This window comes from Ictidomys tridecemlineatus, chromosome 2, assembly GCF_052094955.1.
Source record: "Ictidomys tridecemlineatus isolate mIctTri1 chromosome 2, mIctTri1.hap1, whole genome shotgun sequence".
NCBI classification, from domain to species: domain Eukaryota; kingdom Metazoa; phylum Chordata; class Mammalia; order Rodentia; family Sciuridae; genus Ictidomys; species Ictidomys tridecemlineatus.
Window position 1 is genome coordinate 75,325,815 of NC_135478.1, and position 72,089 is coordinate 75,397,903.

Consider the following 72,089-nt stretch of genomic DNA (forward strand, 5'->3'; position numbering starts at 1 on the left):
ACATGACATGAGAAGAACCATTGGGGATAAAATGGAGCAGGAAGCTGAAGACACCTGGGCCTAGGAAAGATGCATGTCCTATAGCCACAGACAGAGTCTCTGAGGCCTGTGAGTAGAAATCAGGCAGCAGGAGGCTGGAGCAAGTCCTTCTGACAGGGGAGAAACTAGAAGGGCATACCTATCCCTTTTCCTCAGGAGAGACAAGCCAGGTTCCACTGAGAAAAGGGCCAGCTAGAACAAGACTCCTCTGTCACTGCCAGAATTCAGCTCTCAGTGTATGTCAGTCTGGAGCAGGGGAAGGCATGGGCATCTAGAGCTGCACCTGCAACAGCTGGGGAGATCCCCTGCCCAGTCCCCTGAGAATTTCCCAGGATCCAGCCAGTCCTGGATTTCCAAATTTGAGTGTGGCCACCATGTGAGGATGTGCTCTATGGTGAGACATCTGCTGCAGGTGCAGGAGCTAGAGGTGGATAGGGGACTTGTGGCTGGGTGATGGTATAGCTGGGGATGCTATGTTTAGGGACAGTCCCTTTTTTTCTCCCTAAGACCTAGGACAGTCCCTGGGGAAAACCACAGCCTCTGGGTCCTGAGCAGTGAGACAGTCGTGCCCATATGGGGGTGCTGTGGAAGGTCTGTGCAGCCCAGACTCCTAGGATGGAACCTGCAACTAGTCCCCAGGATGTGAGGAGTCCAAGGACAGAGGCAGGAGTGAGACATACACCCTAACAGGAGAGAAGCTGAGCTGGCTCAGGGAACTCCCAGGGGTTGTCCCCTGAGCCCTACATGACATCTATTATGCCACCTTGTTTATCTACAAGATCAGTGACATGTGGGGTTTATTAGCATCACTCCTGGCCCTCAGAAAAGGAGAAAACAACACTGTGCAATGGAAAGATCCAGCCTGGAGATTTCTGAAATCTGATCTGATGAGTTAAGCAAAATCATTCAGTCATGATTACCATCCTTCACTTTATCTCTTTCTTCCTTCTCTTCATGATCATCATTGATAATTGTGAGGGTTCTGAGACTTTACCATATTTTCAAACTAAAATGCTAGCCAGCCACAGTTTCACAGACGCTGCAGAACACAAAAGACTCCTAGATCAGAAACAAAGAACATATTGCCACTCACAGCAATAGCAGGTGCCAAAACAGCAGCATTTTCTTGCACTATTTCCACAAAGCCATGCAAAGAATTTCAGGTGACATTTGTGCACATGAGTTGAGCACCCCAAACCATTTATTTAGTACATCAAGAATAGCTGTTCTCTGCTCCAAAGGGAAACACACTCTCTACCTTCCAAGGTTGCTCACTCTCAAACATCCTTGGTAATACAGTCCAGAATGAAGATGTTCAACGTTATGGCTCAAGAGAAATGAAGAAATGCAGAGCCCCATTAACATTTTTCCTGACAACCATGATCTATACCAACAATTGGAAATACCATTTCCACTACCACACCCCATGGATATGGCTAGACTGATTTTGACCAAACATAGCAGGTATTTTGTTTAGTTTATAACTCAAAGCACGAACCAAGAAACTCCTCAAAGAAGTCTTTCAGAAAATTTACCTTGGTTGGTCCTAGGAGGCCCCTTTAATAATTGCTAAAACAAAACAAGACAAATTCCCACAGGGCTGCAGCTCTGAACTTCAAGGGATGCATTTAATATCTTATGGTATAACAAGGTAATTATGGTTGACAACAATTCATTGAATACTTCAAAGTAGCTAATAGAGAGGATTTTAAAAGTTCCTCACACAAGAAATGATAAATGTTTGAGACAATGCATTTGCCAATGACCCTGATCCAGTCATTTTAAATATATGTATAAATATGAATACACATACATAAAGATCACACTGTAACCCATAAATGTGTACAGATATTATGTATAAATTAACATTAAATGTTTTTCAATAAATTTTCTGGCAGAAAAAGCATCAGGAAAACAAAATAACAGATCCACACTGCAGTCCTAAGAGCAGCACAGCAGGGAGCTTTCTCATCAGGATCTAAAGTCCAAAGTCCTAAGGAACTCAGACATCTGTATACTAGTCTTCAGGGCATCAGAATGCAGAGAGGTGAAGGAGCCCAAATGGCACAAGTCACAAGCAAGGCAGAAGAAAACTCTATTCAATCATGTTCAGGTTGGGCCCATGTTTAACTGAGCAGCTATCATAGGCCTGACTCTGAAATTTGAGTTTTCCATGCACTGAGCAGCCTGACACCATCTGGAGAACAGTGTCATCATCAACAAAGAATGTCCTGGTGCCATTCAAACACCAGGCTTCAAAATACAACCTTTTATTTAGTACATCAAGACTAGCTGTTCTCTGCTCCAAAGGGAAACACTCTCTCTACCTTCCAAGGTTGCTCACTCTACAAACATCCTTGGTCTTGGCCTTATGGCATCACAAAAGTAGGGAAACTGCCTGAACATCAACTTCTTCATCTTCAAATAGGGGAGGGTTAAAGTGTGTAAAGCACTCAGCCAGTGCTAAAGCATCACTATTAACCATTAAATTATGAATAATATACCTTTCCCTCAATGCACCCCAACTCTAAGCCTGTGCCCATCCCCCTCCTCCTCCTCCATCACTGCCTAACAGAACTCAAACTTTGGCTCCACAGGGAACCAGGCACAAGTCTTCCACGTGGACCAACTACTAGAAATGCAAGGAACAAGTTCATTCCTAGTTTCTACCTCATCCTGCACCCCACTGAACAAACTTGGACCCTATATTCATCTTCTCTGGGTCTTAGTTTTCTCATCTGTAAAACAGGGACACTTGCCCCAAGGGTACCCCAAGAGTTGTTCTGAAACCCAAAGTGAGACAGCAAACAAGGAAACCAGCGTTCATCAGACACCTGCTGGTCTCACTAACCCTCATAACCTCCCTGATGCAGAATAACATTCTCCCCATTTTACAGGCAAGAAAACTGAAGCCTAGAAGTGATCTATGCCTGAAGGGACTCAACATCTTGATTTCACCACCTGCTTGTCTGGGGGGTACAGAATCATGCCCTGCAGGAGGATCCTTTCATGATTCAAGAGAGAGCCAGACAGGAGCAGGCCAGGCTTGGCCAACCCAGCCAAGGTAGGGTTGGTCTTAACTGGCCAGAGTGCAAAGTGTAGGAGTCTAGCCTGGGGCCTGATCAGAAAAGCCACAACCTTGTCCCCTCCTCCTGACATCAAGTCTTCTGGGGCTCCTGTTCCAATGAGCACTCAGCCAATTTCCACATCCTCTCTATGCCCCTGGGTGACAGTCCACAAACCCATGACACCCTTGGAGGAACTAAGGAGAGATGCAAAATGTGGTTCAGGATGGCCCCACCCAGGGCTCCAGGGATGGGGCCAGACAGGTGGCTGCTCTGAGGAGCAGTTGGGCCCTGGATCCTTATCATAGCAGGGCAGTTGGCAGTTGTCTCTCTGCAGGAGACCCCAGGGGTAACAGCTATGGGCCCTGGATCAGGCCAACTGAGGACAGGGACCAGAACCAGTCCAGGGTGAGAAAAGGGCCAAGGGCCTCATGGAACTGTATATACTGTAGCAGCCACTGCCATCAGGAGGACCAGGACTATCCCCTCTACAGACCCCATACCACAAGGGCCTCTGACCCTGAGAGCAGACAAGGCCCAGGGTAGGCCACCGGGTACTGGACCCTCCTGCTGCTGCTGGACCTGGCAGTAGATGCCCATGATAGAGGCCCCAATGGCAGCAACTGGGAGCGGGCCTTGAGCCCAGTAGCCTGACCACAAAGCAATCTGTCCAACCTGCAGAGCCCTTGGAGCAGGTAAGGAGTCTTGGGGGAACATGAGAGTCTCAGTTGAAGCTGGGAATGGGTGGTAGAGGAGGAGGGCAGCAGATGTAGCAAAAGTGGTAAGAAAGGATCAGCCTGAGACACTGGCCTAAAGTGCTGATTTTTGTCCATTGTGGGTTTGTTTGAATTAATTTTCAACATTCTATTGAAGTATTATTTATCTTGGTTCCTCAGTCTTTTTGCACTAAGGATAGTGCCTCACTCACTCCCCCTAGTCCATTGTTAGTATCTCCCATTTGCACAGGGTTCAGCCTTTCCACTCCTCCTTCTCCCTGCTTCCTCTTGGCTGTACTCTACACCCTTATGGTTTGGCTGAACCACTGAAGGTGGGAATCAGGGATCCAGTCATCAGACCCTTAGCCTAGGATTCTCAACCAGGGCTGAATTTGGGGGTTGCTTCCTCCCCAGAGCTGTAGATGCATGATCATGTCTTGTATTTTGTGAAAAAAAAGGGAGGTGCTGGGGAGTACGCCCAGTGATTGGCCCATGATAAGCACATCTGCCACAGAGCTACATCCCCAGCTCTGTCCTATGATGGTGTAAGGGGTATTCTGCAGAGCCCTCTCCTGAGAATAAAGTATGGATTTCACTTGATCTCCCCCAAGCATGTGCCCTCACTGCCTTGTTCATTAACATTTCCTGCATACCAGGCCTGGAGACAACAGAGAGGACTGGCCTGCACCAAGGGACCTGTCTAGTCATGAGGGACAGACTCGTGTTCCTTTCTAGAAGCCATAGAGGTAGAGAAGAGGTGCTCCCTCTGTGGGTTGATGCCCAATCTGGTCTCACAGATGAATGGGTGCTGGCTAGTGATGCTACAGCCCAGCAGAGACACTAGAGTTCCATGGAGAGGGAAGCGGGTGGGCACCAAGGGAAGCAGGGAGCTTCTGGGATGAAGCAGGTGGAACACCTAGGTCTGGTGCCCCAGACTAGGTTCTTCTGTCTGGATGCAGGCTCTGGGGGATTTAAGTCCGAGTCAAACTTCTGTTTTGGAAAAACCAGCTCAGGTCTGGAGTCTTTGTGAGGCCAGAATTGAGTCCAGGGACAGAGACAGAAGACAGAGATGTGGCAGCAGCAGGGGATCTGGAAGGTGGTGAACTGGGACCACAGACTGCTCCTGGGCATGGGGAGAATGCACCAGTCCACAAGCCAAAATTGCTATGAAATTTATGAGTGAATTCAGAGCAATGATACCTGGGAAGAATGGGCACTTTCATGGACTATTTATAAGGGTTTCAATGTACAACAAATTCAGGAATAGGCAGCAAGTCATGAAAGAAACTGGGTTTATCTAAAGTGTGTAATTACATTTCTCAAAATTTTTCTGAAGGGGGAAAATAAAGCCATAACCAAAGATTTATAAACAAGGCCGTCTATCTAGCTCAATGTTATTGATAATGGGAAAAATTGGAGATAACCCAAATAATCATGAGAAAAGGTGTGACATATCAGTGTGGCACATCATAATAAAGCACCTTTCACAAACTTCAAAACTATATTTGAAAGATTGAAACTGGCAACAAGTTACTGCTTAATAATGTTATTTTAATAATATCATGAGAAAGGAATCAATTTCATAAAAACTGTTTCTGAAGCATCTTTAGTAATAAGAAAACTCATTTTTAAATGATAATTTGGTAATTTTTAGAATGTTACCAATGATGTTCTTAATATATGTGTGCATTTTGAAAAGCCAGTCTTTTAAATTTGAAGAAGTTTTTTTTTAATTTTTTTAAAAAATTTTCATAGTTTGTCTCCAGCTGGTGTAGTTTCACTTCATTTAAATTTTAGTTTTTAGTTTTCTGATGTTATGAAAATGTTCTCAAGGAGAAATATTTCATTTTTCTAAGATAATTCTAATAAAATAGTAACAGTTTTTGTAAATATATTAGTACTTTCCTTTAAAAAAAAGAAGGGGCTGGATTGTGGCTCAGTGGTAGAGCACTTGCCTCCCACATGTGAGTCACTGGGTGCAATCCTCAGAACCACATAAAAATAAATAAATAAATAAAATGAAGGTATATGTGCATGTAAAACTCAAAAATATATAAAAATAAAAGAAAGAAGTATATTATATACAGAAGTATAAAAATAAACAGCAGACATTTTCTGTTACCCTCTCTCTTCTAACATTTTTCCCTGAAAACCTATTCCACTTTCCATGGACACTGTCTTGTTGTTCTGTATAGTTCAACTCTTTCACTGTATGTGCATTCTTGAAAACACACACACACACACACACACACACACACACACACACACACACATGCTCAGTGGAAGAGAGTTGGTGTTGATATTTTATTTTTTGAATATAAAGTCATACTCTTTATATTACCTTGCAGTTAGCTTTCTAAGCTATCTATGATTGATTTTTCTAGGTTAGTTCCTATATATCTATGGTATTCGTATAAATAGCTATCTAGGGAAAGTTTAAGTGTACCAGAATTTTGTAATAATTCCCCTTTTAAAGATCACGTAGATTGTTTCCACTAGAAAATACGCAAGTGATGATGCATTGAAAATTTGGGTTTTGAAGGTGAGCTTAGTGTACTCCTGTATCTCTAAAGATTAAATGCCTAAAAGTGGAAATTCTGGATCTCAGAAGAACTCTTTTGAAATTTTTCAGGTAGTTCCAAACTACTTCCAAAAGGCTGTTCCAATTTATACTCACTACAGTGAATTAGAGTGCCCTTTCTCCTACCTCCTTGCCAATAATGTGATATTGTTGATCTTTCTTTACTTTACCCTTGTGTAGAGAATAAAGGGAATGTGTTTGATTTATTATTTATTTGCATTATTGGTTAAATGTTTATCTTTTCTTATTTTTTACTTAGTGTATTCCTCCTGTGAATTAAGAAGTCATAAAGTTGCCTGCTTTTTTATTCCATTGCCTGTATCTGCTTATATTATCTGTAGAAACTTAACCTTTGTTTAGAAAATGTGTTCTAAATATTTTTCCCTTGGTCTATTTTAGAACTTTGGTTTATGAGGTCTTCCACCATAAAGTGGTTGTTAATCTTATTGTGTCACATTGGTTTAGCGTTATGTTGATGGTTTCTGTGATCCATGTCAAATTTAGGAAGGTGATTTTTATTTGGATATGATAAAATCACTCTTCTATTTTGATCTATTACTTTTGTTGTTTGGGTGCATGTGTGTTTAACTTTATCTGGAGTTCATGCTATAGGCATATGACTTTGTTTATTTGCTAAATGGAAAGACATCTGTGAATATAAATGAGACTTTTATCAAATGATAAATAATGACTTATCACATCTTTTATGTGCTTCTCTTGAAGTATTGGTTTATTCCTGTATCCTTCTATTTTGTTTTGATTATTTGAGTTTTATAATATGTTTTTGTATCTTCTAGGGGAAACAACCCATCATAATTACTGTTTTGCAAAATATCCACACATACTCTCCATCTTTATTCCTGTTGAACGTTGGAGTCAATTCACTAATTCTCAAAAATCATTCTTTTGGTGTTATGTTTGTAATTTCTAGGAATATATGGTTGACTTGAGGTGAACTGATACCTTTATAAAGCTCAGCACTTTCATCCAGAAACATGACACACTTTCCATTCACTCACTTTTATGTTCACTGGTCAAGTAGTCTTGTATTTAATTCATTGAAAATCTAGAGTTATTAATTTATAAATCTTAGTTATTTATTTGAAAGATAGGTTCAGGAGTCAAATATATTTTTAATTGAAAATTTCCCAAAATTTTATATTCTAAAGTGTTACTTCTTATGAAGCAAAGAAACCTGATCATTTTTACATGTCACCCTTATGCTCAGCCACTTTAAATCTTGTATGGATTCTAACAGTTCAAATAATTATCTTAAGTAGGTTGGTTTGCTTTTTAGCAGACAAGCACATCATTTTCAGAAAACATTTTCACTCTCTTTTCTTAATACTTATAACTTTTCCCCCTTCATTTCATTACATTGTGTAGAATCTGTTGAATATTGAAAATTGTGGGTGAGGGGCTGGGTTTGTGGATCCGTGGTAGAGTGCTTGTCTAGAATGCACAAGGCACTGGGTTTGATTCTCAGCACCACATAAATGTAAAATAAAGATATCATGTCCACCTAAACCTTTAGAATAAACATTGAAAATCTTTTTTTAAAAAAAAGAAAAGTTTGAGTGAGCAACTTTCCTAGTTTCTGACACAAATGTCTTTTTTTCCCCCATTACGTATGAATGTTGTTGTAAGTTTTGGAAGACATCATTTAATAAGTTGAGGAAATTTCCTTGAATAAGTTTTTGCAAGGATAAATGTTTCCTTTCTTATTTAGAAACAAGAGTTGGATTCATATTAATATTACACTAAATTCTGAGTTGCCAAAGATAGGAGGGTATTGGGACAGTTTGAACAAAGTCACTTACCTAGAATGGCGAGCTGGGTCCCAGCACCAAAGATATACCACAGTGATTGAGGTATGACTTGTACACAAATTCTACACTAATTTCAAAAAACCTAGGTGCATGTCTTTAATACATCCATTGTCAAATAGTCCTGATGCTAAGGTTAAAATCATGGTGATCCCAATGCAATGCATAATCTTCCAATGTACTTTATTTTTAAAGATAAAATCACATTTGGCAAAGACACCATCAATTCTTACAGTATAACTTCTGTAATTTTCTTTTGACTATCTTAATGGTCTATTGTGTTGTGGTATAAGGTCTAGGAGACACAAGGTGATTCAATCAGGGAAAGCATTCTAAGATGACTCCAGGCCACTGACTTGGAGACAAATTGCTGAAATGAAGACACTGCAGTGGATCAGATTTTCAAGGAAATGTATTTAGTTGAAAGCCGTTGAGTTCCAGGTGCCTGCCAGACATTCAAGCAAAGATAGGTTCAGGAATCAAAATAAATGTAGATCTGGATTTGAGAAGAAATTTCAGAGCAAGAAATAGAGATCTGAGATCCCTGGGCAATTGTGGAGTGCATCATAAGAGTCAAATCAAAGACAGTGGGAAGAGTACAGAGGAAAACCACGTGGTCATGGTTTAGGGTCATCAGCTATGCATGGGTCAGAAAGAAAAGAAAGCTATAGGGACAAGAGAGTGGACCATCTCCATAACCAAGGAGAAAGGAATTTCCAGAAAAAGGGAACTCCTGCAGAGACCCCAGGTTACTGGGAAAGACCTACAGATTGAGACAATGGCCTTTTAGACCAAGACTTGAGAAGTTTCAGGAAAATATGAGGGTGAGAGCCAAGGGAATCCTACCATGTTCTAGAATGCAAAACAGTTCCTGGTGTATCTGGGTGTTTCATAGACATTTTGGATGGATTAATGGATGGATGGATGGATGGATGAATAGATGGATGCATGGATTAATAAATGGAAGTATGAATGAATACAAAGAGTGGTCTGAGAGATCAGGGAAGGTTTCATGAATGTGGCGGGACTGCACTATGTCTTCATGGTAGAAGAAGTAGAAGAGTCTTCATATGGAAGTTCCTTAAGTCAGGCATGACCCAGTGTCTGTGGGTCCAGCGAAGAAACTTTCAGGATTGGAGGACTGGGTATTTGTCTAAAGGAGATTAAGAAGTTCTAAAATGAGGCCAGGAAAGGTTGAACAGGTCCAAGCCAGCTCAGGACTCTCTCCCACATCACATAGCCACTTCAGAATACGCTCCACTATGGGATTCTTGGCAGTAACTATGCTTAGCTTTTCTGTCAGCACTGAGAACCTCAGAGATAGGGGACAAACAAAGGATATCTTCAAAGCCATGTGCAATGCATGCCTGGGACAGGGCGATGAGTGTCTGGAGAACAGTCAACAACCTGCAGTACGCCAAGGACACAACCCCACCCATCACACCCAATAGTTTCCACTCTTGCCCAGCACCTAGGGGGCAGATCCCAGGTGCTGACGCTGTGGGTTTTAGTTCAAGCCTCAATCACTGTGGTATGTCTTCGGTAGTGGGACCCGGCTCACTGTTCTAGGTAAGTGGCTCTTCTGACTTTTCTCACTCTGTCATATACCACTCCTGTCTTGGGAAATTCTATTTTCTCTCCTTAAGGGCTTCCTACCTTCTTCCCTACCCTGTCTTAAGGAAAGACCACTTACCTTTCTCCATGGAATATAGGGGAGGTTGGTGGTCATGTGGTAGCCAGCAGGAAGGATTGATCAACAGAAGAAGCCACCTTCAGATTCCAACAGTTGGATATGGCCTTGTCCTGGAAGCTTGGGCTGAAGACAGGGAGAGTGAGAAAAGTCAGAAGAGCCACTTACCTAGAAGGGAGAGTGGTCCCTTTCCCTCCTCTGAGGCTGAAGACCATGTGGTGACCAGAGTCCAGGTCTAATTAGAAAGCACTAGGCCATAGTGAGAGTTCACAGGAGCTCAGAATCTAGGCTGAGGGCTGAATGTTCATCCAGTTTTGGAAGGCTTCACATAATACTCAGTGACAAGACTGGAGTAGAAACCCTAGCCCCTGGGCACTCAAGAGGTTATCCCAAATAGACACCAACACAAGACAGATAGAGAGAGATCTGGCTCACTCTAGGGTGCACCTATCTGGTCCTCTAATGGGCCAAGTGGGCAGAGGGATTCAGAGCCAGATTAGACTAAGCAAGATGACCAGAGTCCAGCCCTGGGAGGGTGGTCCTCAGAAAGAAGCAAAGACTCCTCTGTCCTTGGAGCCCCTTTACCACAGGGAATGACACCTTGATTATTCTTGCATCAGACTCCTGCCTTCCTTAAAGCACAAGTTAAATTCAGGAGATGATAAATGAGAAAGCAATTGGAAGTCTCAGAGATCTATTTGGCCGCTAGGTGAATTCAAGGGTCCTCTTGGGGCTGGAGAAGGTGGGGACTGGGATGATACATGCAGTTGTTTGGCTGGCAGTATCTGCGCCACAGGTACAGGGCCATGCCCGTGCCTCCTCAGGGGCACTCTTCTCCGGAAAGAAAGGCAGTGGCTGGCCCCCATACAAATGCCCCACATACCACCAAGTTTGGAGCAGGGTGGTAGCCTCCCTGGGCCTCTGAAGGGGAAAGCAAGGGCATTAGATAGGGGGTGCACCAGCAGGTGAGCAAGTGCGGATGGCATCTCTAGGATCTCGCTTGCTAGGGCTGGGTAAGAACACCCTGTCCTCTCTTAAAGACCAGTGTTTGCATCTAGTTTTGCATCCTCCTGAGCCTGGTTGGAGGTGCTACCTGGTAGGCTGCAGCGAGCACCAGGACCCTGGAAGGAGCAGGATCACCAGATGGGCCAATGCAGCCACAGACCAGTGCTCCTCTCCCAGTGGGTGATCAAGTTGGGGTTGGGTTGCCAAGTACATGGTCCTGGGGCCCAGTGTCTAGGTCCTCCCCCATGCCACACGGCTGAATTGGCACTTATCTTGAACCTTCCTCTGGAGTGGCCAGGACAAGAAGCTCCTCCACTTCCTCAGTTTAGTGAAATCATAGTGCTTTTGGGAAAATGGCAGGGAAATGGGTTTATGTCCCCCACCATAGGCCTTCACACAGGTTCTCAGGCTGGGAAATTCTCAGCGTCCTCTTTCAGTTCCCATTTCCTGCTACATGGGAAAGAAAAATGGACACCCTGCTAGATCATGCCTGCCTCTAGCGTCAGGGTACTGACTGCCTGGTCCTGGAGCCTGGGATTGGCCAAGCTCTTTATTTTCTAATAACAAAGGTAAACAGTCTTTATTGCTTATTTTATCTCTTATTAAATAAGCAATTCACAAAAAAATAAGCAATTCATGCTTATGATAGATAAGTTAGAAAGTACAGATCTGCAAACAAAATTAAAAACAGCCCATAACAAAGGATTCCAGCAACCAAGGGACCCTCACCATTGTCATTGTGGTGCACCATCTTTATGTTTTACTTCTAGTTGGGCTCTGCCTCCCACCTTCCTATACAAGAGACAGCTTAGGAATGCTTAGGGGGTGAGGGATTCTCAAGAACTTAATTTTGACATGCTATGGACAATTAGGGTGGGAACATATTAGCTTTAAAAGATTTCAGATTTCTTAAGATTTGGAGGTCTTAAGAGATGACATGGTGAACTCAGGAAATAAATATTAAAAAATGTGAACTCAGATTTGACCAGAATTCCTTGGAAGGTAACCTTATATTTGAATGTATGGATGGTGTTGTGCACAAGTGTTGTGCAGTCATTTAAAAGAAATCTATGTTGTGGTGGTCACAAATATACACCTATAGGATGAACTTGCAAATACACTAAGCCACATGAAAGCCTCATTTGGTTTGTCAAGATCATGCTAATTCACAAAGACCCATCTTTCCCTCTCCTTAGAAGGAACAGAACCTGAGTTCTGGAAACTGCCTTTGAAGACTCAAAATTCGCCTTGCACGTTAAAAAAAAAAAAAAAAAAGTTCTTGAATTTGACTGAAGAATTTTAGTTAAAAATTGACTTGTAAATGTGGAAGCACAATATAGTAATATGTATTTCTCATATTATGCATAATATAAATATGTAATTGCTTCTAATTATCAAGTTAAATTTCATAAGTATGTATTTGAACTCATTAAAAAGTTTACATCATCAGGACAAACTCCCATTTTTATTTTCTAGCTGGGAAATATTTTTTATGCCCACACTAAAAATTTCTCTTAGAATTGGGTTCAGCTTTTATTTGGATAGTAATGGTTTTATATACATTTTTTTAAAAAAATCTAGAGTTACTTGCACATATCATCTAATCAACCTGTTTTTAAATTGAAAGTGATGATACACACACACACACACATACACACACACACACACACACACACACACTCACACACATACATGGATCAGGTGTTATTTTTGCCCATTTTCAGCATGGGGAAACAGAAGCACAGAGAAGATATAAAACATGCCCAGGACCCATGGTGGCATTTCCTACTGAATGTTTGGGTCTCCTCCAAATTTATATATTGAAGCCCTAATGCCAGTGTGATGGCATGAAAAGTGGGACCATTGGGAGGTAATCAGGTTTAGATAGGCCAGGGGGGCATGGCTCCCAAGATGAGATTAGTCTTCTCAGAAGATGAAAAACAGATCAGAACTTACTTGCTCGCTGCCAAGTGAGGACACAGTGAAAAGGCAGCCAGCAAGAAGAGGGTCTTTTCAAGAACTCAGTCTATCAGTACCTTGACCGTGAACTTCCCACCCTCCTAGGTGGGGAGAAATAAATAATTGTTTCTTAACCTTCCCAGTTAAGAGTATTTTGTTGTAGCAGCTAGAACTGACTAGTGCAGCCAGTGAAGGGAATTTGTGAATATTAAAATGAAATACTATATGTAAAGTGGTCCATGAATATTAGCTATTGCATTACCTTCATCATCATTACCATTTTCATAACCAAATGTCACAGGAGCTATTTTCACACCTAATTCAATTCCAAAGGAAGCCACTGAACTTTGATCCAGCAGATAGAGGCGACTGACTACTCCAGATGAGATTTGCAGGTAGCTTGTGGCTATTTTAAGATGAAGATGACTTCTAAATTTTAGTTAAAAATTGACTTCTACCTAGAGCTTTGGCTGCTCTATAAGTGAGTTTTCTGGGCCATCATGAGATTTATACCCCTTGTCCAGTCGATACCACCCCCCCTTTAGAGTGGCCAAGTCAATCTTGACCAGTCATTTACATCTTGAGCCATTCTGAAATCCATGTGGATTTTCTCTTCCTCAGAGGCCTGTAAAAACATGAATGACAGGTGATGTCACTGAACAGGAGTGGAGAGCTCAAAGAGCCTGGGAAGGAGACAATCAATCAGAGGAAAGATGATGCCAAAGGTGGAGGAGGCCGACCTGTGTCCAGGATGCTGTGAGCAGAACCAGCCAGAGTTCCTTCTGGAACTTGCTCAGGATGGAGTCTTGTAAGAGAGTAGATGTGGTCAGCCATGAGCTGTGTGGAAGGAGGATGGATTTTGGATTCTGGTAGAACTAGATTTATATTTCAGCTTTACAAATTTATAGTTAAGAAAACTGAAGAATTAGGTTCAATTCCCCGAGATTCAGTCTTCTCAATGAACCCTCTCCACAAAGATAAGGTGAAGATGTCATGAGGTTACATTTACAAAGTACCTTTTTTTTTTTTTTTTTGGCAATAGGAGGCTGGAAAGCACAAGAAGAAAGGGTTGTGGAGCCAGGAGGAGCCAGTTGAAATTCTGTCTTTTGGGCCTCCTACCTGATTGACTTGAGCTCAGTTTCTTCGTATTGGAATAAAAACAGAACATCCAGCCCCGATTGGTTTTAGTCGCTACATGAGGTTACACACGCAGAGAGTTGAGCACAGGGCACAGAGCAGAGTATGAGCTCGGCAAAGAGAAGGTGTTGCTTTGTAAATCTGGTTCTTATCCACCCCAAACTGCGCCCAGAGGAGAAGTGTTCAATCCTGTTGACTCAGTTCCATGATGGAATGTTGGATTCTTCAGGGTCCTAGCAAGAAACCGTTGTCATCGTCACAGTGGGTAAGATGAGGAATGTGGAATAAGTGATAACACAAATATATTAAAGTAATGCAATCTCAAATAAAAATAACGCATGCATGAATTATTTACAGGTGCAGGCAGTACCTGACTGAAGACAGTTTGACTTAGGAATTTTTTTTTCCTTAAGCAGTTTTCATTATACTCAAGATATTAAGACAAGTACAAAAAAGCTTGTAATCTGGATACTGTATCAGTCAATAAAAAAGGAGAAACCACTACAGTGTGACGAGATATATACAAAGGACCAAAATATAGAGCTCTGACAGCTAACAGACAATTTGAAATGAGGAGGTTGTTTTCTTTTAGAAACGCTAAATTTTCTTGAAACAGGACAAATAAAATATAGGGCTCTAAATTTACATAATCATGAAAATAAAGAAGAGCCTCTTAACACTTACATTATTAGCATAACAAACTCCATTGCTTCTATTTAACAACTTTAGCCAACACAGGCCACTCCCTTTCCTAGTTTAAAGGACAATCTCCTCTCAGGAATACTGGTGCAGCAAAACCTTGAAGTCACAACCTACAGAGAAATTAACACCTTGTCAATCTAGATATAACAATGGCACCCATTCTTCACAGGAACTTCTGCCGAAATGAAACTCCTTGGCTGGCAGGATAAGGTTATGCCATAGAACCTTCTCCCCAAAGCCACAAATCCCCTTCTATGACCTGTCCCTGCTACCCCTATCTCCCCTTCCCCACACTTACATTCACCCTCCCCTCAAAACAGCGCAGTGCATGGTAGCCTTCCTAGAAAATTGTTTTGGCGAATGTCCCAGCACAATATGCTTTTTAAAAACCCACCTCTGAATACCACAAGTAATGGAAATGAATTGTGTTCTTGCACTTCATTTTAAGCCTTCACTAAGTCAAAATGGTGTGCTCCAAGTATTAAGTTTTTGTTGTGTGTATGTGTTTTTAAAATATATATATATATATATATATATATATATATATATATATATATATAGATGCTCTGAGATATAATGAGAGAGAACAACTCAGTTTCCCCTAACAGAGGGTCAAAGGGGAAAGAGATACAAACTGGGCCCCTCAGTTTGGCTAAACTTCCAGCCCTCTTCTTGGCTTGTTTCTTTCACAGGAACTAATAATTGCTCCTCAGCACTGATACAGGGACTGCCCTGCAAAGCCTGTGACCCTGGTCAGAGTCCATCTGCAACAACCCTGCTCTGTAAAACCAGCCCAAGAGTTTTTACCACATGGAAATTCTTCAGCCCTCAAGTTCACTCAAACTTCCTTAGTGTATTTTAGTGTAGATGCTTAAAATTTGGCATCTATTAAGTGATAATTAGCACAGTTTCATGCACAAATATTGATTTGCATGTGGACCACAGCCCTGGATGTGTCAGCCAACCTGCACCATTTTTAGGCCAGCATTACTCCCACAAAGAAGCTATAGAAGCAGCATCTGGCTGAGGCTGGCTCCCCACCAGGTCCTCCACAGATGTGCTGCTGCCCTCTGTCCCCCATGCGGCAGACCCAGGCCCCAAGGTGCTGGAGCGTGGCCACTCATGGATCCAGTTCAAGATCCTTTCCAGGTTCTTCAGGGCTGCCTGTACTCGCCCTTTGCCAGGGCCTGTTTGGCCTGCAGATCATCCACAGTCTTCTCCAGTAGTTCAGGCTGCACAGAGTAAGGTTTGGACTTATCAAGGGCCCTCTTGAGCTTCTCCTCCAGCTGTCGCATTCAGTCTATGGCAGCGTCCTACCTGGCTGCAGTCTCCTGATGAGCCAGCTCTCTCCTCCTCTTGGCCTGTTCCACCTCCAAGATTCACCGTCTCCTGCCAGGAGGAGTGGAACTGCCCCTGGTCATCCTCCAGCAGCACTGCTTGGCCAGGGAGAGGGTCTCTTTGGCAACAGGGAGCACTTCTATGGCCCTCTGGAAGCCCCATGTGGCTGCTGAGCTTCCAGCTGAGCCAGCCTCCCAGTCTGGCTGTGAGTTCTCCCTGGCTTGGCCAATTTTCTTCAGCAGTTTCATCCAGTTTCAATGTTGCCTCAACCAGAACAGAGCAGAACTTGTGACAGCATCCTCAAGTTCAGCCTCCCATCTGTTGACGGCATCCGTGGATTCATGTAAGTGCTCAAGTTCTCCCTGGATCCGGGGGTCCACCTCTTCCTCCTCTTCCAGTCCCTGCTCCATTCCCTTCTCCTCCCCCTCTTCCACGCTCTCTCCTTCTTGCCCATCAGGTGGCAGGAGCTCCTCCAGCTCCTCCAAGCAGCTCTGCTTCAGTGCCCTGTCCACAGCTAGTGTTCTAGTGTTTCTTTCTGAACCATGTGACATTGAGGTAGGTGTCTCCCAGAAGAACAGACAGGGTACATCTTCACCTTACTGGTTTAGGACAAGGCCAAAGGACTTGCTCAGATCAATAGAACTCAGTGAAGGGTGTGATATAAGCAGGCGCCAGACCTGGCCTGGCATGCCACACTCTTCCTTTTATGCTTCTGTCATTTGCCATGAGAAGAACATGCTCTGATGGATCCAGAAAGAGGAGACCCACGAGGGAAATCTAAACCCAGCTGGCCGCCTGGACCAAGTTTAGCCAAGACCAAGAGAAAGGCAAAGCCCACCTGCAAAGTCACAAAATGTCTGTTCTAGAAGCCACTGAGATGTTGAGGTTGTTGGCTACTCCATGAAATTGACAATACAGCCCTCGGGATCACAGGGGATAATCAGAGGTGTGTTCCTGAACTGGACTGTCTTGACAGGAGCTGTGACATCAGCACAGGGGGCTCAGCACCATTACCCAACTCTCCTCGTCTCCCTTGCAGGTGACTCTCTGACTGACCCAGTTAGAAGTCAAGAGCAAAGGAGGTACTGACGGGGTTAGGAAAGCTCAGCACTCACCCTCAAGGACCCAGAGTAGGATGCAGAGGTGTGGTCAGAGGGTACAGATGGGCAAATGGAATTTGCCCAGCACAATTAAGAAGGTAGAGAGAAACTTGGGGCTCTTGGGCCAGTAACACCCCTTTGGCTGTGTTCTTCCCAAGCGTTTATTTCCTCAGTGTTCCTGGTGTTACCACGTTCAGGCCTATGCTTGGGAACATTGGGGGAATGGAGTTCAGTGGAGTTAGCCAGAATGGTCTCTTGAACAATCCTACAATTATTTTGTAACCAAGTTACAGATTTTTTTTTAATTGCAGTGGAAAATATCATGCTTGTTATGGACTGGGTATCTGTGTCCTCCCATAAAACTAGTATGCGGAAGCCCCAATGCCCTGCTGGTGATGAGGTCATGAGGATCAGGGCCTCATGAGGAGGATTAGGAACCCCGGAGAGCTCTCCAGCCCTCTTTGTGCTGTTGGAGGATGCAAGGAGAAATGGGGATTCTGAAACTTAAAAGACAGCCCTCACCAGAATCCACATCCTGGCATCTTGATGGCAGACTTCCAGGTTCCCAAACTGTGAGAAATAAAGTCCTATTGTTGACAGGCTTCCCATTCTATTGTACTTTGTTGGAGTCTGTACCCAAGTTAGACAGTGCTGATCCATACTGTTCCCCTCTATGTAAATCCACACAATTCTCCAGGCACACAAACTGAAAAGTAATCGATCTGCTTCTTCACATAAAAAGCAAACACTTCCCATGTCAATAAACAGAGAAAGATCATTGATCCCCTATCTACAAAAGGATTTCATGAGTATGAATGCTCTGTAACTTATATGATCTTCTATTATTGAATATTTGGGTTGATCGCAATTTTGCTATTAAGGATCATTTTGCTTCTTAACATCCTTCATTTCCTTAAGATGCAATCCCAAAGGTTAGTGCCTGATTTACAATGATAGTAGAATAAATTGTGGTGATTAAAACAAATGCATTAACTTGGATTGGAGTCACACCTCATCTCAAAACCACACATTGCAATCCATCCCCCCTGGGCAGGCCTGGAGGAGAATGGAGAGGTGCAGGTGGTGAGGGTGTGAAAAGACAGTTGGGCAAAGAGGAGGAGCTGATTGGGTGCTATGCCCTGGCAGACCCTTTGGAATGGGATGGAGTCCTGAAGGACATGAAGAGAGGGTCAGAAGATGATGGTCACTTAATGACCACTTATCAGTATGGCAGTCTCAAGCAGAGCTGCTCCTGGACCCTGATAGCAAAATGTGGTACAGAACTGGAGAGAGAGGGAAAGCCCTTCTCACATGCAGCAGGTAGGAATGCTTTGGCTACAAGTAATGGAAAACAGTCTAAGCAAATAAAGGTTTGTTATGCCATCTACATCTGGAGGCTGACATTAGGGGACGGCATTATGACTTTCATGGACCTTAGGCACTTTTTTCTTTGTAGGGATCTTCCTCCACAAAATATTAAAATCATATTTTATAAGTATGTTGGTGTATGGAAGAGCATATTCAGATAGTGAATTATTTTCTGTGACCAAAGAATCTAGAGGTGGAATTACTGGATCATATTCTTCTATTTTTAATTTTTTTGAGGAACCTCCATACTATTTTCTGTAGTGGCTGCATCAACTCACTTCCCACCCACCATGGGAGGCTAGGCAGTGCGTGGCAAGGTCAGAGTCCCTTCAGGAGAGCCCCAGCCAGGGTGAGTGTGGAGCTGTGAGAGTGAAGGGACCTTGTTAGAGCAGGGGAGAGCTGGCAGACAAAGCATTTTACCCAAACAAAAAGAACTGCCAGATGTCCCGTTATCCTCTCCCCGTTAGTGAGCCTCAAGGAACCCAATTCTAGACAGTAAGGAATTCTTTTTCATTCTTCTGGTCATGGGAACCTAATCTACCCCCTTTCAATCCCATTGCCTACTGATCTTAAGTTTAGGAAAGAAAGGGGATCTCTTGAGTAGGCACAGATGACAGAACCACAGCTGAGGGGTGGGGCCTTTGCACCACTTGTTCCTCAGGTACACTGATAAGGTCACATTTTCATATTCAGGAATTTGGGACCAAAGGATAGCTTTGAGCTCTTGTGTGGCTGCAGTATTGGGTGAGCCTTGCTTGTTTCAACAAAGCAATAACAAAATGAACACCTCAGTGAAAACTGATGTCCAGTGTGCTGATCATTGTTGTCCACTTAAATTACTCTGCCCAGATTCTTACCCAATCTCCATTAATGCCCCTAAGTACGTAGACCATGTATCAGCACATCTGTTGAAGAAGCTCTTATTTAGTACCTCTGTGTATGCAAACCAGGGCTGCCATCATATGCTTCAGAGAAGGCACCTCTTCTGATTAAATGAAGGTGAAGAGGGAAACAAGAACATATCCTCCTTCCCAGTGTTTCCTTTATTCTTTTTATGAAAAGGAAATTTATTTCTAGGAGTCTCTTGACACATTGGCCACCAGGCCACATCTTGAGCAGCCATGAAGCCTCCAAAAGTGCCCTGGCGGGTCCTCAGCATCATGTGAACAGAAAGGAAGACACAGGAGGGGTTAGATCCCAGGGGACACACCCAACATGCCCCAGGTGCTCTGGCCATGGTGCTGACATGAGCACCAGTTTTGTGATAGAAAGGGAGGTGGACAGGTTCCCATGACCAGAAGAATGGAGAATTCTTTACTATCTAGGGTTCCTTGAGGCTCACTAATGGGAAGAGGATAAAGGGACATGTGGCAGTTCCTTTTTTCAGGTAAAATATTTCACAGAATCATTTCCTGAAGTTGTGATTCAGCATCCTTCTACAAAAGATTTTAAAACCCATAATTTTATTTTAAGAATGAGATGTGATTCTGCAATCTGCATTTGGGGTAAAATTGGGAGTTCATAACCCACTTTAATCTAATGTATGAAATATGATATGTCAAGAGCTTTGTAATGTTGTGAACAACCAATAAAAAAAATAAAAAATTTAAAAAAATATATAAAAAAATAAAATCTTTTCAACTCACAATGAAAAAAAAAAAGAATGAGATCTGGAAGGAACATGAGATATTAGGCTCCTTGGCTTCAGTCCCAACAGTTCTGTTTATTTTCATGCACTCACTGTGAAGTGAGTAAAAATTTCTGTGCTCACTAGAAATTCCACAGCCCTGCAAGCCCATTACTAAAATGAATGAATGAACACAAAAGATTAAGTGTGCACCCCCAAAAAAAGGAAAATAAAAGAAATGAGATAATAAAATTGAGGCTTTCTTCCTTTGTGCCAGGGGCTAGAGAGGTCAAACAGGATAACTCTGAAGTTCCCAGAGCTGGCTCTGCTCCCTGATGGTGCTGTGATGATGTTAACTCTGCAAATATTATCCATGTCACACATGAGAAAATGACTCTGGTAGAAAGACAGTGACATTTGTGCACATACTTACTGTTCTCTGTGTTATGCCACACCTCTGTCACTTGAAGATGCTTTCTTCTTCTAACCTTCATGTCCATGTGAAAACCCTTTAGGCTTTCACGTGCTCTCAGCCCAAAGGTCATCACCATTACCCAACAGACAGCAAAGACAGAATATCAGCAATTTTAGATAATATAGGGGTCCCAGCTCTGGTGCTGAGGCTTAACATGCTGGCTATGGCTGCAGGCACTGCTGTCCCAGGATTGGCCCCTTGTTTATATAGCAGTGGGTTACTGATCAGCCTTGGGCAATGATGTGAGCCAGTGAAGCTGGCTCCTAGGCATGGGAAACTTTAACCCTCTCCTCTGAAGCCTGGCTCTGAGATCCTGGCCCTTCAGCAGTCAGTTTGGCTCTGGGTAGACTGTGAGCATGAGGGATGAGGGGCCAGAAATGGGGAGAGACTTGGAAGGGGAGAATGAGGGGTCCACTGAGTGCAAAGGCAGTTGAGTCAATAGACTGAGTAAGGAAAACCCATCCTCACCCAATGAGGGCAGGCAAGGGGTAATCAGCCAAGATCCTCAATAGAACAAAAAGGAGGAGGAAAAGGAGACATTCTATTTCCTGGAGCTAGGACACACTTCTGCATTTGGACATTACTCTCCAGGTTCTTCAGTCTTTGGACTCTGGGACCTGCACCATCGGCCCCACAGGTTCTCAGGTCTTTGGCCTCAGACTAAGAGGGACACCATCTGCCTTTCTGGTTCTGTGGCTTCAGACTTGGACTGAGTTATGCTACTGGCTTCCCTGGATCTACAGCTCACAGAGACTTTGCCAAGTTCCCCAATATATCCCCTCTCATACATCCACAGACAGTTGGTCCTCCATATCTGCAGGTCCTGCTACAGCAGATTCAATCAACCACAGGTCCAAATATTCTAAAAAAATAAAATAAAAGTGTGTCTGTACAGAATGTATACATATTTTTCTTGTCATTGTCTCTTCATCACATCGGGTATTTGAAGTAGGCTAGATTTAGAATAAACTAGATCCCTATCTCACCAATTACAAAGCTCAACCCAAAATGGATTCAAAGCTTAAATGTAAAATCAAAAACTATAAAACTATTAGAAGAAAACATGGAGAAAGACTGTGAGGTGTTAGAATGGGCAAAGATTTGAAGGGGACCCCAAAATCAGCACAGGAAACAAAAGTAAAAACAGATGAATGATAATACTTCAAACTACAAAACTACATAGAAAAGGAAACAATCAACAGAGTCTAGACACAATCTATGGAATGAGAAGATATTTGCAAAGTAGACATCTAATAAGGGTTGCATCCAGAATATATAAGGAACTCTAAAAGCTCAATAGCAAAAATACAAATTACCTGATTTTAAAATGGGCCATGGACCTAAACAGACTTTTCTCAAAAGAAAGCATACAAATAATCAAAAATTATATGAAAAATTCTCTACATCACTAATAATCAGGGAACCACAAATCAAAACCACCATGAGACATCACCTCACTCTAGGAAGAAAGGTTATTGCCAAAATGATCAACAAAAATGCATATTGGTGGAGATGTGGAGGAAGTAGAACACTTGCACAGTGTTGATGGGAATGTAAATTAGTACAGCCACTATGGAAAACAGGATAGAGGTTCCTCAGAAAACCAGAAGTAGAACTACCCCATGATCCAGAAATCCCACTATTGGGTCCAAAAGAAATGAAGCCAGTAGTTCAGAGAAGCATCTGAATTCCTATGTTCCTTGCTACTCAAAATAGCCAAGAAATTGCAGCAACCCAGGTGTACATTCACTGACGAATGGATAAAGAAAACATGGTACATATACACCCCGCATGCAATTCAGTCAGAAAAAAGAATGGAATCCTATCATTTGCAACAAGCATGGATGGAATCAGAGGTCATTGTTTTAGTGAAGTGAGCCAGAGAGACAGGCACAGAGAGACTGCATGGCGGGGCTGTTGTGGAGCACTTCCTAGATCAGGTTGTAGCAGATATGGTGGTTTTTATCTTGGTTGCTTCGTGGCCCTCACTGGATGATCTCCATCTCTGAATCAGGAACTAGGAGGAACAGGACCTGGGAATCTGTTCTTACCCAAGCCTTCTGGGTAATGGTTATTATTATCACAATTGCTATGTATTCAAGTTGGAGACCTGTTGGAATAGCTAGTCACATTATCCTCACAGCTTTCCTGTGATCAGAAGAGCAGTGCACTGCCTGGCATTTGAGGGCTGTCAACTATGAGACCTAGAGTCAAGGTCAGGGCCAGTGGTACCTCTGATTCACCCATAACAATGGATTCATCCCAGTTTCTACAGTTAATTCAATGTTTTCCCCCTTGGGCCAGGCATCAGAATCATCTGTGGGGTTCCAGAAATGCAGGTGGCTAGCTTTACCTCATGCCAGTTAAGGCAGGAGCTCTGCAGAATGAGTACTGAGAAGGGGGGGGGGGCGGGAATAAATCCAAGGCCTAAACTCATGCTAGCTAAGTTAGCTAAGTGTTTTACCACGAAGCTGCACCCTTAGCTCCAGGAATTTGTATTTTTATAAGCTACCAGGTGATGCCAATGTAGAGCCAGGGTCGAAAATCACTGGTGGCCATTATTTCAGAAGTTCTCATCCTTATGTTTAATAATGAGGGTTCTAATCAACATATTGCTGACACATGAGGGTCTCAGTTTCCTCTTCTTAAATACAAACACCATAGACAAGAGCCAGCCCTGACCAGTGCTCTTTCCCTGAGTGTCCTCCTCCTGGTCACCACTATGGTGAGTCCTAGGGATGTGGTGGAGGAATCTCTCTGCCCACAGATCAGGACAGTCACCTCTCATAATGACTTTCAATACTTCACCTGGTGAGGAGGTGCGACAGGAAGCAGGGAATGGGAGAGAGTTGTGGGTGTACTTTTCTCAGGAAGGTCAGCCAAGGCTTACTCTTTGTAGCCTATTTGGTAGCATGCCCTTCATTTCACCCAGGTTTCTCCATTAACTTGCAGACATGTACTCATTATCCTCTGATAATTTTTCCTTGGTGATCATTTCTTCCTTCTCTATTCAACTTTGTGGAATCTCCTTTTTGTCTTAATTAGGCTACCTGGTGGTTTAGTGACTACATTAGTTTCTTAAAGAAACATCACTTCATTTTATTCATTGCTTCCATGCATTTTCTCTTTCGATTTCATTATTCTTCTCCGTTGGGTGGCTTTTATTAGGGTTATTTGGTATTTAAATATGTTTTCTAATTAGCGGTATAAATAAATTTTTGTGTGCATATAGTTGACCTAGTTCTGATACATGCTTGAGTTGTATTTAGTCATCTGCCATTTGTTTCCATGTATTCATAATTTTTCCAGCTTAAATGACACTTTTGCTCCCACTGTTCTCTCCCATTCATTTTTTCCAGACAGAAGACTAAGAGCATTTTGGGGGGGTGTTAATTCATTCAGAAATAACAATAATCAGAACTGCATGACATACGGGGTTGTATATGAGAATTATAATGTAGACTGCTTCCTATTCGATTCTATATTAAGTTTAATCATCCATCTATTTATTCTCTCTAAACTTATTAATGGAGTGTCTACTGCTTGCCAAAGACTGTGAGATGAGAGACCAGGTTCCCTCCAAGGTGACCCTTGCATTCTATTGGTGAAAGACTAATAATAAATAGATTTAGAAATGTGTGGTTCCCAGGAATGACTCTGTACCATGACCCGAAATACCAGTGAGCAGCAAAACTGAACCACTTTTCTCAAAGACATTAAAGAAGGCCTATTGGAGAGTGTCCCAGGTATCATAAGGAGGTAAGTACTTACTGAAAGAGGCAGACCAGTTGTGATTAATGCAGGTTCTGGCAACATGTACTGAGAACGGGCTCCATCTCTGCTCTGGGCTGGATACTGGGATGGAGGCTGCACTGGATACTGTGATATCTGGGAGTGTCTCATCCAACCCAATGCACTAGCATTTTATCCTCTTCTCCTCCTCCTCTTCTTTCCATTTTCTCCTTCCTGGCTTACTCTCCACCAGATGAATCAGAATCTTAAATTAGAACATTCAATGAGAAATGTCACTATGCAGCAGACTCCCAAGGCTGGTTTCTCAGCAGCAACTTGACACCATGGACAGCTTTCTTATAATCACTTCTGAGCACAGGGATTTTTCTGGAAAATCAGAGAGAGGACTATGAAATGTAGAGGAACAAAACCAATGTCTAAATTCAATAAAGCCCCAAATTAAGAGGACACCATAAATGATTGTACTTTGCAACCCAATGCAATAATTCTGAAGTCAACTTCAAGAAGAGTTAGGTTTTCCTAGTTTTTAGAATATTTTCAAGATATGATAAACAGAACAATGTGTTATTGGACAGTACAGTGCATAGTTGACATCAGAATTAGACCTATAGAAGTTTTCTATAGGACATTGGTGGAATCTCGAAGTAGTGGGTAATATAAAGATTACTTTAAAAAATAACAAATGCTAAAGAGGACATGAAGAAAAGAAAACTCATACTGTAGGAACATAAATTAGTACAGCCATTATGGAAAACAGCATGTTGATTCTTTAGAAAACTAAAAATAAAACCACCATATGATCCAGCAACCCAACTACTAGGTATAGAGCCAAAGGAGAGGGACTCATTATACCAAAAAAAATACTTGAACTTCCATGTCTATTGGAGGACAATTGATAATAGCTAAAACATGGAACCTACCTGGATGCCCTCTAGTGGATGAATGGATAAAGAAAATTATATACATACACACACACAATGAACCATTATTCAGCCATAAAAATCCTGTCATTTTCATTAACATGGATGGAACTAGAGATGATCATGTTAAGTAAAATAAGCCAGACACTGAAAGAGAAATGCCACAAGTTCTCAGTCATTTGTGGAAACTAATGAATCAGTCTCAAAAAGAACAAAAAGGGATAGTGGTACCAGAGACTGGGAAGGAAAGGAGACAGGGGGATGCGGAGAAATTCAAGTAGGGGTAACAAAACATAGAGAGGAAGAATTAGTTCTGGTTCTTCTTTAGCAGAGTAGGTAACTGTAGGTTAAAACAATCTGGTATGTTCCAAGCACAGAAAAATTAATGGTTGAAGAGATGGTGTAGTACAACTGCTTCAATCTGAGGCAGGTTCAGGCAGCCTAAGAAGGTACGCGGAGCAGAAGGGCAATCTGACATGCTTTTATTTGATGGGTGGGTGGGAATCCATGAAGTGGAAAGTCCCATTTAGTTTATATACAGGATTAAAATGAAGCTAGCAGCTTGCCAAGTATGATATCAAGAGCTAAATAAGAAAACACGTGCACCCTTGTTCCAGAATTTAATAAGACATCTTAACCATTGCTTCCTGGACATCAGGGTGAGGGAGCCTGACTCACGCCATTTTCCCTATAGATGGAAATGCTTATTACCTTGATTATCACACATTCTGTATATTTACTGAATTACCACATGTACCGATACAGATACAAAAAAAAAAACTATGTCTCAATATAACATAAATAAAATGGTTGTATAATTAAAATGAGTATCTGATGTGTGCGTGTCAAGGCTTTAATTGCAAACAATGCAGCTGTAAAAATGTTAGAAGAAAGGATTGGTGATTAAAAAAAATAATAAAGCAGCAAAGCCAAAGAATGACAGAAACCCGGAAACAACCAGTGAGGCTGATACTACAGATATATTTTTAAGGGACACAAAATACTAAAAGCTTGCAGATCCACTCATAGGGATCAGTGCCCCGAGTGGATTTGGGCTATCTTCTTTGAATCCAAGGAGGTCGGAGCAGCTGCATTCAGTTGTGCTGGCCACTGCAGGGATTAGGTTAAAGCTCTTCAGTGCTAAGGGCTAAGTTTCTGGGGCCCATGTGCATATCGTTTTGTAAAGTTACCTGGCAGGTAAATCCGGGGATGCTTAATAGGCGAGACAAGGTGGGGCAGGTAAGCGGGGAGAGCCATCCCCTCTCCCATCCACTAGACTCAGCACCTGGGAGTCCTCCAGGTGCAGCTCGTGTGGAGGCTTCGTGTGGAGGCGGTTCCGGAAGAGGCCAGCGCCGCAGGGTTGAAATTGAAGCTGAGCGAGCGACCAAGGGCCGGCGGCTGCCCTGCTGCGTGGGTCATCTCCCTGGGAGGCCAGGCAGGTCCTCCCATTTCCCGTCACCGCCGGCCATTTTTCTGACCGCTGCCCGGAACAGGGCTGACCCTGGACAGGCTGGGAGCCAAGTGTGCACCTCTCCTGGAGAGGAGCTTTGCGCCCCCCAATCGACCCAGATCAGAGGTGCTCAGAAGCTGCAGGTTCAGGCAAGGAAACCTGGGCAGGTTTGCATAGCGAACAGGCGGACCTCTTCCGACCCAGGTGAGTCTCAGGGTGAGGGCCAAAGGGCCAGGGGAGAGGATGCCTGGGTGCAGGGCCAACTGGGGGTGCAGCAGCTCAAGTGTATGTGTTGGGTACAGAGGATGTTGTGCTATGCCAGTGTGTGATAAGTGGGAAGAACCGGTACTGACTTGTACCAACAAAAGCACAGTGACAGGCACCATCTTGGGAATCTGTATGAGAAAAAGAATCCTGTCCATTGGGATTGAACCCAGTGGCACTTGACCACTGAACCACATTCCTAGTGGTTTTTTTTTTTTTTTTTTTTTTTGAGACAGGGTATCGCTCAATTGCTTAGGGCCTCACTAAATTGCTGAGACTGGCTTTGAACTTGAGATTCTCCAGCCTCAGCCTCCCGAGTCACCAGGATTACAAACTGGGCCACCATGCCAGGTGTGATTCTTCAATTTCCAGCAGTGTTTTAGCAGGTTCTCTGTCACTTCTCTGCCAACTCGGGAGCAATCCGTCTCATTGGTGTGATTGGAAAACGTGTGTAGTTAGTTACCCCATGCCTCATTTTTTTTTTTTTACCTAATTAATTGCTTTTGTTTCTTTGTTTTAGATTACCAGGAGACTTTCCAATGATATCTGTTACAATCATGTTCTTTCAGGGCTTTTCTCCTTCAGGGTCATCGCCCTCAGGACCACAATGCCTGGCAGGGGCAGGGGCAGGGGCACAATGCCTGGCAGGGCCAGGAACACAATGCCTGGCAGAGCCAGGAGGAGGGCCGATCAGCCTATCCCCCAACGTGAGGCACCTGGAGCTGCTGCAGTGAGTGCTGTAAAGTTAATTGTTTCTTTTATGCAAGAGATCCCTGCTGGAGGTGAAAAGAATTTAAAAGCCTAGGTTCTACCACTCTAGTCCAGTATAGAGTTCTTTCCTGTTAAGTGAGAACTGATAGATTTCTAAGGAAAGTCAGATTTCTTGGCTGAGGGGAAGCAGAGCTCTCACCTACATCCTCTCTGCTGTTTCCCTGCCTGGTTTTTACCACATGCAAATGGATTTTTCCTTTCAACCCAGAGGGATCACAAAGGTTTCTAAAGTTCTTGACTTGAGCCCAGGATACCTCTTTGGAAATGAGTTGGAAACAAGCATCTTCATTAAAGTCCTCAACCACCTGAACCAGATAGAATTTGCAGTCTTGTTTAACACTTGATATCCCTGCTATGTGGAGATGTTCTGTGTTCTTTTAGTGCGTATCAACTTTGCTCTGGTAAAGGAGAACCCTACCCCTATTGATGGTGACCTCTAGTGGGACTGGGTACTGCTTGGCATTGGCAGGACACATCTGAACCTGCCCATTCTGTATTATTCCTCTCCTCTTCTGCTGCCCTCAAGCCTCACCATCTCCTCTCTAGTCCTAATTTCAAGTCTTTGACATTGACTCCCAGGTCATTGAGACAGAGCATTGACCTCAATGTCAATGACCTCCTAACTTTGTCTCCTCAACCAGGAGCATCAAAACCCCTGGTCTCAGCCCCTTCTCTGAGGCCCTAGGCACTAGCTCTGCTTTCATTGGGGATCCTTCAGCAGTCCTTGATCCCAGGAATCCCTCCAGCAACTCCCCTGTCAGCTACTCAAGGCAGCTGGGTATTGCTCATCTAAAGCATTTGCATACAAATGAGATTCCTCCTGTTCAGCAGGTAATCTCCCCAACAGTCCCACCTTCACCACCCACTTCCTGCTGCAGAACTGTCTCCATTCTGACCCCCAGTTCTTCTCTTTTCTCTCTCTCCTCCTGCTGGGCTCTCCTCAGGGCTCTACTGAGACTGCTCTTAGGCTCCATGGTGCCCTCTGCCTCCCCGAATCCGCAGATTGTTTCTGTCCTGCCTGAACGTGCCCTCCTTGATGAACTCCCTCTAGCCACCATACACATCATTGTTTTCCTCCTCCAACCCTGCCACCCCTGCTAAACTGTTCTTGGCCGGCTTCTCCTCCTTGCTCCCAAGACATGCCCTGGGTCCTCTTCTCTCTCCCATTTAGACTCACTCCCTTGCGATATTAGCCAGTGTCATGGCTTGAAATGTCTGGTATGTGGACAGTCCTCATATCTAGATCTCCAGCCAGAACCTCTCCTGCACTGCCCCACAATCCTCACAGATGTTCATGGACACTCCACCCTCCCAATTTCCCCTACCAAACATGTCAGAACCCCCCCCCAATTCTGTTTTGCTCTGCATTTTTTTCATTTTCATAATAACTGCAAGGTGCAACAGAAGTTATTTTTTCAAAATTTACTTTTTACTGGAATGTAAGCTTTTCCAAGGGAGAGGCTTTCTTTGGGTCCCGAGCATATATCATCTGGATGATGATTGAACACACAGGGCAACACTACTTTTTATTTCTATCTCCTGAAATCCTGCAGGCCCCTCAGGCTGCTGCGTGGCAGCGTGGACCCTACCCACCACGAGAGGAGGTCCAAGCAGCTGCACCTGGGCAGCCAAGAGGTGCAGAAGGAGGGGTCCAGGTTCCAGGTGAGATGAGGGAAGGAGAGTGTGTGAGGGGCAGGGGAGGATTGTCGGGGGAAGGTGCACACACCAACAGAAAGCTCCAATATTCCCATGATGCTTGGCAGGATGGGGAGCATGGGCAGCTTATAAAACGATCTCCCTTCCTGCAGTGAATTATTTGACTGTGTTTTATTTGCCTCACATTTGAAAAGCTAATGAAAAAGAAGCAGAGAACATTATTCATGAGCAATTCAATATTGTTCTCAAGGTTAGATAATATATTTGTACAGATAAACCCTAAGTTAGCCAGGAGTTCTGGGAACATGATTCTTTTGTCTGTTTAAATCGCTGTGTTGAGAAGGTTGAGCAGCTCTTTAACCACTGGGTGTTTTCCTGCCTTCCAGCATCCTTGCAGGTGACAGGTTTTGTCATTATACAGGTGAGCCCTCAGGCTCAGCTGACGTCATTTGCCAAGGGTGTGGCTAATGGGATCTACCCCATTCTCTGCCTCGATTCTTATAGCCAAATAACTTGTGATAGGCTAAACTTATGAACATTAAATAAGAAACAGAAAAATGTTTTAATATACCAATACAAAATCCAGAACCAAGACAGTGAAGTTTGAATACAATCACATTAAAACACACTTGTATCCCCCATCACAGTTCTGCAGTTGTGACTAAATATGTATAAAGTACGTGGTGTGTAGCAAATGCCAATAATTGATAACTGCTGCTTTCTTCCACTGAAAATGAATTTGATTGCTGGATGTGTCAGGAGCTAGTTCTAAATTCTATACATAAAATATAGTGAATAGTCATTCTCCTGTAGAAATACAGACTCTTAATACTGTGTAAGAGGACCATAAACTAAGAATGATAGTTTTCAGAAGTAACATTTCAGCAGTAAAACACTTTGGTCATCCAAACTATGGACTCTTGGCCATGCAAGGAAACAGGATTTACAGATATCTTTCACAATGCACTATTCTCACTTTCATTCAAATCTTGCCTATGTGGAATATTTAAATAAATCATAGAAGGTAATTAAATAGGCTGAGGTCCTTTCCAGTTTTTCTACATAGAAAGGTCAGTTCCTCCATACTAAAAGGGAATTGCTTGAATAGATATCTTTTTTTTTTTTTACCTCATTCATTCATTCATTTGGCACTTTCTGCTGCCCACTAGAGGGCAGCACATAGTGCCAGGAGCTGAGCTATGAAGCTCTGCCACCAGAAATCGGGGTATTTTCCAAATCTTGTGAGGGTGAACAAATCGTGTAACAGGAATAAATCAAGTACCAATAAAAGAGATTATTGGGAAACTTTCTTAGTAAACTTCTTGCAACCTGTTCATGAAATGACGTTTGGATTTTTAGTGGCATCATTTTAAACCTTGATTGTTTTGCTTGATAGTTGGGGTTACATTGTTCTTTTCCCTTTTTGCTGTATAAATTTGCAGCCTTTGCATGTATTCATATGTAGGAGAACCTCAACTGGAAGCTGGACTGCAGGCATTATCTGTGAGGCCTATGAGGCGTGCTGGAGTTTTTCAAGATCTTGTGGTGAATACCAGGCAGAACATGGAGCATGTTAGACACTCAAAAACAGGTGTGTTGGCCTATAACCATTACATTTTATGGAGCTGTTCATTTTAAGCTCTTGATTACCAATAATGTGTGTTTAAGAGATTCTACACAGCTTCACCCCATCACTCTACGTAGACATATTTCACTCGGGCTGCCACTCGCCTTTCATTCAATTTTGCAGAAATGACAATTCATTGTAGAGTTTGGGTAGACTACTTATCTTTCCTTAAAAGCCCATAAAATAGAATGACTCAGTTCTTTGGCGGTCCTGAGCTTTAAGAAATTACAACTGTTATCCGTAGTGGCTTATTTTTCCTTTTGGTAGCTGTAGAGATTTAGTTTGGGGTTTGATTTATATAATATTTTAATCTTAAAGTTAAAACTCTCTATATTTACATCAGTTCTCACCAAATTGACAGGCACTCTGGAGATCAGGTGTGTACAAATGTTTGTTTACTCTTTATCTCCATGATTTACCTAAGTTTGTTTTCGAATATCATAGTGTCCAGACTATTTGGGGTCAAATCAGTCACTTTGTCCCATTTTTGACATGTGCATTATTTTTTTCAGGTTCAGAAGGTAAAGTGGTAAAACTCGTAACAAACCATTTCCGATTGACATGTCCCCAGAAGAATGCATATAAGTACATCGTTGACTTCAAACCAGATGTAGACGATACAAATCTGCGTTCACAGTTACTTTTTCAAAATGAAAGAGTTTTGGGAACAAACCATATATTTGATGGAAACTCTCTATTGTTAACTCGAAGGCTAACAAGTCAGGTTAAGTAATATCTGATGTTTTCTTTTCTTTCTCTTGCATTTACACTTTGCTATCACAAAACTGTTTCTGTACAAGAGCGTGTAAGAGAAGTTCTGAGGATCTCTTGCCCACAGGACTTGTAACTAACCTGCGTGTCGCATTTGATCAATATGAATGATCAATAACGCTTCTGATGTTAGTGCTTAAGGGGAATTTAAATGGAATTGAAGCACAATGTGGCTGGAAAATGCTGATTAAAAAATTAAAATTTTCATTTACTCTCAAACTTTAGCAGAAAAAATATTTGGATAAGGACATATTTTCCTTTTATGCATTTTTATTATCTTTGAACTTCATCATCAATAAATTTTGATATTAGTTAACCAAATAAATTATTTATAGGAGCTTAAGTTAATTCTAAAGCTTGGCTTTTGTGAACCGTGTTTTCTACACACAGGCATCCTAGTGGAGTGTTGGATATCTAAGGGTCATGTTGGCTTGTTATTCAATGAAACTTTTCTTTCAAGAAAGAAGGTCTGGAACATTTTTGTTTCATACTCCTTAGGAGTTGGAATTTGACAGCTATACCCTAAGCCGTAGCATTGTGAAGATCAGACTCCAGCTTTCCAAGGAACTGCCGCCCAACCACCCTGACTGTGTGCGCTATTACAACGTTCTCTTCAGAAGGTGTGTTGGCAAGATTGAGTTTCCATGAGCTGTGCTCATGGTTCACTTAGGCATCAGTGCTGGTGAACAGAGCTGTGTGCTTCTCACACTTTGTGAATTGACAGCCTCCATATATTGAAACGGTGAGAAGTCTTGGGGAAGAAGTGACACTGGGGCAAGCTCTGTGGCTCATCTCCAACACTCATTCTCCCTGCCCACACCCATTTCCGGTGTTTGGTACCTGCCAGAGTATCAGATGCATAATGGGTGTTTTTCTCTGGAGCACCTGCTTGCCCCTTCTTCTGGAGTCACTATGTTGACCAGATGTTCAGAATTACAAACTATGTGTCCCAAGTTTTAAGATATTTAAGTTCAGTTCTGGGAATGAAGGACATTCTACTGAGATTCATATAATTTATCTTTTAAAAAGAGAAAAATTGAAGTTACATGAGCCTTTATATCTTCCCTGGGAGCATTGGCACATGTAGCTCTGGAGGCTGAGGCAGGAGGACTGTGAGTTCAAAGCCAGCCTCAGCTCTTTAGAGAGGCCCTGTCCCTAAATAAAATATTAAAAAGGGCTGGGGATGTGGTTCGGTGGCTAAGCACCCCTGGGTTCAATCCCTGCTATCAAAAATGTATAATATATATAATTCGTGTGTGTGTATAAAACCAATATATATTTTTTGTATTTATATACACATACTTTTGAGATATATATGCATGTGTGAGAATATGAATATATAATCTTCATGTAATTTATTATCGGGTACTTTGTCTTAATTGATAATAGAACCAAAACCATTGGCAGACTGTTTTCCTAATGTATCTTACGTGTGACCAAATGCTTAGTAACATTCACTCTTTTCAATAAATTCTATTGTTTCAACTTCTAGAACTCTGAGGCAGATGAATTTGAAACAAATCGGCCGCCACTATTATGACTACAGGAAGAAATGTGTTATGTTGAACAATAGGTTTGTATAAAGTAGAAAATACAATGTTCTATAGACTTAATATATTGTTTTTAGAAAGTTGCTCTATTTGAACTGGTATGATTTTAAAGTGATATACCCTTTAAATTGTACCACCCACCCACCATGATCAACTAAAGTTCAATGTAGTATAAATTAAAAAGAAAGATTAAATTAACCTTAAAAAAACCAGCATGATGCTCTGCCACTGAGGCTTATTTTAAAATGAACCTTTTTTTTTCTCTTCTCCCTCTCTATCTCCCTAACCTGGGGTCGGGGGGACAGGTTTACTCTTGGTCCCTATCCAGTTATCTGTCCTTGAGTGTATACCCACCACAGGAGTGAAGAAATTCAGACTTGGGGATGGCATCGGAAGAGCTAAGAAATGATTATCTCCCAAAATAACAAGTGAAGTAGGACCAGGAACACCTGGAATTGCCTCTGTCAAAACCCTCTGTTTCCTATGATGGGCAGAATTGGTCTCTGGGACAGGAGCCCCTGTGTTTCTCCTTTGCTAGCAAAGCAATTAAACTTTTGGCTTTATTAGAAAAGGGGGGGGACCTAGTATGAAAAACATAAACCTAAAAGTATTCAGTTATTGTATAAACAATACAGGAAGCCTAAATCAACTAAAAATTGAGTGATAAATGTCTGAAATTTAGTATCAGTTATATATTATATGCATCTCTATTGTTGGGATATGTGTGTCTATAAATTTAAGTTAGAGATGATGCATTAAGCCTGTATGTAGTAATAACAATTAACAAAGAGATGTGCTACTTATAAGTCATCTTTATTTAAAGGTCTTTGGAAAGATCAATTATTGCTAAAATTAAGGGATCAAAACCAGTTGACTTGTACCTATTTTAGACCCAGAGCTCAGGCCTTGAACACTTTGCTTCCTGCGCAGAGGCTGACCATCATACTCTCATGCAGTTTCTTGTGCCTGCAGGTTGGAAGTCTTGCCTGGTTATATTACTTCCATTCTTCCATATGAAAACAGCCTTACTCTGTGTGCCGACCTGAGCCATAAACTACTCCGATTGGAAACTGCTTATGATTTAATAACGAGACTAAAGGAGAAAAATGAATTTGCCAAAATCGAAGAAGAATTAGTTGGGTCAGTTGTTTTTACAAGGTAAGTCTACTTTTTAAACAAATTTATATAATCATCAATTTGATTACTCCCTTCACCCCACACACAAGATGTTGCTGTACTTCTTGAATCACTGAAGGTAGACATTTAGGACTAGAAATAGCATGAAGATCATAAGAACCATCTGCTGTCTTCCCATCTGGTTACAGCCTGGGAGAGAGTCTCTAGGCTCTTGTTGTCCCTCAGTCCCTGACGCCCATTCAATGGGTCTGCTTGCCCAGAGCAGCATGTTTTTTTCTGCATTTCTTTCCTTTTATTTTTTTGGGTGAATGATAAGCTATTTTAAAAATTAGCTCTTACATATAATCCATTGGCTACATTTTATTGGAAGGAAGTTTTTATCTTAATTTTCCTTCTACACGGAAGTATTAACTTGATAAGACAGTGGAAAGCAATCTTAAAAAGAAAGCTAGAGAACTCGAATTTCCCAACTGCAGCCTTATTAAAAAGTGACAACAATTGAGACAGGGTGATACTGGCACAAATATAGACCCGCAGACCACTGTTTCAGAGCTGACTCCAGAAGCTGGCCCTCGCCCTTGAAGTTTCTTATTTTTGCAGGGATGTCAAGTTAATTCAACAAGAGGGAAAAGCCTTCTCAGTTATATGCTGGGGTGACTGGATATCCACCTGACCCCTCACACAATGCACAAAGTTCACCCAAATTTAATTCAAGAACTAACTCAAAATAGACCATGTGTACACGTATGTAAGAGCTAGTAGGAGTAAATTTTGAGTTTGGATTAGGCAAACTCTTGGACAGGGCATCAAGAGCACAGAGATAAAGAACACTATAGGTAGATGGGACTTCAAGTTAACAAATTTTATTCTAAGTACATTGTCAAAAACATGAAAGGACAACTGACAGACAAGGAGAAAATACATGCAAGTCACATGTATTAGAAGTAGTAGTATCTAGAATATGTAAAGGACTCAACCCAACAAGGAAGCCCACCAATTTTTTTTAAAAATGGACACATCATCGGAGTAGACCTTTCTACGGAGGCCTTTCTCCAAAGCAGATATTCTGGCCAGGGAGCACATGAGAAAATGCTCAACATCATCAGCCAGTGAGACTCAAAATAAGGTACTACTTCACTTCCATGATGGTGGTTAATGTGAAAGCGGATATCAACAACTTGGTAAGGATCTGGGAAATGTAGAACCCACTGTCTACATTGAGGTAGAAATGTAAAATAATATAATTTCTTTGTAAAATGTCATTTGAGGAAATGTCAGACTAAAGATGGCATACCACATGACCCAGAAACCCCACTCCTAGTTATAAACCTAAGGGAACTGAAAACTTTTATCTGCCAAAATTCATACTTGCATGTTCATAACATAATTCATAATAACCCAACTATAAACAAACAACCCTAAGGTTCCTCAACTGGTGTATGAATAAACAAAATGTTTATCCATCCAACTGAAAATGTGTGTATTTGTGCATATACATATGTATTGTGTGAGTGTGTGTATGTATGTATATATACTATAAAGATTTTGGAACGCAGGGCCTCACCCATGCTAGGCGACTGAGCTACAGTCCCAGCCCTTTGTTTTCTTTTGTGACGGGGTCTTGATAAGTTTCCCAGGCTGGCCTGGAACCTGCCATCCTCCTGACTCAGCCTTTCTAGTAACTGGGAATATAGGCACAGGCCACTGCTTCTGATTCCAGTAGAATATTATTTGGAAATTTAAAAAAAACAATTACCAACACTTTATACAGCCTAAATGAACCTTGAAAACATTAAGCTAAGTGAAAGCCAGGAAAGACTACATGCTGTACAGAGGCAGGAAGTTGATTTTTGGCTGCCTTAGGGCTGGGAGACTAGGGTGGAAATGAATGGTTGCTTATGGTTATGATGCTCTTTCTGGGGAGGTAGAAATATACTAAGATTGTTGATTGTACGACTCTGCAGATACGATGAAAACCATTGGCCCACTCACTTAAATGGGTGAGTTGTACAGTATGTGAATCAAATCTTGTTAGTACTGATATATCCTACAATTACTTGGAGGATTAAAAATACTTTCGTGTGCAATGACTAAGTCAGGAATACCCTCTTATGTTGTGGTTCCACCACAGATACAACAACAGAACCTACAGGGTGGATGCTATCGATTGGTATCAGACTCCCGGAGATACATTTCCAAAATCAGATGGTGGCCAAATCACCTATGTGCAATACTACAAAGAGGTAGGAAATCTTATTTTAAAAATTTTGAATCTTAAAATTTTTCAAACTTAGTAGAATCAACTTCTCAGAAGTCTTACTTGGGAACCTTAGATATACAGTATTAACATAGTCCCCTTTGGGGACTAGGGCTGCCTTATCTATTATCCATGTGTTCAAGTGCCTGTGTAGGGGGCAAAGTGACATCATTAGACAGCTCTAGCAGGGCCACTCTGTCAGCCTTAGAAGTGGCTAGAGTAGTTTTCAACATGTAGATGGACTATTGGATAAAAATAAAATATGGTCAGTCTTCACATAGAAAAATGTACTTGTCTAGAAGTCTCAACTCTGTAGTACTTGGTGCAAAAAGAATAAAAATGATCAATTACAGTTGATGTGATGTCTCAGTGATGTGCTAAGGCACATCATGGGTTCCACAATCTCAAATGTGAGTGTTCACAAAGAAATAAGTAAACTTAGTAAACCAGGGAGCACCAGTTGATACAATCGACTTTCTAGTTTTGGCAGATGAAGAATGATCATTTAAAAAATGCCAGATACTTGTAGCAACTAGAAACAAGTTGCAGATGGATGATAAAGAAAATCTTATTTGTATATAAGAACCCAAAATGTAGCCTCGTGGAGCCATTGATAATGACTGCACTCTGGTGGGTGTCCAAGGGAACGATAGTACCCTGGAGTGTATGCCACCCTCAGCCTTGTGTCTTCCATCCAGAAAGCAGTTAGTGCCTCAATTGCCTCTTGGCTGTGCATGCTAGGACAGTGGAGCCTCCTGATCTTGAGGAACTTGGGTTCTCACAGCAGGCAGGCAAGAAACAACTATTCTGATCCTCTTACATATATGGGTCCTCTCTCATGGATACGTAGATTGAGTGGTCATGGAAGCTCCTGAGAAGCTGAAATGTGCATGTCATAAGGGAGTGAGCTGTGTGCAGATCAGGGAGAAGAAAAGGAAGGGGACAGTGAAAGCCCCCTTTTCACGGTGTTTCCCTATCTCAGCGCTGGTATGTTCTCTGGAGAATTAAGATGATTCACAAAGGGAGCTGTGTGAACAGGGCTGGGGCTGCACCCTTATTGGAGGGTGAGGTATGGGACGCCTTGTACAGAATTTTGAGCCCTGGGAAAACTTGAAGATTACTGTGATCAAATGGTAATATGTAGATGGATCAAGTGATCTGGGGTTGGTTGGTTTGGTTGGTTTTTGGTTGGTTTTTTTGTTTGTTTGTTTGTTTTGGGGGGGGGGCTTTTGGTATTTTGTTTGTGGTCCTGGGATTGAACCTGGGTCCTTGAGCATGCTAAGCAAGCACTCTACCACTGAGCCCCATCCCCAGCTCAAGTGATCTGTTTTTAAATACTATTTCATCTATATATACAGAGAGAGCACAGGCAGCGTCTAGGTAAAAATGGAGGCAAGGAATCCAGCGAGGAGTTTATTAAAGGGACTCATGTAAATGATGGTGTCCTGGCTTGGAGAGGTGAATAGGAGTGGGCAGGACTTGTGGATGGTGTGGATCTTATGGGTGCCAGAAAAAGGAGACAAAAATGGGTGGATGATGGCATCCTCTGGGATGGGGGAGCCTGAAAGAAGCTGGCTTGGGTGGGCTGGAGGTATGAGAGGCTCTGATGGAGTAGCAAACTGCAAAATCAATAAACTACATACCATGAGAAAGTTCTAGGACAGGGACACAGGTAAATCCCAGGTGCATTTTTAACTACAGGCCTCTTTAAGGAAAAGACATCTATATCTTCTGTATCGATGTCTTAAGCTAGCCTCCTAGTTTCAATTCTTAAGAATACTCGAAAAAAACTGAATTTGAGGTTGTCTTCTTCGGAGTGTGGGAACTTTCTTGAAATTCCCAGGTGCTTGAGAAACACCTGATGCCAGAATCCATGTGACAGATTGTCATCTGCCAGGACCTTGCTGATAAGTGATGTGGAAGGCTCTAGCAGGATTGCTATTTTTTTTTTTCGGGAATTGCAGCATCAGTGTAAGAAGTTGTGACATCTTGTTTTTAAAATGTCTTTTCCTCCTGGAAACAGGAACTATGAGCTTAGGGGAGAAGACTGAGAAATGTTAGATGTAGAAATTTTTAAAAGGGGTCAGGATTTGCCCTTCCCCATTAGTGTGAGTCTTCTTAAAAGTTCTTGGTGTTAAGATTTTTCAAGGCAAGGTTAGTGATCACTATATACTCCTTTAAGTAGCCCTAAGCAGAGACTGGCGAAAAACACTTTCATTGAAAGGGGTTGCCAAGCTTCCAAAAAACTACGGGTTTCTTGAAATTTCAGCAAATATTTTTTCACCCAATCTTGATGATAGTTTCAGGTAATGATCAGTACACCAATCCCACTTGGCTCACCAAATTTCGTTCTTCTAGGTTGATGCATTCGTTTGCAGTAACAGTTTGAATTTTTAGGTTTCACTGTTTTCTCCTACATGGATACATGTAGTTGGAACTCTAAATCAAATAAGGTTTGTGCAAGTTTCTCAAAACTTGACACAGTAGTTTCAAGTTCTATCTCTGTTTTGTTTCCTCTTGATGTAGCCCTAAGCAGAGAATGGCGAAAAACACTTTCATTGAAAGGGGTTGCCAAGCTTTCAAAAAACTACGAATTTCCTAAAATCTCGGCAAATATTTTTTCACCCAATCTTGATGACTGTCTCTCGGCCATCACTGTGTATAAGGGTAGAGAAGAGAACAGTGACCTCAATGTAATGCTTTGTGGGAGCCCGACTCTCTCTCTGCCATGTCTGCTTATAGGAACCATATAGACGTGATCCCTGGGACATCAACATTAAGAAAACTTAAAAAGTCCTTTTCATGCATTCTTAACAGCTAATGGAAAAGTAATCACCGGCACACCTCCAGGAATCCATGTGACCAAAAACATGTGCTTTTGTATCTCTTTGTCAGGTTTTCTGTGTGTGTGTTTTTTTTTCCTGATAGTCACACCTGTCTTCCTTGCTTCTCTTGAGCAGAAATACAATGAATATATCACTGACTTCGAACAGCCACTCTTGGTCAGCCAAGGAAGATGGAAAAAGGGCCGGAGGCTCATGCCACGTTCTCCTATACGTCTGGTCCCTCAGCTGTGCTACCTGACAGGTAATGCTGACTGATGGAGTCTCCGTAGAAGACAACCCAAGTCTTTAAAAGTCAGATTTATCTGGTGCCATGGTGTGCACCTATAATCCCAGCAGCACAGGCCAAGGCAGGAGGATGACAAATCTGAGGCTAGTTGAAGCAACTTAGTGAAACCCTCCCTAAAAATAAAAAGGGTAGGGATGTAGCTCAGTGGTAGAGCAGTTGCCCAGTTCAGTCTCTGAATTTTTAATACCAGAGAAAAAGTCACTGATTGAATGATGTAGAAAGTCTTTTTTCAGAAGCCTATGACCCAGAATCGCAACCCCTAAGTTGGTCAGGTGTGGTTCCCACTACCTCCACTACCTAGGTCTTCTCTAATATAAATTTATTCTTGCTTGTGTAACTGTATTTTAATCCTTTTTTTAAAGGTCTAACAGGTACCATACAGAGAGGATCTTTAACAATGAGAGAGTTGTCTGCAAAAATGAGACCAAATCCCACGAACAGGTCAAGAGTATTGAAGGAGTTCAGGAACTCTCTACAAGTGTAAGTGCAAATTCTCCAACTGTGCTTGTGCTTGAGTGTCGTGTGCACTGAGTTTGAGCTCTGTGTGTATATCCCTTGACATCCCAGATTGTTCTATTAAAAAATGATTATTGCAGAAAAAAATGCTATTCTTTGGGGGAGAGGGGGAGCAATTCCAGTTTTTCTGATTGGGCAATGTTGGAGGACCAAGATACAGGAATAATGAAAGAGGCTCTAAATTGCCTATAGACATGTGAGTCCAGTAGCAAGATGATTTCAGATTTCATCTGCAATATTGTTAAGATCCAGCTGCTTGCCCCTTGCTTGACCAATTAAGTTGACACCTAAGGAGTTGAGGCAAGGCAAATGACTTTATTCAAGAAGTGGCTCAGTGAGAAGAAAGGGGGAATTCTCTGCCCAAAGCCCTTCCTCTTAGGAAGCTGATCCCGGGGGGCTTATGTTAGTGATTGACGGATGTTCCCAGACAGTCGGGCATCCTGCAGCAGGAAGGCTGGATAATGGATATCCAAATCGTGATGTTTTCCAGTTTCTAAAATCTCAACAACTCCCACCATGAACAGAAACGCCTCCACTGCTGAATTTCAATATTTCAACCCTGAGAACAGGCAGTAATGGATTCAAGGAAAATAGTCCTGATTTGCATATATCTAATTGCCATTGCTTATTTTCCTTGATCTGATCACAATGGGAATATTTATATTTTCAGAGACCAGAATGCACAAAGAGAACTTGGTCGCTGGAGTTTTGTGCTTGACCCAGACTTTTTGTCTATCTCAGGAAGAACTTTGAAAGAAGAAAGAATCTTCCAATATAAAGATTCAGTAAGATGAATTGTCAGGATTTTCATGTCATGGTGGAGTCAAATAGAGTAATACACAAAGGAACCAACTCAGTCATGTTTATAGCTACGCCTGTTGCTCTTTTCAGTACACCTATTCTTTCAGTCAGATGACAGGCAAACACTGCATAAGGATATGTGTAAAGCACTTGGCTATAGTGACCTCTCTCATCTCTTTATCTAAATCTGTGGACATTTGCTCCTGGCAATTGGAAGACTGATCTTCCAAGTATATTCTTAAGGACCAGATACATAGAATGGAAATGATGCAGAGGAACCTGTAATAAAGAAAAAGACTGAAGTTTTAACAGTATTAGAGCAAAGAAGGATTAATGAATCCGGCAGCACTGGGAACCAGAAGAGGTTCAGAGTTTCATGGCAGCAGTGTGGGCAGTGAGCTGCCGCAGGCTGATGTAGAAGTACAATGAAAACAATATATTTGACTAGTCGAAAGACCCTACATAGATGTTGGTTGGCAGTTTCTGGTTGGTAAAGTTCCTAGTTTTATTTTACTTTTTACATTAGGTCTCCACGTACCTCTGAGGAAACTGAAATCCTGGAATCATCTTAGTCTAATGAACTCTCAACTAAAACTTCATAACACCCAAGATAGAATCCAAGTTTTGCTAATCTATATCTTAAATATGTAATCCACACATTATTTAAGCTAAGAATTGAGAGATTTCAATAGAAATTTCACAGATATACAATGGAAATGTCCTTGGATAATGTTGATGTCGATAAAAAGTAATTTTTGTCTTATCATTCTTTTCTAGTTTGAGGCTATTCCAGTAGCAGACTGGTTAAAAGGATCACAAAGTACATCCTTACTTAGAGCGGTGTCACTAAAACATTGGGTAATACTTCATACTCAGAACTGTGTTTCTGAGGCCAAGATCTTAGAGGAGAATCTAAGCTCGGTCACCCCTGCCATGGGCATTACATTAGAAAAAGCAAAAATGTAAGTAGAGTGGCAATTTCCAATTTAGAAATCGGTTGTTAACAATCTGAAAGTAGAGTCTCTGAAATATCAACTGGGAGGAATCATTTTCTTTATCAAAACTCTGAAACCCTATAAGTAAATGTTAATTTCTTATAGTCAACAAACACTAGAACAGACTTTTGTGACATGCTTTGTGGCTGTTAGGATACATGTTGAGGAAGGCATGGGAATGAGCAACTTGGTGTGAATGGATGGAGAATACTTTTTAAATTTGTTTACTTATACATGACAGGAGAATGTATTTTGGCAGAATATACATACATAGAGTTGAACTTATTCTATTTAGGATCCTACTCTTGTGGTTGTACATGAGGTGAAGTTACACTGGTCATGTATACAAATACAAGGTTAGCAAAGTGAGGACTGATTAAATTGTACTGTCTTCCCCCACCCACCCCTTTGTTTGTTTGCCTTTGTCTAATCCAATGGGTTATTGTTATTCCCCTCCCCAGCCTCCTTTGTTTGGGTTAGCATCCACAAAGCAGAGAGAACATTCAGCTTTTGGTTTGGGGGATTGGCTTATTTCACTTAGCATGATAGTCTCCAGTTCTGGATGGGGACTGTTAAGAACTAGGTCCCACTGGATGCAGTGGCACAGCATGTCATCCTTGTGGTCAGGAAGCTGGGGCAGGAGACTCACAAGTTCAAAGCAGCCTCAGAAACTTAGTGAGCCTCTGAGCAACTTGGCAAGACCCTGTCTCTAAATAAAATATAAAAAGGGCTGGACCTGTGGCTCAGGGGTTTAGTGCCCCTGGGTTCAATCCCCAGTACAAAAAGAACAACAAGGGGCTGGGGTTGTGGCTCATTGTTAGTGCTTGTCTTGCATGTATGGGGCACTGGGTTTGATCCTCGGCACCACATAAAAATATATAGATGAAATAAAGATATTGTATCCATCTACAACTTAAAAAGAAATTTTTGAAAGAACCAAGGTCCCAATCATGTTTCTAAAAATTGAACTTATTTTTAAATGATTCAATCTTTTTATAGCAATTTTGGGTTCACAGAAAAATGAAGAATGTATGGAGACTTCCCATGTACTCCCTACCTCCTCCATTATCAATATCTCCCACTAAAGCAGTGCATTTAAAATAATTGATGAAACTATATTAATAAACCTATATTAATCCATTACAATTGCTTAATCTATAGTTTACATTGTACAAATCAAGAATGAAATTCATTCTGTGGATTTGGACAAATGTATGTGACATATATCCACCATTATAATACCAAGCAGAGTAGTCTCAACTAATTTTTTTTCATATGTCCATAGTTTTCACTTTTCCAGAATTTCATACAGTTGAAGCATATAGTATGTAGGTTTTTCAGATTAGCTTTTTTCAGTTAATAATGTACATAAAGTTCTTTTTATGGCTTGATAGCTCATGTCTTTTTAGTGCTAAATGTTATTATGTTGTCTAGATGTACCAGTTTTTTTTCATTCCCCTACTGAAGGACATCTTGTTTTCTTCCAAGGTTTGACAATTAAGCATAAAGCTGCTCTAAATATTTATGTGCCAGCTTTTGTGTGGACACAAGTGTTTAACAACTTTGGATAGATACCAGGAAACACAATTACTGGATCATATCATAAAAAAGTGTTAGTTTTTAACAAACCACCAACTGTTTTCCAAAGTGTCTGTACCTTTTGCATTCCCCTTGTCAATGATCAGAGTTCCTGCTGCTCCAGTTTCTCACCAGCATTTGGTGTTACAGGTGTTCTGGGATCAGGTGATTCTAGGGTGACATTGACTCTAAGTTGTTTATATTTGCATTTTCTCAATAGCATAATACGGAGCATCTTTTCACATGCTTATTTGTTAGATCTTTCCATATTTATCTTCCTTGGTGAGGTCTTATGTTTGGCTCATTTTAAAATCAGCTTGTTATTGGTGAATTGTGAGAGTGCTTGGTATATTTGAGATAACAGCTCTTTGTTAGATGTCTTTTGCAAATACTTTGTTTTAGTCTGTGGCTTGTCTTCTCATCTGTTTGACAGTTTCCTTCACAAGGCACAAGTTTTTAATTTTAATGAAGTCTTACTAATCTATTTCTTTTTTTCATGAATTTTGCCCTTGATATTGTATCAACTTGTTGTCATAACCAAGGTCATGGAAATTTTATCCTATAAAACTTTAGGAGTTTTTAATTTTGAAGTTGTACATTTAGGTCTGTGATCCGTTTTTGCATTAGTTTTGGGAAGGGTATAAGGTCTGTGTCTAGACTGATTTTTCTTTCTGGCACATGGATGTCTATTTGTTCCAGGATCATCTGTTGAAAAGATTCCTTATTGTGTTGGTTTTTTCCCTCTGTCTGATTATTGACCTAAGTCTATTTCTGGCTATATAATTTCCATTGACCAATTTGTCTATACCATCCCCAAAACCACATACTGCCTTCATTACTGTAGGTTTCTATTAAGTCTTGATGTTGGATAGGTCATTCCTCCACCTTTGTTCTTTTTCGATATTGTATTGGTTAGCTCTGATGCTCCAATTTAAAAAAAAAAATTTGCTTCTCATAAGTTTTAAAAATTAGTTTGCCAATATTCACAAAATTATTCACTGATTTTTGATTAGCATTGCATCGACTCTAAGTTGAGTCTATCTATGAACATGGAATACTGCTCCATTTTATTTGTTTATTTATTTATTTATTGGAATTTTAGTTTCCCTTACGTAGGTTTTAGGCATATTTTGTCAGATTTATACCTAAGTATTTCATTGTGAGGTGCGAATATTGTTTTTTCATTTCAAATTCTACTTTTGTTGCTGGTATTTTTTTTAAAAAAGCATTTAGCTCTTATATATTAAGCCTTGTATCCTGAAACCTTACTGTAACCTCTTATTCATTTCGGGATTTTGTTGATTCAGATTTTCTTCAGATATCATCTACAAAAAGAGGTTTATTGCTTTGACTTTCTTCTATAATCACATTAGTGAGAAACTTTGAGTAAAATGTTAAAGGAGTTTTATGTGTGGGGACACATCTGATTTTTAAAAGTTTTTTTTTAATCACTCCTTTTAGTTATGAAAAATTGTGCTCAATTTCTGATCTGAGAGTTTTGTCTGTTTGCTGTCTCTCTTGTGCTTTTGCATTTTGGTGTGCCTAATTTTTCCTTGATAGCTGGATATGATGCTTTGGGTCAGTGTGTGCTATAAATGGTCATGTGGTAGTAAGTTAAAGGGAAACTAGACTCCTATAATGAGGTGTCACTCTGTGGTGAGGTTGAGCCTGTGGATTGTGAATTTCACAGGTGCTTAAGTTCTTCTCTCCTTGGTCAGGCAGGACCAGATGGCTAGAGTGTGCTAGAGTTGCTATTTCACTTATCTCGTGCAGATTAGCTGATACTTCCCCAAAAGATCAGGCTCTGGTAACTGGTTTTCCCTGCAGGCCAGCCTTGCTGGGAAGAAGAGTTTTCTAAAATATTTCAGAAGGATTCTTCTTCCCCTCCTCTTTTGGAATCACCAGGGGATTTTTCTAATATTTTAGAGAACCTGTTGATCTCCTAGAAGTGAGTCTTCCAAATTATGGGGTCCTCCCTGGGCCTGAGTACACGTGTAGTTTTTTAATTTTCCCCAGGTGTCCACACTGAGCATCCACCAATTTCAATAAATTGTCAATGACAATTTAGGTCTCTGCTTTGCCTTGGGCCTGTTTGCTCTGAGCCTCTCCGGCAAGCTCTGATTCTTGGGATCACTTGTGTTTTGTCCTTGGGGGCAGCCATTTGCCCTGTGTCCTCACCTCTCTTAGGGATCCTAGAATGATTTTTTTTCAGTCTATTTGGCTTTTTACTTCTGATGACCAAATGGTGACATCCCAGCTCATTACAAAGGAAACCAGACCTACAAATTAGTTTGAAAAACAACTAAAATGGAAATCTTGACATTTTTATCATGGCTTATTTTTATTCATTGCATGAAATATTTGTTGTGTTTCACTATTCATTTCCACTGGAGGATTGATGATATGTTTATTTTCTAGGAGAGAAGTACCTGGTAACACTATCTCTAGTTATATAGACATTTTAAAGACGCTTATCAAAGATGGCCCAGAAATGGTAAGTGTCTAGTTGGTGTGTGTTCTTTAGTTCTAAATCTGCATTTACATGTACTTTAAAATTTAGAAGGCTGCCCATGTTCCCCTAAACTAACCAACAAATGCCAATGTATCTCTAGAGTGTAGCTGAATGTGCACTATCAGGGCTTAGCTATTCCTTTTGCTAATGTTCTCAGGCTTTTTTTTAATAGTCTTATACTTGGACATTTACATTTTTCCAGTTTTCAATTATTTTGTTAAAATATTTATTTTTTAGTTGTAGTTGGACACAATATCTTCATTTTATTTTTATGGAGTGCTGAGGATCGAACCCAGGGCCTTGCACGTGCTAGGCAAGCGCTCTACCGCTAAGCCACAATCCTAGCCCCTTCTCAGGCTTTTGAATTTGGAATTATTTTATAAAGTGATATGACATATAAATTTAATGTAAATGGGTTATAAAAATCATCATGATTTTCATCTCCAGTTATGATCTAAGTAAATGTTTGTTTAGTATAGTATTTCTTCTAGCTCGAGTCCTTCCTCTTGTTCAATGATTCTTCCATCCATTGTTTTAGACCAAGTTGTCATTACCTGGTGTCTGAGTTACTACAGAAATATCCCATCTTTCTTTCTTCCTTGAATTCTTTTCCTTAATTCATCTTGCATCCCCCTCCTTCCCTCAGGATGATCTTTCACCAGGGAGGCTTTCTTAATCATGAGGCCAGTATGTTTTTCTTCCTTTTATATGAAGCCTAGACTTTCTTTTTTTAATTGCTATAGGGAATCTTGGGAGGCAAACACCTTTTCTGAGCCAATATCCATTTTCAAATGAAATGTCTTAGCTCTTCAGAAAAAGGGGTAAATCAATAAATTATATATATTGGATACCACATGTTTTAAAGTATGTCTCCATTGTGGAATGGTTAATTCTAGCTAATTAACATGCATTACCTAATAGTTGTGTCCATGGTGAGAACACTTAGTATCTACTCTCATGACATTTTTTTCAAGAATATTATATACACCATTAACTATAGTCAACGTGCTGCCTGCTAGATTTCTGGAACTCATTCCCTCTACCTAACTATAATTATGTGTTATTTGACCAACACCCCTACAGGCTCCTCATTCTTGGTAACCAACCCCACCTGTGGTAAACACTGTCCTACTTTCCACTTCTGAGATCAACATTTTTTAGATTACACACACAAGTGAAGTTTATATGATGCTTTTTGTTTCTGTACCTGGCTTATGTCATTTACTATCCTCCAGGTTCATCCGTGGTATCACAAATGACTAGATTTCTCTTTATAGTGAGTAGCATTCACTATGTGTCTATATACTACTTTCTTTGACCATTCATTTCTTGGACATGTTAGTTGATGCCATATCTTGGCTATTGTGAATAGGGCTGAGTAGACATAGGAGCACAGATACTTCTTTCATGAACTTGTTTCCTTTACATATATACCCAGCATGGGATCATTGGATCAGAGGGAAGTTCTGCTTTTAGTTTTCATGGAACTTCCCCTCTGTCTCCAATGATAGACTGTACTAGTTGACATTCCCACTGGCAGAGTGCAAGGGTGCCCTACTCCACACCTTTGATCACAGTCATCCTCAATGGAGTGAGGTGATGCCTCATATGACTTTGATCTGCATTTCCCTGATGATTAGTCATGTTGAACACATACCACGTACACCTGTGAAACATGCATAAATACATACACAAAATCTTATGCCTGCATTTTAGGATTTTAGTTGTAAGAAAAATATTTGTCTAATCCACTGACTAATCCATTTGTCTAATCTCTCTCAATTTGGATTTGCTCACTTCCTCATAATTAGATTCAAGTCATGTATTCTTGCAAAATACCATAGATGTGGTAGTGGGTTTTTCTCAACCCATGATATCAGGAAGCACAGGATGTTGATTTAAATGAACTGGGACAAGTAGAGTACCTAGTAAGTACCCGATCTATAAAGATCATCCTGCAAATGGTGACTTTCCTGATCCTGGTATCCTTCTGTGGACATTTTCAACCCATCCTTGTTAACTTCACCCTAAATTCTTGGAAATCAAGTCAATGGAACAAAGGATTTTTCAAGCTTAAGCATTGGATGCACACTTCCCAGTTTGCCAATTCTGCAGCCTTTTCCTTGTGATGTGATTCTACACTCTCTACTTCCTTAGACTTAGTCAGTTAGTAGACTCTAGTTTATCAGTGTTCTGCCTTGAAATGGCTTTCATTTCTCTTATCATTACTGTCTTAAATTAAGAGTTTCATGTCTGCTTGCTTTTAAGGTGGTTTGCATATTGCCTGATGATAGGAAAAACAGGTATGATGAAATAAAAAAATACTTGTGTGTTAAATCTCCAATTCCAAGCCAGTGTGTGGTGGCACATACCCTGACTAAAGCCCGGACATTAAAAACCATGGCCACAAAGATTGCCCAGCAGATGAATTGCAAGATGGGAGGAGCCCTCTGGAAGGTGGAGACAGGAGTATGTAGGATTTTATTACCTTCTCTTTTATTTGTGAATAGTGAAATTTAAGAGTCTGTTTTTTAATCTAACCATTAAACTTTGTTCATATTCTGTTCTAAATTTACTTTTTTTTATTAAAAAAAAAAGTTGAAAAAGACAATGTTCGTCGGTATTGATTGTTTCCACGATATTGTAAGTCGTCGGAAGTCAATTGCAGGATTTGTGGCAAGCACCGATGAGGAATTAACCAAGTGAGTAAGCTTTGGTAGACATTTGATTGGTAGCTGTCTGTGCACCCAACCGAAGAGGTGACCTGACTCATATTTATTGGGAGTTCAGACGAGTAGTTCTTAGCCATGAGCTGTCCCAGTTTTCTGGCAAAATTATGCTCCCAAAATATTCTGCATGAATGGTTGAGTTTGTGGGGGGATTTTTTGTTTGTTTTTCATCTAATAGAGCAAAAAGTAGCAGATGACAATACCTGCTTATATTTAGTTCTTTGGGTGAGACTCTGAAATCGTGAGATAGAAATTAAAATCTCAGCCGAGCCACATTCTCCTCTTCAGGCTCTCGTGGGTGTGGCAGAAGCCATTTCCTAGTGGTGGTAGCACAGAGGTCCCGATGCTTTGCTGGCTGTCAGTTGCAGGCCAGTCTAGCCTCTTAGAGGTTGTGCACATTCCTTTCCACATGCCCCGCCCCCATCTTCCAACCAGAGGCCTGGAGGTATAGAATCTTGGCTTCAGGCCTTTCTATGTAATGTACCCACAAAAGGAGATGTATATCTGTATTTCCACAACTCCCCTTTTCTTCTGGAGCCATGTTTCCCCCCATCCTTAGAGTAGAAAACACACCACACCTTAAAATGAGTTTGTAGCCCTTGTGTATTACATGATATGTGGCCCTCAGATTACCCCTGCCCCCATGATTGATGTTTGTGGCCCGCTAGAGGATGATGTCAGTGTTCTTTAGAGAAAATCCACCCTCATTTCCACAGATGACATCATTTCCCCCAGTGATTCTCTATTTCCACACAGTAACATTTTATACTGCTTTTTCTTTGAATTAGAAAATGTTGCAATAATGGGAAGACAGTGTCACTCAGTGGACATTCTGAAGTAATTTCTAGATCTAAATACTGGCAGTACAGCAGGGAAAACAGAACCAAATGCTGATGGTAACTCATGGAGGTTAATAAAGAGGCAGACAAATAAGTAGAGCACATAATGTCAGGTGGTCAGGTGAGCTCATTCTGAAGTAAACGGTAAAGAGAGAGCAACTTGAGACATTTTAAGAATTTTTTTGTGGGTGGGTGGTAACGGGTTGATCACAGCCACTGAGTCACATCCTCAGCCCTATTTTGTATTTTATTTAGAGACAGGGTCTCACTGAGTTACTTAGCACCTCGCTTTTGCTAAGATGGCTTTATACCCATGATCCTCCTACCTCAGCCTCCTGAGCCACTTGGATTACAGGTGTACAGCATAGTACCCAGCCATTTTTATTTTACTGGACATGTTGAAGTTGTCATACTGGCTGTCAGTCTTGCAAATCAAATTGCTTCCTCAGATTATTATTATGGGTGAGCCCTTTGCCTAAGACATTGACCCCAAAGCAAAAATCTCCAGGAGAAGAGTTTTCACTTGGTCACATTCCCCAGCAGGTGAAACTAGAGTAGTCATGTATGTGGACAACATGAGTAATTTTTTAGAATAATTTTTCAGTTGCAGATGGGCATAATACCTTTATTTTTATGTGGTGCTGAGGATCAAGCCCAGTGCCTCACAATTGCTGGGCAAGTGCTGTACAACCGAGCCACAACCTCAGCCCCAAAATGAGTAATTCATAATAATTTTAACAGTTCTTGTTTGTGTGTATTCAAAAACCCTTATAAGATGCCTAAGATATCAAAAGACTAATACTGGATCATTGTAGATATGTGAAGGGATTGTTCCTTAATTGGATCCTTTGGCTACTGGTGTGTGTGTGTGCGCGCATATATACACGTGTATATATTCTTGTCATAGATTAACTCAGAATCCAAATGATGAAATTTTAAGATTCCAGTTAACTCATTTTTTTCCTAAAAACAGGTGGTACTCTCAATGTATCTTCCAGGCACCAGGAGAGGAGCTTGTGGATGGATTGAAGAACTGTTTGCAAGGTCAGCCTTGGGGTTGGTGTACCAACGTTCTACATCAGTTCTTCACAAGTAGAGATAGTGCCCCCAGAGACCATTCATTCATGACTGAAAACACTTTTTTGTTGCCACACTGGGATGGTGGTGTGCTGGCATGTAGTCCAGCAGGTAGAGACAAGAAATGCTGCAAAACACCCCATTGTGTATGACATGACCACACACGCCCATACCACTCAAATTTCAGTGGTACTGTTATTGTAGAACCCCTGGACTAAAATAAATGAAAGAAACCCCTGGACTATTCTGAAGTTGGAGTCTGTGAGCGAAACTGTCCTGAAAGCTACAGTGTTGAAAGGTGAACCCTGACATTGTCAAAAATAGCAGAGGCCAGTTTGTCCCAAGTTGAGGTGTGCTTACATGTTTCTGGGTTCCTTTCAGGTGCCTTGAATTCCTGGCTTAGAAATGTACCACATGCACCAGAATCTATTGTGGTCTATCGGGATGGAGTGGGAGATGGTCAGCTTCAGGCCTTGCTTGACCATGAAATATCTGAGCTCGTGGGCTACTTAGAAAATGAGTGCCCATATAGGTGAGTACATAAATTGTCCAGTTCAGATAATGTAAGAAAAAGCTGTTCTCGGGAAGGAAAAAGAATCTAAGTGACATGTGAAGAGAAAAAAAGGGGCTTGATTCACACAGTGGGCTTCAGTGGCTGGGTGGGCAGTTGAACAGCCCCAGCCCTTTGACTTTGTGGTTCACACGGAGTCGGGGTGCAGAGTGTGGTGGCAGCCTGTTTCCCTTCATGGAGCACTGCGTGGAGTGCTCGTCTGCCTTATAGATTCACAGATGTCCATGAACACTTTGTCCATGGCTCTCAGATGTCACTCCTTTGATCCTGGAGTTTTTAAGTCTCTGTGCTGGGGCTCCCTCCTAGCTGTGTCCGCAGCCTCTTCTGACTGTGGGGCTTGCTGCCCAGCAGAGACAGCAGGACTGGTTCTGAGCTTCAGAGGAAGGGTCCCTTCACCTAGGATGTGGGTGGTTCTAAAGAGACTCCTCCTCGTTCTACTGCCCCACTTGGGTACATGCAACCAAGTGTTTAAACTGGGCTGTATGGAGGGGGGCTGCTGTCCACAGGCTTTTAAATAGGTGCTAAGCGTGTGAGGTTCTAGCACCCTGAATGCTTCTGAGATGAGATTGAGTAAACATCCTAATTTATCCTAATTTTTCAAGTATCAAGTTAACTTTCATTGTGGTGAAGAAACGAATAAACACCAGGTTTTTTCTTCAATACAATCGAAAACTTGGAAATCCAGCTCCAGGAACTGTTGTTGACATGATGGTAACCAGGGAGCAATGGTAAGAGTTTTACTTTTATATCTGCATCTATAACGTTCTCAGTTCACCTTGGCAAAATCCCTTCATCCCAGTAACTTCACCTTAGAAGCATTTTCTCATCCTTGACAACTAATTTGATCTATATATTTTTTCACACTTGACCAGGGACTCTTCATTTGGATTTAGAAATTGTGACTGGTCTTATGGTTGTTTCTTAAGTATTTTTTGTCTGTGGCAAAATAAAAGTAATTTTGTGGCCTGAAATGCCTTCATTTAAAGTCGTAAATGGGCTGGGGCTCAGTGGCAGAGCGCTTGCCTAGCATGCATGAGGCACTGGGTTTGAGCCTCAGCAGCACATAAAAATGAATAAATTAAATAAAGGTATTGTGTCCATCTACAACTAAAAAATTTTTTTTAAAGAATAGCAAATTGTGTTTGACAGCTGGGAGTCGTCACAAATCAAATATGAAATATGCCCCATGAGAATCTATTTAAGTAATAACCTGAAGAGGTTTTCAGTTTTTAAAAATGTCTTGATGCTTTTAAAGGGGGCAATATAAAAAAAAGTTTCTTATGACACTTATCCTGTAAGAACATGGACAAATAATACATTATAAAGTAATATTGGATAAGCCACAAAATAGTTTTATATTGTCAGCTGTATTATCCTTTTATATTGTCGGCTCTATTATCCATGAACATCTGCAATAAATCAGAGCAGTCACTTATGAATTTTTTTCATGTAAGGAAGCAACCCACCATGAGTGAGAATCAGCAGACAAAATGACAACAGGATCAGACATCCAAAACTTTTAGACAATGAAATGATTGCAATCATTCCATAGTAAAGTATGCTTAAAAGGGAAGATGGAATGAAGTCATGGAATAAAAGTCATAAGAAAAGTAACTAAGAAATGTTGAATTAAAAGGTCAATTTGGACTTGGATAGTTAACAATGATAAGCTTTAAAAAAATAAAGAAATTGGAGGAAGTATCAAAGTGAAGTTTACTTGGAAAGAAAATGGTTAATTAGAAAATACATTAAGTATCCATGATGCAGTAGTGAGACTTAAAATATGGAAGCTAAGAAAGAAATGCTCAGGAAATGATGAGGCAAAATAAGACTTGCTGTATATCAAATAGAAGGTTCTATAGGAAAAACATGGGTAGAAGTAATAAGCACAGACAGAGATTCTGAATCTTCATGTTTGAAAATAATAAAATCTGAGCAACAACAATAAAAATGAGTCTCCATTTAGTTGAAATTTAAGAACAGCAAGAATAAGAAATTTTAAAAGCAGTCAGAATACTATTATTTATATTTATAAACAATAATTATTCAGTACCAGTAATACAAACAATACAGTGATATTGTATCTTCAAACGGCCTCCAAAATATCAAACTAGAATTTGATAGCCCTCTAAGCTATCAACAAGCATACCTAAAATACAAACATGCTTAGGTAAACATAGTGTGTCCACATGAGCAGATCTACCCAGCTCTCACTGAAAGCCTTGACTTCCTAAGTAATGAATAACTGCTAGGTATATTAAAACATTGTAGAGTTCTATTCTTATGGAAGTCTGTGTGTTTTTTAAATATTAGATCTATAAAACTGAATATAAAACATTTTAAGGTTCTGTTACTGGGGAAAACAAGAGCTTCTGGTTAACTTTAGATGTAGATGCTTCATTTCCATAATTGAGTTATATGAAATCGGAATGGGAAATAAAACATATGAATAGAGGGAAGAAATGAAGTTACATTAAGGAAGGGCAGAAACATTGATCAATATAGTCTAATACAGGAAAGAACTAATTCAAAAGGCAAAAGTATAATAAAGCATTACATAGGACTGTACACATAAAAATAAAATTCAGTATTTACAACAAATGGAAATAGATTAACCTTGCCAGTTGTCATTTACAGAGTTTGAGTGTTTTCCAACAATTTTTTTTTCATCTTCACCTCTTTTATTTTTTTTTTTACTTCCAACAATTCTTAAGAAGCCTGTATCCCTGGCCCAAGAAGCCTCATCTTTAAATTTCTGCATCTAATTACCTATTGCCACCCAATGTGCCAATTCTGTTTCTTTCCCTGGGCATCAGTACCTACATTTCAAGTCTCCAGCTCAGGAAAGTTATTATCTACATGCACTTAATGGTCCTTTATGGATTTGCTTTATCAAATCATTGTTAGACAGGCTTCTAAATTGAAAGGAAACTGTCTATAGAACAGATTTCTGTAAATTAGTAAATGAAATATTTTCATCTGATACTAGGGTTATATTCTTTAAAATAAGTGGAGACCCCCGTGTTCTGTAATTGCAGGTATGACTTTTACATTGTGAGTCAGTCTTCTACAGTTGGTACTGTGACTCCCACTCATTATAATGTTATCTATGACACCGTCTGCTTGGACCCGGATACAGTCCAGCGTTTAACTTACAAACTGTGCCACATGTACTACAATTTGTCAGTGAGTATTTTATTGTGATTTCCCTTCAAATCTGTAAAATGTGTTCAAAACTGAGCAACTTTTTAACCTCTGAATTGATATCTATGACAATGTAAACTTAAGAGATAGTAAATGTCCATTTGAGTGTAAAGTAAAAAAAATTTTTCTTTCTACTAAAGGGCATCATCCGAGTTCCTGCTCCTTGCCACTATGCCCATAAACTGGCTTACCTTGTGGGCCAGAGTCTTCACGATCAGCCAAGTAGCCTACTAGCTAACTCTCTCTATTACCTTTGAGCTGCAGAAGATGTGATATTGAAAACCACAATTCGTACTTTAAAAAAAAAAAAGAACTTTTGAAGCTGGATATCTGAAATAGATTCATAGCTAAATTGTAATCATTTTTTATTGCACATGGGAGAATGTTGAACAGCATCAGAGATGGCAAAGAAAACAAAACCAATATCTAGCAGAAAGAAATTTAGAAATATTAACTCTGGTATTTGGGATTGCTTATTATACCACAAATGCCACAGGAGGCAATTGAGTGAGAAGTTGAATTTATGTTGACAGATTGATGGGTCCAAATCAGTGGTGCTTTCTACTTAAAATGCTACCCCTGATTTGACCCAAGGCTGCCTCTCCAGCCTGCAAAGAACTGACAGAGGATTGTCTTGCAATTTCCCTTTCAAATGTTGCAAAGCTTAAGTAATTAAATGTGCCCAAACACTGTGCATTCCAAGTGGTGTGCTGATAATTGAAAAGAAGGGGGCATTGGTCATCTATGGATTATATTTTTGAACAGATGTAATAAAGAGAACCTGGTGATTTAAATTGGCAATTTGGGAACATGGACAGCTTTTGCCACTTCTACCACAAAGGATATTAACATCTCTTGGCCTTTCTTTTGCTTGCTGTCCAAGTGTGATACCATATTAACTGCACCATCATCAGAGTTTTCAATCTGTTGTTTAACCTTACCAGTGATGGCACATGCTTTCTCGGAAACCACACAGGTTGCTCTTTCCATTTAACAGGATTCTTTGAATAGACTCAGGAAAACAAATGTAAACAAATGTATGAGAACTTTATTTTCTCGTACTCCTTTAAACACAATGGTACTTGGGCAAAGCAGGGCGGGCAGAGATTAGTTTCTAATATAACAGAAGGTATGCTAGGAAATAACTTGCTTTAATTATATGATAATTGATTGTTTTGTGATTTGTGCCTGTCTTAGTAAAAATAATGAATCATTTAAGAAAATTTTTTGTAATATAGGTAAAATTCTACTGAGATACACAGCCAACCATGATAGAAGAGATAGGCCCATAATTAAACAAGGGCTAAGGCAAATGTTCTCTTTTTGAAGTTAGAATTTGATTTATGTTGTTTCTAGAAATCTAAGATTAATTTGGAAAGAAAGAGTAGAACACCTATTAATTTATAGGAAAAAGTTTGCATATATACAAATGTCATTCCTAATGCTATTAAACTTAAAATGATATCAATAAAGCTATTCAGATTAAAGTCATTGAGTGCCTTAATATGTTCTACTGATTAATTTCTAAGATGAATGGAAATATTACTGAAACTGGGGCATATCTCGTTTCACTAGCCTATTAGTCTTTTATAAAATTGTGTGAAATGCAAGTTGGGCATGGTGGTATATGCCCAGTTACTCTGGAGGCCAAGTAGGATTGCATGTTTGAGGCCAGCCTGGGAAATTTAATGAGATCTTGTCATAAAAATATAAAAGGGCTGGGGATGTAGCTCAATAGTAGAGCCCCTCTGGCTTCAAATCCCTAGTATTGGCAGGGGGGAACATTAGGTGAAGGAAGTTGGGTATTCAGTATGTGCAAAAAGGAAATCTTACCATTCCAAAGGCTTATAAAAATTTCTGTAAATGTGTCATACACATCAATGTCTGTTTTACATTGTGGAGAAGGGGCTGGAGAGTGCAAATTAAAGGCCTATCAGGAATGCATCCTGTGTAGCAATATAATAGCTTAGGAGAAAATGCACTCCCTGATTCTGGCAATAGTGAATAACATACAGTTGGGCACCCCAGATCTGTGAGTTCTGCATCTGTGGTTCAGACAACCTCAGACTGAAAATAAGTGTGTGTGGGGGGGGGGGGCATCCTCTCTACAGAACATGAACAGACTTAAAAATTCTTTGTCAGTAAAACCAAAATAATCCAACATATTTATTTACACTGTATTCGGTATTTGTAATCTGGAGGTAAAATATACGAAGAAAAGGTTATATGCAAATTAACACTTTTATATTTATATAAGAGACTGAGCATCTGCAAATTTTTGTGTCCTGGGAGATCTTGGATCCAATCTCCCATAGATATAGAGGGATGGCTGTATATCAGCTATTTCCCTGAATACTGATGAAAAAGCTGGACAAATCATATGTTCAAAGAGATGGCAAAGCAAACTATACCAATATTTAGAAGGAAATCTGGAAAAAATGCTACTTTTTATACCCAAAGTCCACAGTAGGCAATTGAAAAGTTGGATTTGATGTGTGGGTATATATTGCATGGAGGGTTGGTTATTGGTGACTTATACAATCTTTGGTTTAAAATACTGTGGCCTATACCCCAGGGGAATCTTAAAGTAGATAAGACCATCCAGGAACAGAAACCAGACTGCTAATACCTCACAGTCATCCACCACAGGCAGAGTCTCTCTGCAGGATAACATCTTTAACACCAGTCTCTTATATTTTCCATATATAAAACTCAATGAAAAATAACTGGATATAAGAGGGAAATCAGAAACAATGTAAATGGAATTGTAGGGGCTAAAATGACACAAGTTATCAACCCAGAATAACAGGAGAGGTAAAATTAAAAGGAATCTCGAGGAAATTGTGGAAAAGAACTTGCCAATTCTAAGACTAAAAAACAGTATCTAGAATAACTCAGGATGGTTGTAGCAGCACGTTTGACACAGCTTAAGAGAACTCATAAAATGGTAGGTGGATCAGAAGAAACTAAAGCAGTGAAATGAAAAGATAGGAAATGTAGAATATAAAGAGGGAATCTCTCATTTTTTATTTCTAGAAATTTGCTGGACATAGTTGTTCCCACAATGAGAACAGATGGGACAAAAGTGCTGAGAAGTGGTATTAGCCTTATTATATTGTTAGTATTGCATGCAGGGAAGAACATGGAACAACAAATATCAGCACGTACAATTGTAATGCACCAACCAAAAGGGAGGAAATAAAAATAAGAGATTAACGATAAAATTATATTTTAATAAAGGTTATATAAATGTAAAAAAATACAGGACAGGCTGGAAATCATATTTTAAAAAACACATCATAGAGCTGTGATTAAATCCATGCTTTGTATTTTTGGTAGAAATAGTGCAGAAGTGATGCCATATCTTCCTATCGGGAAGTACATGGTGTTGCTGTATCCCATTAGTCATGAAGGCTTGGATCACTTTCAGTTTTCTGAAGTTACTATTTCCATTCGTAGTAAGTATCCTGTAGGAAGATTTTTTTATTTTAATTTTTTTAATACTTTTTTTTATTGTTGGTTGTTCAAAACATTACGTAGTTCTTGATATATCATATTTCACATTTTGATTCAAGTGGGTTATGAACTCCCATTTTACCCCGTATACAGCTTGCAGAATCACATCAGTTACACTTCCATTGATTTACATATTGATACTCATGTCTGTTGTATTCTGCTGCCTTTCCTATCCTCTACTATCCCCCCTCCCCTCCCCTCCCCTCTTCTCTCTCTACCCCCACTACTGTAATTCATTCCTCCCCCTTGTATTATTTTTCCCTTTCCCCTCACTTCCTCTTGTATGTAATTTTGTATAACCCTGAGGGTCTCCTTCCATTTCCATGCAATTTCCCTTCTCTCTCCCTTTCCCTCCCACCTCTCCTCCTTGTTTAATGATGGTCTTCTTCTCGTGCTCTTCTTCCCTAGTCTGTTCTTAGTTACTCTCCTTATATCAAAGAAGACATTTGGCATTTGTTAGGGATTGGCTAGCTTCGTTCGCTTAGCATAATCTGCTCTAATGCCATCCATTTCCCTCCAAATTCTATGATTTTGTCATTTCTTAATGCAGAGTAATACTCCATTGTGTATAAATGCCATTTTTTTTATCCATTCGTCTATTGAAGGGCATCTAGGTTGGTTACACAGTCTTGCTATTGTGAATTGTGCTGCTATGAACATCGATGTAGCAGTGTCCCTGTAGCATGCTCTTTTTAGGTCTTTAGGGAATAGACCCAGAAGGGGGATAGCTGGGTCAAATGGTGGTTCCATTCCCAGCTTTCCAAGAAATCTCCATACTGCTTTCCAAATTGGCTGCACCAATTTGCAGTCCCACCAACAATGTACAAGTGTACCCTTTTCCCCACATCCTCACCAGCACTTATTGTTGTTTGACTTCGTAATGGCTGCCAATCTTACTGGAGATGGTATGGTATCTTAGGGTGGTTTTGATTTGCATTTCTCTGACTGCTAGAGATGGTGAGCATTTTTTCATGTACTTGATTGATTGTATGTCCTCCTCTGAGAAGTGTCTGTTCAAGTCCTTGGCCCATTTGTTGATGGGATTATTTGTTATCTTATTGTCTAATTTTCTGAGTTCTTTATATACTCTGGATATTAGGGCTCTATCTGAAGTGTGAGGAGTAAAGATTTGTTCCCATGATGTAGGCTCCCTATTTACCTCTCTTATTGTTTCTTTTGCTGAGAAAAAAACTTTTTAGTTTGAGTAAGTCCCATTTATTGATTCTAGAAGTTAACTCTTGTGCTATGGGTGTCCTATTGAGGAATTTGGAGCCCGACCCCACAGCATGTAGGTCGTAGCCAACTTTCTCTTCTGTCAGATGCCGTGTCTCTGATTTGATATCAAGCTCCTTGATCCATTTTGAATTAACTTTTGTGCATGGCGAGAGAAAGGGATTCAGTTTCATTTTGTTGCATATGGATTTCCAGCTTTCCCAGCACCATTTGTTGAAGATGCTATCCTTCCTCCATTGCATGCTTTTAGCCCCTTTATCAAATATAAGAAAGTTGTAGTTTTGTGGGTTGGTTTCTGTGTCCTCTATTCTGTACCATTGGTCCACCCGCCTGTTTTGGTACCAGTACCATGCTGTTTTTGTTACTATTGCTCTGTAGTATAGTTTGAAATCTGGAATCGCTATACCACCTGATTCACACTTCCTGCTTAGTATTGTTTTTGCTATTCTGGGTCTTTTATTCTTCCATATGAATTTCATGATTGCTTTCTCTATTTCTACAAGAAATGCCGTTGGGATTTTGATTGGCATTGCATTAAACCTATAGAGAACTTTTGGTAATATCGCCATTTTGATGATGTTAGTTCTGCCTATCCATGAACAGGGTATATTTTTCCATCTTCTAAGGTCTTCTTCAATTTCTCTCTTTAGGGTTCTGTAGTTTTCATTGTATAAGTCTTTCACCTCTTTTGTTAGGTTGATTTCCAAGTATTTTATTCTTTTTGAGGATATTGTGAACGGAGTGGTTGTCCTCGTTTCCATTTCAGAGGATTTGTCGCTGATATACAGGAATGCCTTTGATTTATGCGTGTTGATTTTATAACCTGCCACTTTGCTGAATTCATTTATTATCTCTAATAGTTTCTTTGTAGACCCTTTTGGGTCTGCTAGGTATAGAATCATGTCATCTGCAAATAGTGATAATTTAAGTTCTTCTTTTCCTATTTTTATGCCTTTAATTTCTTTCGTCTGTCTAATTGCTCTGGCCAGTGTTTCAAGGACTATGTTGAACAGAAGTGGTGACAGAGGGCATCCCTGTCTTGTTCCAGATTTTAGAGGGAATGCCTTCAATTTTTCTCCATTCAGAATGATGCTAGCCTGAGGCTTAGCATAAATTGCTTTTACAGTGTTGAGGTATGTTCCTGTTATCCCTAGTTTTTCGAGAGTTTTGAACATAAAGGGATGCTGTACTTTGTCGAATGCTTTTTCTGCATCTATCGAGATGATCATATGGTTCTTATTTTTAAGTCTATTGATGTGGTGAATAACATTTATTGATTTCTGTATATTGAACCAGCCTTGCATCCCAGGGATGAATCCTAATTGATCATGGTGCACAATTTTTTTGATGTTTTTTTGTATCCGATTCGCCAGAATTTTATTGAGGATTTTTGCATCTAGGTTCATTAGAGATATTGGTCTGTAGTTTTCTTTCTTTGAAGTGTCTTTGTCTGTTTTCAGAATCAGGGTGATGTTGGCCGAATAGAATGAATTTGGAAGTTCTCCCTCTTTTTCTATTTCCTGAAAAAGCTTGAAAAGTATTGGTATTAGTTCCTCTTTAAAGGTTTTGTAAAACTCTGCTGTATACCCATCCGGTCCTGGGCTTTTCTTAGATGGTAATCTTTTGATGGTTTCTTCTATTTCCCCAATTGATTTTGGTCTGTTTAGGTTGTCTATATCCTCCTGAATCAATCTGGGCAGATTATATGACTTAAGAAATTTATCGATGCCTTCACTATCTTCTATTTTATTGGAGTATAAGGATTCAAAATAATTTGATTATCTTCTGTATTTCTGAAGTGTCTGTCATGATCTTGCCTTTTTCATCCCGTATGCTAGTAATTTGAGTTCTCTCTTCTTCTCTTCGCTAGCATGGCTAAGGGTCTGTCAATTTTATTTATCTTTTCAAAGATCCAACTTTTCGTTTTGTCAATTTTTTCAATTGTTTCTTTTGTTTTGATTTCATTAATTCCAGCTCTGATTTTAATTATTTCTTGCCTTCTACTTCTTTTGCTGTTGTTTTGCTCTTCTTTTTCTAGGATTTTGAGATGAAGTATGAGATCATTTATTTGTTTTTTCTTTAAGGAATGAACTCCAAGCAATGAATTTTCCTCTTAGAACTGCTTTCAATGTGTCCCATAGATTCCGATATGTTGTGTCTGTGTTTTCATTAAACTCTAAGAATTTTTTAATTTCCTCCTTGATGTCTTCTAAAACCCATTGATCATTCAGTAACCTATTGTTCATTCTCCAAGTGATGCATGATTTTTCCTTCCTTCTTTTATCATTGATTTTTAGTTTCATTCCATTATGATCAGATAAGATGCATGGTATTATCTCTACTCCTTTATATTGTCTAAGAGTTGCCCTGTGACATAATATATGATTTATTTTTGAGAAGGATCCATGTGCTGCTGAGAAAAAAGTGTAGCTGCTTGATGTTGGGTGGTATATTCTATATATGTCAATTAAGTCTCGGTTGTTAATTGTGTTATTGAGTTCTATAGTTTCCTTATTCAACTTTTGTTTGGAAGATCTGTCCAGTGGTGAGAGAGGTGTGTTGAAGTCTCCCATGATTATTGTATGGTGGTCTATTAGACTCTTGAACTTGAGAAGAGTTTGCTTGAGGAACATAGCAGCACCGTTGTTTGGGGCATATATATTTATGATTGTTTTGTTGGTGTATGGTTCCCTTGAGCAGTATGTAGTGTCCCTCTTTATCCCTTTTGATTAACTTTGGTTTGAAATCTATTTTGATATGAGTATGGACACTCCTGCTTGTTTCCGCAGTCCATATGAGTGATATGATTTTTCCCAACCTTTCACCTTCAGTCTATGTATATCTTTTCCTATCAAATGCGTCTCCTGTAGGCAGCATATTGTTGGGTCTTGTTTTGTGATCCATTCAACTAGCCTGTGTCTCTTAATTGGTGAGTTTAAGCCATTAACATTTAGGGTTATTATTGAGATATGGTTTGTTCTTCCAGCCATATTTGTTTATTAATGCTGCTAAACCTGATTTGTTTTCCTCTTTGATTATTTCCCCCCCCTTTACTGTCCTACCTCCCACTGTTGGTTTTCATTGTTGTTTTCCATTTCCTCTTCCTGTAGTGTTTTGCCAAGGATTTTTTGAAGAGATGGTTTTCTAGCTGCAAATTCTTTTAACTTTTGTTTATCATGGAATGTTTTAATTTCATCTTCCATCCTGAAGCTTAATTTCGCCGGATACACGATTCTTGGTTGGAACCCATTTTCTTTTAGCGTTTGAAATATGTTATTCTAGGATCTTCTAGCTTTTAGAGTCTGTGTTGAGAGATCAGCTGTTATCCTGGTTGGTTTACCCCTAAATGTAATCTGCTTCCTTTCTCTTGTAGCTTTTAAAATTCTCTCCTTATTCTGTATGTTGGACATCTTCATTATAATGTGTCTAGGTGTGGATCTCTTATGATTTTACACGCGTCCTGTAGGCTTCTAGGATTTGGGGTTCTGTCTCATTCTTCAGTTCTGGGAAGTTTTCTCGTATTATTTCACTGAATAGATTGCTTATTCCTTTGGTTTGGAGCTCTGTGCCTTCCTGTATCCCAATGACTCTTAAGTTTGGTCTTTTGATATTATCCCATATTTCTTGGATGTTCTGCTCATGGTTTCTTAGCAGACTTGCTGAGCTGTCTATGTTCTTTTCAAGTTGAAATACTCTCTTCATTGTCTGATGTTCTCTCTTCTAAGTGATCCACTCTGCTGGTAGTATTCTCAATTGAGTTTTTAAGTTGGTTTATTGCTTCCTGCATTTCTAGGATTTCTATTTGTTTGTTTTTTATTTCCTCTATCTCCCTGTGAAATTGATCTTTTACTTCCTGGATTTGTTTGTCAATGTGATCTTTCATTGTCTGATTTTGCTGTCTCATGTCTTCCTTGAGACTCCAGATCATCTGAAGCATGTATATCCTGACCTCTCTGTCTGACATTCCATCTGTTGCAGCTATTACCTCTTCTAGAGTTGAGTTGACCTGCATTGCCTGTGGTACTTTCTTTCCTTGTCTTTTCATATTGCTGGCGTTTCTTTCTGCTTGGTGAAACTGTTGTGTTTTTGAAATTTTCCCTCTATTTATATTGCTCTTGTATAGTTGAAAAGTCTCCCTTGCAGGGCAGGTAGTGGCTGTGATCCTCCTCCAATTGGTGTGATCCGTCTACCACACTGGCGGGCCCTAGGTCTGCTCTGCTGGCCGGTCAAAGGTCCGCCTACCCAGCAGGCACGAGGGGCACCTCTGTCACTCCGCAGGTTGCTGGGCCTAACCTCCCGATGGGTTGCAGGTCCGCCTACCTTGCAGCTGCGGGGGGAGGGGCTGGCTCCGCCCCTCAGTAGGCTGCTGGGCCTGATCTGCCGGTGGTCACAGTCCCGCCTACCTTGCAGGCACTGGGGGAGGGGACGGGCCTGCCCCTCAGCAGGCCACTGGACCTGTCCTGCTGGTGGGTCACAGGACCGCATTCCCTGCAGGCGCGTGTCAGCTCTGTCACTCAGCAGGTTGCTGGGCCTGACCTGCCCGTGGGTCGCCAGTTTGCCTACCTTGCAGGCACTGGGGGAAGGGCCGGCTCCGCCCCTCAACAGGCCCGCTGGGCCTGATCTGCTGGTGGTCACAGTCCCGCCTACCTTGCAGGCCTAGGAAGATGTTTTAAGCCCAAGTGTTCTGTTCCTTCTTATACTCACTGGTGTATCACCCACAGAGTATTCTTGCTTAAAACAATGATAGCAGTTACCAAGTCTTGTACACTGTTGAAGAATGAAAAGGAAATACGTTTGTTTTTTATAATTAAACGTGTGGTTCACTATATTCTTTGTGCCTTTCATCAGGTTGACAAGGTCCTTTTTTAATTCTCAAAAGTTTTTTATCGTGAGTAGATGCCAAAATTTTTGCCAAATGCTTTCTCTGCCTCTATTGAAATGACCATGATTTTACTTAAGTCTGTTTCTAGGATGGAGTGCTGTTTTATCGGCGTCCCATACCTGGTGTAACCATTCCTGCAAACCTGTCACCTTCAACTGGTGTCCATGTAGTATCTTACAAGGTTACAGGTCTGACATGGATCTGGAGGAGCTAAAAAGTCAAGGTGCTGGTGATACTGCATTCCTGGGGGCACTATAAGAAAATCCACGTCCTTGTCCTCTTCAGCTTCTCGGGGGCCTTGCTCTTCCTCAAAGCCAGCAAGGACTCACTGACCAGTCTCACATTCTGTCACCCTGACAGTGACTCTCCTTCTGCCTTCCACTTCCACTCACTGGTGTTCACATTCATGCCATTTGGACAATCCGGGACAGTGTCCCTATTTTAAGGGCAGGTGACTAGTTCCATCTGCAACCTTCCCAAAGTAAGGCAACATTGCAACAGATTCCAAGGACTCGGACTCGGACATCTTTTGGTGAGTAGTTTGCTACCACAATTGTAAAGTTGGATTCTTTTTTTTTTTTTATTAAAAGGATAATTTTTTACTCAAGTAACTGCAAATAGGAAGCCAGAGGGGGGAGTCCTAGGCTGGGACAAATCTCCCAGACAAGAACAGTGGGGAAAGTGGCCCCTACAGCCTTTATGGACGATACCCTCTCCCTCTCCTCTGCTGGGGCTGGGCAGTGGGTACTCCAGCCTGCCTTCCCCATGGAGAGGGGGGACGGGTAGCAGCAGCCACAGAAGAAACACTGAGCCAAACGACAACTGGTCAGAGGCAGTCTAGTCTGTGAGCAGAGAAACCTTGCCAGTTGGGGAGGGGTGGGAAAGGCAGGAGTGGCGGAGCTGTCCTTGTCAGCGCCCATCTGAGGAAGGGAACAGCCTAGAGTGGAAGTGGGCAGGAGGGGTAAGGGGTGAGTGGGCCTCTGGCCTGCCTTAGAGGGCTGCTCAGGGAACCTGGGCCTTACCTGGGAAGTGGGTGACTTCATCTCCACCACCAAAGGAGACACTCGGATCCCAGGGGGAAGGCCAGGTGTGCAGGACCTCTGACCAGGGGACAGGGGCTCCAACTCCAGCCTTCCTTCCTGTACCAAACCAAGTGCAAAATCAGATGAAGCGAGGAGGCAAGAGATGTGGGTACGAGCCCCACCTGAGGAAGGAGTTTGGTTGGAGCCACCTGGGGGCTGAGCACTTCTCCTCCATTGGCCACTCCACCTACTTCCAGTCCAGCAAAGAGGGGCATTCGGCAAAGGGAGACCAGGTTTGTGCCCGTTTTAAGGCCAGAGGAGCCCTCCTAGGCCTCTGTATGGGAAGCCATAGGGAACAGGAGAATAGCCCAAACAGCAATGTCCCCCACCAAGGGAACGGGGATGCAGGAGGCACAGGATGTGAGAGGGAGACAGACAGACAGACATGGCTGGGAACAGAGGCTGGAGGAAAACTGCTCCCCACTGGAGCCACAGAGGCCCTGGAGCAGCTGCTGGGCTGTGTCCCATGGTGGCAAGGGCACAGGTGTCTGGCCAGGGGCCATGTCTGTGCATCTGGGGTAAGAGGTGAGCAGTGCAAGAGGAGCCAAGCAGTCCAGTGTAAAGAATCAGAGGTAATTGTGTTACTATTACTGTCCTTGATGGAGTCTGCCTGCAAACGGGATATTCTGTCAAGGTATAGATCTGTAACAGCGGACATGCTTGAAAACGAGGTGTCTACTGTCCTTGGGAGGACTTGCCTGCAAACGGGATGTTCTGCCAAGTGGGCTAAGAGGGCGCTAAGAAAAATTTTTTATCTGTTCTAAACAAAGAGCAGAGCTCAACATACTCCGGGCCGAAAGTAGATTAGCCATGAGAAGCGGATCACTTCTGATTAGAAAGTAAAACTTCTGTATGCTATGTTTAATTAGCTGAAAGACCTGATTTATTGATGTTGGAAGGCTGCCGCCTTCGTTCACAATACTATAAAAAGATTGCTTGTATACAATAAAGGACTTTTTTTTCTGCTGCTGCTTCACTTGCTCTGCTGCTGCTGTTGCTTTCTTTTCCCATGCTGACCTGCAAGTGAATTACTGCAACAGTCCAGTCCCAGAAGGGAACTGCTCCTGGAGACAGGGGACACTGCACGGTCCCTGTTCCTCCTCGAAGGACTCCTGCGAGGTGCCCTCTCGGGTCCATGGGTCTGCCCCTGGGCTTCCTTCCTCCTAGAACCGTGCTGGTCTTCCGGACCTTGGCAGAGCCCCTGTTTTTCTTCCCTTTGTTTGGACCTGAGCTCTCTCTGAGCGAGGCTCCCTTGGAGGCTGCCTGCCTGGCCTCGCTTCTCATGCTCTTCGAGCTCAACATGCTCATCTCCCTTCTCCACTGGGCAGATGAGGAGCAATGGCGGGGAGGTGTGAGCTCTCAGGCTTTGGGGGCAACAGTGCTAGACACCGAGGACCTGCCTGGCCCTGCCACAGCCCCTGCCAGTAATGTGGCTGCCTTCTTGGAGCCCCGACAGCCCCAGAAACAGTCCCCTTTGAGTCCCAATCAGAGGAACAGCCCCAGATCAAGGGGCACTTAACCACTGAGCCACATCCTAAGCCCTTTTTAAATATTTTATTTGAAGACAGGGTCTTGCTGAGTTGCTTAGGCCTTGCTAAGTAGCTGAGGCTGGGTTTGAACTCATGATCCTCCTGCCTCAGGCTCCTGATGGATTCTTTTTGAATGGATGTTGAATGACTCTTGCATTTCTGGGATAAGTCCTATTTGCATTTTTAAATTTTGTTGGATTTGATTTTATTTAGTATTTTTGTGCCTATGTTCATAAAGGGTGTGTCCATGTGGTCTGTTTTCATGTTTTGTTTTGTTTTTCTGACTTTGCACTTTATTTGGGAAGCCTTCTATTTTACAGAAGAGTTTGATAGAATTAGCAGTAATCATTCCTTGAATGTTTGGTGTGATTCACAAAGCCAGCCAGATCTTCTTCTTCCTCCCAGTGACAGATTTTAAAAAATATATTTAAAAGCAAAAATTCAACCTTTCCCCCAATAATCTCCCAAATAAACAGAAAACAATGTAGAGTGCATCCGAGGTAGGGTTTGACTCTGTGAGGTCTGGGGGGCCAAGATGGAGGGAGGGAGAAAGCAGGGAAACCAATTTTGTTTTTCTTAATTCTATCCATATAAATGTATTCATAAAGACTACAACAAAGGAAAAACCTTGGACTGTTGAGAAATAAGAGCCCAGAAGGGCTGGGGATGTGGCTCAAGCAGTAGCGCGCTCGCCTGGCATGCGTGTGACCTGGGCTCGATCCTCAGCACCACATACAAAGATGTTGTGTCCGCCGAGAACTAAAAAATATTAAAATTCTCTCTTAAAAAAAAAAAAAGCCTAGGAGATTGTGGGACCCTCCCAATTCTACCAGACCAGAAAATGAGAAGGAAATTTCATGGTGGGAGAAGAGATTAAAGATGGGAGAAGAGGATGGGAAGCAGAAGGGGACAAGTTAGGGGGAAATGGGGACCCTGGCAGGAGGGTGGAGAGTCGAGTGCCAGTGTGAGAATCTGTCTCTCTCCATCCCTCATCCTTGGGCTCCAGGGTGGCATCTCCAACGTACTACTCTTCCCCTTGGTCAGCCACGATCCTCAGGCCTTCTCTACCCTGTCTGAACTCTGCCCGCTCCTCTTCAAGGGAGGTGGCTGGCTCTAGGATCCTCGTGCCTTTGTTCTTTGGGGCTCACTTGAACTTTGAAGTTATTCCTGGAGTTGTTGAGGTGAAGGGAAACATGTGGAGCTGGGGGGAGGGGACATGGCCACAATAGTGTACAAAGAAGCAGGAACATCTGAGTGACAGCAGGTTCTCAGCAACCCCCACCTCCACCCCAGCATCCTGGAGTCGCTGGATCGTGGTACCAGACCTGGTGAACTGAGTGAAGTGTGTCCACCTCAGTAAGGGAGGTGCCCCGTGGAGATCAGTCACCTCCAGCACCCACCTCAGGGCAACACCTGCCATCCCCAGGTCATTGGAGGCAGAATTGTGTGTTTGTCTCTTGATTCCGGTTTCCATGTTCTAGCTCACTCTGTCCATGGTAAGTCCACTGACCTTGGAGCAACACAGGGCAGATGGGCTGACCCAAAAGAGTAGTGCCCACCATCCTGTGCTGGACCCCGAGGTGAGGAGACTGAGAACAGGAAGGGACTGAGTCCTGTGCTGAGGCCACTGAGGCTGATCAAGGAAAGGGTACTAGAGACTGGCTAGGAGGTATGACAGGGGTACCACTCATTTGAGCGCTGGCCTGGGGGCTCCCGTCAGGATGATACAGGCCTCCAGGTGTCTGACCCCACTAGTCCATGCTGTAATATTTCCAGTGAGCCCAGTAGACCATGGTTCTGGAGGAGTCTAGGGTCTATCAGAGATGTTTGGCTCCATGACCAGCATGCCTGGTCCAGAGGGTGGCACTCTTGAGTATCTGAGCTCTGGCATGTGTAAGGGACCACAGAGAGAGAGGGGAGACTGAGGCGTCCTGGGGCTGCTCAAAGCAGGGAGGTCACTGAAACCCCACAGAATGGCTCATACCATTCTGCTGAGCTGGAGGACCCTGCTGGGCCACAGATACAGCCACTTCCCAGAGGCCTTCTTGCATAGACTGGCTCTCAGAGACCAGCATGGGTTGCTGGAAAGGCATCTGGACCACATATTGTGTCATCACCCACTAGGATGGAGCTTAGGAAGAAGGTGCTGATGAATACCAAACCACAAGCCTCATCTGCCTGCTCCCGTGCTGTCCCTTGGGTTGCTGAGCAGGACTGGCATTGTCATCCCCAATCATGCCGGGGTTAATCCACTCTAGGCCTCATGGGCCACTAAGCAGCTACCGGGATGGCCGAGGCAGCTCTTTCTCACTTTGGGGGCGGTAGACTAGTGAGCGAATGTGAGGGAGAGGTTGAAATCGCTGGTTGGGGTTAGGATACTATCCAGGGGAACAGCAAGAAACCCAGACCTGTTCAGACAGGGGGTCTTCACGGACTTCAACAGGTGGTGCAAGGCTAGAGACAGAAGAGGCAGAAGTGGGAGGAGCTTTGCAGGAGCCACAGTGAAGCTTGTCTGCTGAGAATGCTGGGAGATAGTAGGGGCTGGGACAGAGCCAAGGGTAAGTGGGTGGGCTGCTTCAATCGCACCCTGGTGGCTAAGGCTCATTTATCTAGGGAGGTTGCTGAGGCCATCTGCCTGTGAGATCATGAGATTATTCCAAGAAGACTTACTGAGAGGCCTGGATGGAGAAACATGAGGGAGAAGGCCCCAGATAGACTGGGCAGAGGCAACTGGGCTGCATGCTTCTGGGGCACCTGGTGCCACGCTGGCCTGGAGGTCATTCCTGCACTACCACCTTGACTGCTTGCCAATGCTGTCACCCTGGGTGAGGATAGAGATTCCACTGCAGCTTCTGGTGACAATGACAGAACCATCAGAGTCGATGCTGCTCCAAGGTGGTGGCTCCAGGGACCTGAGTTCCCATGTCTACTGTGCTCCAGTGGCTGCTTGAGGTGCAGCTCAGCCCTTGCCTGATGTCATTTAGACACCTGTTCTGGCTACCTTCATTATCATCTCAGCCCACCCGGGTACCATCTTTCTTGAGAATGAATCTGTCCGCAGATCCCTGTGTTCTTCTCATCCTTTATATGTTCTGAGACCCTCTGATCAGGGATTTGTATGCTACTGGCTTTGTGGATGGAAACTGCTTTCCAAGTTTGGTCAACATCATGGTCCATCCCCAAATAGGTAGTTTAATAGCATTCAGGGATGTGAGGTCATCTGAGGGACTTCCTGAATTACTCGTGGATGTCATTAATTTCAGAATCCCCTGTTCTAGTTTTAGCAAGAGGATTCTGTCTCTTTTTCTTTTTCAGTGTTTGCAATAAATACCTGTCAGTCTACTCCAGTGGAGTCCACACAGTCTTGGCTGGAGTCTCTGGATGGCATCTTCTTTGGCAACTTTTGTTTTTGTCCTTGTCTTCTTTTTCAGAGACATCTTTTGCAGACTTGCATAATTCAATTTTGCTGTTGCATAATTCAATTATATCCTGAGTATTTAGTGGTTCATTGGCAAATGAGGTGGGGACCCTCCACAATGGCAGGCTGCACCCAATGATTAGAGTTAGATCCACCCCTTCTCCAGACAGGATCGTGGCTGAACATCCACTTCTGTTGTCTCCTGATGCAAACTGGTATCTCCACCCCGCTTCTCAGTTTCTTCCTTACTTGGAGTCTTAGGTATAAACTTGTTTTTCCGGCAGTTTCTTTTTCTTTCTTCTGATTCTTGCACTGTTTCCAGGATCTCTCTGAGTAGTGGGACTGTCCAGATGTTCTTCAAAAGGATTCAGTCACCTCTACGGATTCCTGGATAAAGGCTTGGCCTCCCTGAGTCCAGTCCTGTGATGGTGTCCCCTGTAAGCAACACATCTCACTCATGGTGCTGGGTGCAGCTCAGTCCTGCCAGCCAGTGGGGGGCTCTTCTTGGCAGGGGGATGGGGAGAAAAAAAGTGGCTTGACAGAGGGGAAGGAGAGGGAGTACCTGATCCACAAAGATAAGGGGAGGACTGGGGGTGTAGCTCAGCTGGTAGAGCACTTGCCTAGTATGTGCAAGGCCCTGGGTTCAATTTCTAATACTGCCTAAAAAGAACCAGGAAGAGAAGAGAGAGGGAAGAGGGGGGAATCAGAAACAGCTGGGCCTTCATGGGCATGATTTTAACTCCCAAGTGTGAGTTTTATATATATATATATTTCACATTTTATATATATATATATGTATTTTAATGTTTTGATTGACATGATATTTGTACATATTTAAGAGGTGCAATGTGATGTTTTAATTCATGTATGCATTGAACAATTATCAACACAGAGCAATTACCATGCCCATCCCTAATTTTTATTATTTAATAAGCATGTTCAAAATTTTTATATGGATTGAGCTTCTTATATGGATTGAGTTTTTTGATGGTTTTGTGTTACAAGGAACTTGATTGTTCATCTAAATCATCAAACTTATGGATATAGTTGTTCCTCACATTTCCTTTTTAATTATTATTTTTGGGGGATGGAACCCAGGGCTCCACACATGCTGGACAAGTGCTCTATCACTGGGCTTCCTCCCCAGCCCTCTTAAATCTCAATCTTTCTCAATCAGCATAGCCAGAGGTCTGTCAATTTTTATACTTTTTCTGAAAGAATCAGCAATTGGCTTCATCGATTCTCCTTTTACCATTTTCCTGTTTCTTTTTTATTTTTTTAACTTATACATGACAGTACAATCCTTTTTGATAAAATTATACATGCATATTTATACCTTCTTCTAATTAGGACCCCATTCTTGTAGATGTACACAGGGTAGGATTCGTTTAGCTATTTTTATATATGGACATAGCAAATTATGTCAGGGTCATTCCACTGTCTTTCCTATTCCAACCCCACTCCCTTCCCTTCTTTCACTTTTGTCTAAAGTACTGAACTTCTTTTCTTCCCCTGACCCCTTATTGCGGTTTAGCTTCCACATATCAGCAAAAACACTCAACCTTTGATCTTTTGAGATTGGTTCATTTCACTTAGCGTGATAGTCTCCAGGTCTGTCCACTTACTTACTAGCCAGCATGCTGCCCTGATGAAAATAGAAAACTAATGAGGCTGCAATTTCATTGATTGAT

General features: G+C 41.5%; 1 protein-coding gene and 3 pseudogenes across 1 annotated transcript; 1 reads left to right on the forward strand and 3 right to left on the reverse strand.

The window, feature by feature from the left end:
- Positions 1-15,707: 15,707 nt before the first annotated feature.
- On the reverse strand, positions 15,708-16,609 carry LOC144368226 (SH3 domain-binding protein 5 pseudogene; annotated as a pseudogene).
- A 9,901-nt stretch (positions 16,610-26,510) lies between these two features.
- On the forward strand, positions 26,511-54,995 carry LOC144368227 (piwi-like protein 3). Its single transcript, XM_078026943.1, is given in 21 exon segments — positions 26,511-26,955; positions 27,601-27,745; positions 28,428-28,617; positions 29,340-29,448; positions 30,908-31,033; positions 31,582-31,793; positions 32,339-32,460; positions 33,333-33,394; positions 34,323-34,548; positions 36,659-36,770; positions 39,745-39,871; positions 41,174-41,217; positions 42,011-42,195; positions 46,225-46,300; positions 48,587-48,787; positions 48,917-49,020; positions 50,860-50,930; positions 51,345-51,495; positions 52,137-52,262; positions 54,573-54,720; positions 54,879-54,995. Coding segments are annotated over 21 exon segments (3,099 nt in total).
- Positions 54,996-68,004: 13,009 nt separating this feature from the next.
- On the reverse strand, positions 68,005-69,094 carry LOC144368229 (R3H domain-containing protein 2 pseudogene; annotated as a pseudogene).
- Positions 69,095-69,306: 212 nt separating this feature from the next.
- On the reverse strand, positions 69,307-70,759 carry LOC144368230 (R3H domain-containing protein 2 pseudogene; annotated as a pseudogene).
- Between the last annotated feature and the right edge of the window lie 1,330 nt (positions 70,760-72,089).